Below are 72,089 nucleotides of genomic sequence, written 5' to 3' on the forward strand. Positions count from 1 at the left end.
CGCAAAGTGATATGAACTGTTACATGCTAGATCGGTGTGACTTAGGATCGGGGTCCCGACAGACCCCTCGCTCCTCGGCAACGCTCTGAGTTGCGCTCCCCCTCCCCTTCTGCCCCCGACGTACGTTCGCATCTCGCCGGCGCCCGTCCGCGCTCACCGCCGCACCGCTTTGTCCTAGCCATGCGCCACGCTCGCGCGTGCTCTCGCTCCCCCTCCCCGCGGCGCGTGCGCTCACCGCCACCCACGCCTCACACTCGCGCGCCCGCGGTGAGCGCCTCATGCGCCCCTGCCGCCGCCCTGCCGTGCACCCACGCGTGCCCGCCCACGCGGGGCTGCGCCCGCCGCCGCTTGCTGCTCCGGCCGGCCCGTGCTGGCCTCGCGCGTGGCGCTGCTGTCCCGCGCACTAACCGGCGACGGCTCCGCCCGACCGCGCCCACCGTCCGTCCCGCCCCGCCTCTCCCGCTGGCGGCAGCCCATCCTTGCGTCCGCCTTCGCCCGCCGCGGCCGGCCGGCGAGCCTCGTCGAGGCCACGGCCTCGCCCCGGCGACCTCCACCTAGGCCCCGGGTTCACCTACTCGAGCGCTCTCGCCCAGCGCTCGGTGCCCGCTAACCGCCCCTGTGGCTTGGCCTTTGGGCCACTGCCCAGTGGGGCCCCAGCCCTTTAAAAAAATGAAAAGGCTTAAAAAATAAATAACTAAATAAATTAATTAAACTTACTTAATTAGCCGAATAAACTAGATTAGTTTAATCAAACCTGCTTAACTAGTTCAGTCAATGACAATTGGGCCCCACTGCCCCTTTGACCAGTCAACTCGGTCTAAGTTGACTGTTGACCCTGCCGACGTCATGCTGACATCACCTTTCACTGTTCTGGATAATGTTCGATTTAAATAATAAAATAATTTTTTAAAAATGCATAAAACATTGATAAATCATAGAAAATAAACCGTAGCTCGGATGAAAATACTTTCTACATGAAAGTTGCTCAGAACGACAAGACAAATCCGGATATGCGTGCTGTTCGTCCGCCATGCATCCCTAGCATACCGAACATGCAACTTTCCCCCTCCGGTTCGTCTATCCAAAAACGTGAAACACCGGGGATATTTTCCCGGATGTTTCCTCCCTTCACCGGTACCACCTCTTACCGCGTTAGGGCACACCTAGCATCACGCTTTGCCATGTCATGCATCGTCATGCATTTGTTTGCATTATATTTATTGTTTCTTCCCCCTCTTCTCTCGCTAGACACCAAGACCGACGCCACTGCTACCCAGTACGACTACGGCGTTGATGACCCCTCTCTCTTGCCAGAGCAACCAGGCAAGCCCCCCCCCCCTTGATCACCAGATATCGCCTATTCTTCTCTATTGCTTGCATTAGAGTAGTGTAGCATGTTACTGCTTTCCGTTAATCCTATTCTGATGCATAGCCTGTCATTGTTGCTCCAGCTGTTGATACCTTACAAGCAATCCTAAATGCTTAGTATAGGATGCTAGATTATCATCAGTGGCCCTAAACTCTTGTCCGTCTGCCATGCTATACTACTGGGCCGTGATCACTTCAGGAGGTGATCAAGGGCATATGATATATACTTATACTGTTACATTACTTATGATACTGTTTGGAGATGGGGGCTGAAGGGGCAGGTGGCTCCATCCCGGTAGAGGTGGGCCTGGGTTCCCAACGGCCCCCGACTGTTACTTTGAGGTGGAGCGACAGGGCAGGTTGAGACCACCTAGGAGAGAGGTGGGCCTGGACCTGGTCGGCGTTCGCGAATACATAACATGCTTAACGAGATCTTGGTATTTGATCTGAGTCTGGCTACTGGCCTATACGCACTAACCATCTATGCGGGGACAGTTATGGGCACTCGACATCGTGGTATCAGCCGAAGCCTTCGTGATGTCAGCGACCGAGCGGCGCGCGCTGGGTTGGACCGCATAACGCAACTTCCTTTGTAATGGAGGTTGCTAGGTCTGCTCACCGGCCATGTACGCAACGTGCGGGTGTGCAATGGGCGATGGGCCCAGACCCCTGCGCCATAGGATTTAGACCGGCATGCTGACCTCTCTGTTGTGCCTAGGTAGGGTTGCGACGTGTTGATCTTCCGAGGCCGGGCATGACCCAGAAAAGTGTGTCCGGACAAAGGGGATCGAGCGTGTTGGGTTATGTGGTGCACCCCTACAGGGAAGTTGATCTATTCGAATAGCCGTGTCCCTCGGTAAAAGGACGACCCGGAGTTGTACCTTGACCTTATGACAACTAGAACCGGATACTTAATAAAACACACCCTTCCAAGTGCCAGATACAACCGGTGGTTGCTCTCTCATAGGGTGACGAGGGGAGGATCATCGGTTAGGTTTATACTATGCGATGCTACTTGGTGAGTTTACAATCTACTCTCTTCTATATGCTGCAAGATGGAGGTGGCCAGAAGCATAGTCTTCGACATGACTAGCTATCCCCCTCTTATTCTGGCATTCTGCAGTTCAGTCCACATATGATACCCTCATTCCATTTGATACCAATGCATACATATGTAGTGTAGCTCCTTGCTTGCGAGTACTTTGGATGAGTACTCACAGTTTCTTTGCTCCCTCTTTTCCCCCTTTCTATGCCCGATTGCTGCGACCAGACGTTGGAGCCTAGGAGCCAGACGCCACTGTCGATGATGACTACTACTACTCGGGAGGTGCCTACTACTACGTGCAGCCCGCTGACGACGACCAGGAGTAGTTTAGGAGGATCCCAAGCAGGAGGCTTGCGCCTCTTTCGATCTGTATCCCAGTTTGTGCTAGCCTTCTTAAGGCAAACTTGTTTAACTTATGTCTGTACTCAGATATTGTTGCTTCCGCTGACTCGTCTATGATCGAGCTCTTGTATTCGAGCCCTCGAGGCCCCTGGCTTGTAATATGATGCTTGTATGACTTATTTCAATTGTAGAGTTGTGTTGTGATATCTTCCCGTGAGTCCCTGATCTTGATCATACACGTTTGCGTGTATAATTAGTGTACGGTCAAATCGGGGGTGTCACAAGTTGGTATCAGAGCCGACTGCCTGTAGGAATCCCCCTTCCAAACTCCTTGGCCGAAGTTGAGTCTAGGCATTACAAAACTTTTACTAACATGGTTGTGTGCCTTACGGGCCCACATCGCCATTGGGTGGTATTAGGATCTTTTATTCCTCGTCTATACTCTGGGATTCTGATCTCTCTTCTATTCGGGTTAAATGATTTTGCTAAAATCTAACTCTAGGTTCTTGTTACCACTTCCTGCCGGAGAGCCCCTTTAATACAGATGATCGAACGCTTCAACAGAAGATTCTGACAATACTCTCCGATGTTCTCCCGAAACTTTGTGCCATTGCTTTTGCAATTCCCTACCACCGAAATATCCCTATGGATAAGTATTTGGACCTGTCGTGCTTACTTTTATTCCCAGTTGATCTCGTTATTACAAGATACCCCGAAATTGTCTCTATTATTCCGAGTATACTTTGTGCCTACTGCCTTGCAGTTCCTTGTCACCTGAATACCCCTATGGATAATTCTCGCACTTATCGAGTATCCGCTTATCCCCCAGTTGTTCATGTGTTTCACAATGGTCTTCGAAATAGTATTCGATCCTCCAAAAATCCTTAGTAGCTTATTGCTCTGCAATACTTGTCTGCTTGCATTATGGATGCTTTCCATATGTCTGGCAATATTCGTCAGTATCCTTAGACACCGTCATTTTGATCCTATTGATTCAACATGAGTGCGAATGCATGCATCCATCAGTTGATCCTTTCAAATTATCTTTCTGACTCAGACATCATTTTTGAACATGAGCTTGTTCTCGTCCAATCTGTTTGCCGTCAATTGTACCCTTAGGTCTATTGAACTTATCCACCCTTGATCAGAGCGTCTGCTTCTGATCCTTCTATTTGGAAATCATAATTCCTTTGATATCTAAGCATCGAATCATTCAGGGTTCTATAATCTGATGCCCTTGCATCCTTTCTTCAACTGATTGTGTGCCGATGCTCACATCAGCTCCGCTATGGACCGTCGGATCCTTTATTGGATTATTATTCGACAGTGTCCTCCTTATTCAATAACCTTGTGAGCCTTTCCTCGGATACATAATGCTTTTCGTAAATTGTATCCTCTGTTTTCTCAACCATGCTCTATTTTCGAGCTGGTGGTATCTACGATTGAAGTTTGTGGTATATGTTTCCACGATACCCTGACGGGTTGAACCTATGCCTTTCTTAATCTGTGTGAACCCGAAAGTTTTCACGGGTCATACACCTCTGGTAATTCACCAGGTAGGTTTTGACACTGAAATCATTTTTAACTAGAGCAGTGAATGAAAGGTTATGCATTGGAGAAGTGGGAGTCGACCTTGAACTTTGTGTTCATGCCCATGGACACAATGTAGATCCTATCATGGTAGCTTCTTGTAATAATAACTAACTCCTTGATATAATATCCTTTGGTATCGGTGAATTGATCCTTTGCAATCGTGGTTCCGACCATATGTTCTTCTTGGATCCCATTCCTCGGACAAGTTGAAGTACTTGTCTTCTGCAAAGCAATACCCCAGTCCAACCTCTACTTTGATCTGTGTTTGAGTATTACCCCCTGGTATCTCGAGATTATCTTGGAACTGCATAACTTCCTATGAGTTCTTCATCAAGTACTACATTATCACTAATTACAATTTTTCATGGGCTCTGAGTTATTAAACACTCAAGGACACCGATAACTGAACCGAGTCCACACTCCGATTCAATAACTCTAAGTAATTTTCATTGCTTGTGAGTTTAATAATCCTTCAAGTCATTCCTAGCCTGACCAGCTATATCATTATTGTGCTAAAATTTTAACTGTGCTACCTGGTCCTTTTTCCCGGAGCACAAATTTCGACGGTGATCTAATCTTACGTCGGTCTTCCTCGTCATATCATTTCTCCCTGAACAACAAACTTGATTTCGAGTTTGTGTCATACCCATGGTTCCAATAACCTTTCGCTTCATCATTCCTTTGACTTGATGTTATCACCGATTGATTAGATCTTCGTGGAGCCTCTCGACAAAATTTGTCGTGGTCGTCAAACAACATTTTGATTCCTTCCAGAATATCAACCAAATGGATGATGACAAGTAACCATCCTTGTCCCTCGATGATTTGTGTTATCACCGACAACATTATTGCTTTCCCTCCAACACAAACTTGTTTGTGTTTGGTGTTATACCTGGAGACCTGTGCTATCCAGCAATTATTCTTTGATACCTTGGAGTATTACCATCTTTTATGTCAAGAATGTCGTGAGAATTTCACCACCTCCTAAGAATTCTTGATACAGGTAATACTTATCACCATCACCTTTCTTTCTTGGTCCCCGTGTTGGATCTAACTAGGATACCAACAGTTGAACGGTGCTGATTGGATTCTGCCCTTCTAGCAACCCTATGTCTTTGAAGTTAATGGTCGAACGTTCATTCTTATACTATTGATCACTGAATCACCATTCTAACATTTGATCATGCTACCTAAGGCCCTACTTTGGGCACCCTTTTCCACTAATGTTTAATTGTGTATGTTTTTCCTTGAGCATACATCATTATATCATTTGATCCGACAAATCTTATCTCCTTGTTCACATAACTGTGGAAATCCATCTTTGTGGATACCTCATTGTATTATCGCTGAGTCCATCAGCCACCTCCTCATCCTCTCCTTGGCTTAATGATGAATCCCTTCATGTATCCAGAGTTTGACCTTTGATTGAAGACCATGCAATGCTATCTTGAAGCATGTCTATGGTACTCTGATTTTCAACAAGAACATTTGAAGCACCGTGCTAAATGTATCTTGCTCTATTTTCCAAACACCGTTGTATGGTTAATGTCATGAAATTTGTCTCCCCTTACCTAAAGAGTTTTCTACATTATATCCTGTCATGGATAATATGTTCTGCTTGTCCTTGGGAAGAATATACCCTTGAAATATGTGTTTAAACACATTTTCCTTTCCATTGTTCTGTTTAAACCTAATAATCACTTTCCCTTTCCATTGGTTTGTTTAAACCTTCTTGTGATCTATATTGTATAAGCAGTAATATATCCCTGCTTATCTAAACACCTTGTTGTACCACTCTGTTAGAAAGACCCTGTTACTTTCGTTGATGGCATTCCGGTAACCATCGACGGACCAGAATCTTGCCTACTGGTCTGCCTCGTTCAACAAGCAAGAAGATGGTTCTCTTCGTCCCTCGCCCTTGGTACTGATGTGTTGCCGACATGACCGACAGAATATCCTGTGACATGCCTTGCTTACATGATCGTGCAAGATGTCACCGACCTTCCTACTTTTAACCACATGGTGGGCCCATAACCCACAGTTCCACAGGATCGAAACCTGACTCTCCTATACATCTTGTTAACAAAGTTATCACTTGCTCTTGGTTTCATAGGTAATTCGCAAGCCACCTTCCTAGTGCTCCATTCTGGTATCAGACGCAATACTTTCGCTGCTCTGAACCCTTTCTCACTATGGTTCAGACTTTGAGCAAATATCTATCTGTTTGGAACCTCTTATTGTACCTTCATACCTTACTCTCGATGTACTTTATATGTTCAACTCGAGAGTTAATCTTATGCTCATTTCATAGGTTAACCCCAGATTGTTTCCCTCAAAAGCATTATGTCGTAGCTGAGCTGCCCCTTACCTATTCGTAAGTACGTTGGAGTTCCCGAAGAAAAGGACGACTTCACCATGATGACCTGGAGCAGAGAAATGAAGACGTCAATGTAATGGATCGACCTGTTCGAGAAGAGCAACCAAGACCGAGAAGATCCATTAGATTTTCGTAACCCAATCCCTCCCCCCTTACTCCCCTCCTAAATCTCGGGACGAGATTTCTTGTAGTGGAGGAGAATTGTGACACCCCGATAGTTAAGCTATAGTAAACCCTTGCTAATCATGCCAGGTCATCATAATTAAACTTTTGCTAAACCTCACTTGTTTCAAACTGAGATCAAATTCAAATACAAATAACAAGTCAAATTAGTATTTCTTTAAACTATCAAATAAAAATGTTCGATGAGTTGCAAATATTCACTAAGTAATGGACATGTTGGAACCAACCTCATTTGGTTTCCCTAATTGCCCCTGGAATTCATTTAGTGGAATAACAAGATTAAATAAGAGCATTTTAATTCAACTATAAATTAGAACAGTTCCAATTGGCCTCAACTTTTTCGCGCAACCTCATAGTGTTGGCTAGGAATTATGTGCAAAGTTCCATAATTAACAAAATTCACCTGGCAGCTAAAATAAGTAGAAAAAAATAAATAAAAAGAAAAGAAAAAGAACAAGAAAAACAAACATAACTAAACACTGGGCCGACCGTGGCCCAGCTGGCCCGCCCACCAGGCCGGCCCAACCTAGGGCCTACCTTACCTCCCACACCCCGTAACCCTAACCACCCAGTCCCCACTTCCCATGATCCCCACCCCACGTCTCTCTCCTTCCCCCTCCCGATTCTGGATTGGGGCACTCGGGGGCCCGCCGTCGCCGCAGCGCCAGCCCCCGACGTCGCCGCCTCGTCCCGCCACCACCTTCCCGCCAGACCGGCTCGTCACTTCCCGTACCCCGCGTCTGGCTCCAGCCACCATCACCGGAGACGTAGCGCCCGAGAGCCCTGACACCGACGTCGTTCTCCATCCCCGGCACCACCCACGTCACCTCCCCGACCTCCTCCCCAATGGCCTACACCAGGCATCACCGACCCCTCGCTCCTCGGAAACGCTATGAGCTGCGCTCCCACTCCCCTTCTGCCCCCGACGTACGTTCGCATCTCGCCGGCGCCCGTCCGCGCTCACTGCCGCCCCGCTTTGTCCTGGCCATGCGCCACGCTCGCGCGCGCTCGCGCTTCCCCTCCCCGTGGCGCGTGCGCTCACCGCCGCCCGTGCCTCACACCAGCGCGCCCGCGGTGAACGACTCATGCACCCCCTGCCGCAGCCCTGCCATGCACCCACGCGCGCCCGCCCATGCGGGGTTGCGCCCGCCGCCGCTTGCTGCTCCGGCTAGCCCGTGTTGGCCTCGCGCCAAGCGCCGCTGTCCCGCGCACTAACTGGTGCCGGCTCCGCCCGACCGCGCCCGCTGTCCGTCCCGCCCCGCCTCTGCCCGCTGGCGGCGGCCCATCCCTGCGTCCGCCTTCGCCCGCCGCGGCCGGCCGGCGAGCCTCGTTCAGGCCACAGCCTCGCCCCGGCGACCTCCACCTGGGACCCGGGTTCACCTACTCGAGCGCTCGCGCCCACCGCTCGGTGCCCGCTAACCGCCCCTATGGCTTGGCCTTTGGGCCACTGCCCAGTGGGGCCCCCAGCCCTTTAAAAAAATAAAAAGGCTTAAAAAATAAATAAATAAATAAATTCATTAAACTTACTTAATTAGCCTAACAAACTAGATTAGTTTAATTAAACCTGCTTAACTAGTTCAGTCAATGACAATTGGGCCCCACTGCCCCTTTGACCAGTTAACTCGGTCTAAGTTGACTGTTGACCCTGCTGACGTCATGCTGACATCACCTTTCATTGTTCTGGATAATGTTCGATTTAAATAATAAAATAAATTTTAAAAAATGCATAAAACTTTGATAAATCATAGAAAATAAACCGTAGCTCGGATGAAAATACTTTCTACATGAAAGTTGCTCAGAACGACGAGACAAATCCGGATACACAGCTCATTCGTCCGCCACGCATCCCTAGCATACCGAACACGCAACTTTCCCCCTCCAGTTCGTCTATCCGAAAACGCGAAACACCGGGGATATTTTCCCAGATGTTTCCGCCCTTCACCGGTACCACCACTTACCGCGTTAGGGCAGACCTAGCATCACGCTTTGTCATGTCATGCATCATCATGCATTTGTTTGCATTATATTTATTGTTTCTTCCCCCTCTTCTCTCGCTAGACATCGAGATCGACGCTGCTGCTACCCAGTACGACTACAACGTTGATGACCCCTCTCTCTTGCCAGAGCAACCAGGCAACCCCCCCCCCCTTGATCACCAAATATCGCCTATTCTTCTCTACTTCTTGCATTAGAGTAGTGTAGCATGTTACTGCTTTCCGTTAATCCTATTCTGATGCATAGCCTGTCATTGTTGCTCCAGCTGTTGATACCTTACATGCAATCCTAAATGCTTAGTATAGGATGCTAGATTATCATTAGTGGCCCTACACTCTTGTCCGTGTGCCATGCTATACTACTGGGCCGTGATCACTTTGGGAGGTGATCACAGGCATATGATATATACTTATACTGTTACATTACTTATGATACTGTTCAGAGATGGGGGCTAAAGGGGCAGGTGGCTCCATCCCGGTAGAGGTGGGCCTGGGTTCCCGACGGCCCCCGATTGTTACTTTGAGGCGGAGCGACAGGGCAGGTTGAGACCACCTAGGAGAGAGGTGGGCCAGGCCCTGGTCTGCATTCGCAGATACATAACACGCTTAACGAGATCTTGGTATTTGATCTGAGTCTAGCTACTGGCCTATATGCACTAACCATCTACGCGGGGAAAGTTATGGGCACTCGACGTCATGGTATCAGCCGAAGCCTTCCTGATGTCAGCGACCGAGCGGCGCGCGCTGGGTTGGACCGCGTAACACAACTTCCTTTGTAATGGAGGTTTCTAGGTCTGCTCACCGGCCACGTACGCAACGTGCGGGTGTGCAATGGGCCATGGTCCCAGACCCCTGCGCCATAGGATTTAGACCGGCGTGCTGACCTCTCTGTTGTGCCTAGGTAGGGCTGCGACGTGTTGATCTTCCGAGGCCGGGCATGACCCAGAAAAGTGTGTCCGGACAAAGGGGATCGAGTGTGTTGGGTTATGTGGTGCACCCCTGCAGGGAAGTTGATCTATTCGAATAGCTGTGTCCCTCGGTAAAAGGACGACCCGGAGTTGTACCTTGACCTTATGACAACTAGAACCGGATACTTAATAAAACACACCATTCCAACTGCCAGATACAACCGGTGGTCGCTCTCTCACAGGGCGACAAGGGGAGGATCATCGGTTAGGTTTATGCTATGCGATGCTACATGGTGAGTTTACCATCTACTCTCTTCTATATGCTGGAAGATGGAGGTGGCCACAAGCGTAGTCTTCGACAGGACTAGCTATCCCCCTCTTATTCCGGCATTCTGCAGTTCAGTCCACATATGATACCCTCATTCCATTTGATACCAATGCATACATATGTAGTGTAGCTCCTTGCTTGCGAGTACATTGGATGAGTACTCACGGTTGCTTTGCTCCCTCTTTTCCCCCTTTCTATACCCGATTGCTATGACCAGACGTTGGAGCCCAGGAGCCAGACGCCACTATCGATGACGACTACTACTACTCGGGAGGTGCCTACTACTACGTGCAACCCACTGACGATGACCAGGAGTAGTTTAGGAGGATCCCAAGCAGGAGGCCTGCGCCTCTTTCGATCTGTATCCCAGTTTGTGCTAGCCTTCTTAAGGCAAACTTGTTTAACTTATGTCTGTACTCAGATATTGTTTCTTCCGCTGACTCGTCTATGATCGAGCTCTTGTATTCGAGCCCTTGAGGTCCCTGGCTTGTAATATGATGCTTGTATGACTTATTTTAATTGTAGAGTTGTGTTGTGATATCTTCCCGTGAGTCCCTAATGTTGATCGTACACGTTTGCATGTATGATTAGTGTACGGTCAAATCGGGGGCGTGACATCCATCCTTAGAACAAATATTTCCTGCCAGCCGGAGAGGGAGTACCTAATCTAAATGGCCACCCGTGGATCCCTTTGTCTTCCTCTTGTCCGGCACACACTTGCGGGGGCGACGAAGGTCCTCGGAAGAGACGAAACATCAAAGAAATCACCTGAATGCACAGTCGTCACCTCGGCGGTGGCCTTCATGGGACCCAAGTGGCGGCGGCCTCCCATGTTCTACTTCTCCTCGATGATGGCAGCGGACACGGAGAAGCTGGCCACCGACTCGTCGCTCTCCACGCACCCGACTTCTGTCTCTGCCTGCATGGCGCTGCCGCAGGCGTGGGAGGTGCAGCCACAGGCATGAGAGGCGCGCCCACAAACACGGGAGGCACAGCCACCGCAGACACTGGTGGCGCGGTACGACGCGGCAACGACGACACCTATACCGGCGTGATCGCCACCGTGCCAGTGTGGAGTAACTCGCCACTCCTCATCGAGCCGAACTAGAGCGGCGAGTTGATGAACCACGCGCCGGCTTGGGGCGGGAACTGGCTCTGTCAGGCCAAGCGAGGTTGGTGAAGCACCGAGCGGCCTCGCCCGTATCTGGAGGGCTCAGCGGGCCACCCAGTCGGGTAGTATACGGGAGAATGGCTCCTCGGAAGCCATCGGAATAGTAGAGAAAATGGTGAAGGAGGAGATGGGGGAGCGGCAGAGGGGTGTGATTCTTGCCCGCTGTCTGTCTGGCCTCATTTAAATAGAGGGCGGATGGTAGGAGCTTGGCCGGCGTCTTGCCTCGTTCAAACTGAGGGCGGACAGGAGGAGCTCGGCTGGCGTTGCGTTTAATTCCGGCCCGCTCATGAACGGCCGTGTGGCCGGAGTAGGTTTATTGGTTTGCATGCGGGTTTAACGGTTTGATGGAGGTGAGGAGGCATGTTCAGCCGGGCATGCAGCGGGCGGTGCAGTACTATTCGATTTGACAGCGGGTGATGCAGTTCCTGATATGGCTTTAATGCAAAAGAAGGAGGGGGTAGCGGTTCCCGAAATGTTGAACGACCAATGATGCATCCTCCTTCAATTAGCATCGTGAATGCATGAGGGAAGTAATGGGAGGAGGACCGGGAAAAGAGGCAGCATGATGTGAATGCAACGTGGTTTGCACTCATATAAAGGCACCCCTCCATTCCAATGCATCTACCACATCGTACGCACCTAAGCATTTGCTAAGAACCTACACTAAGTGCAAAAGTGCTCCCTCCAGACCAATGGCGGCGATGCGCGTGAGCGGCCAGCGGCTGTGCCAGATGGTCCACGACGCCGGCCTGCGGCATGGCGCCGAGGATCGTCTCCAGATGGTGTTGGCGACCGGCTAGTGGATGGCCACCATCGGCACCAACTACGACTTTTAGTTGGACCAGATGATCGTTGCCACCACCAACAAGTTCACCGTCCTCAAGAAGCTCGCGGACGACATCGCCGTACTCCTCCAGCCCACGCGCTCGGGCTCCTCATTGCCTACCACCCTAATCGGCCTCCATGCACGGAACCTCTTTCAAGCACTGGTGGCCCTGTGACTGCCCACCAACGCCATGAAGAATGTCCACCTGCAGGTCGCGCTCGCCGCGAGGCGCCTCGCCCTGCAAGAATTTGTCGACCTACACATCCACGTGTACGAGTAAATCGTGTGCATAGGTATCTACAGGGCAAGTGAGGACGCTACGACATTGGCCTTCCTCAACCAGCTGGAAGCCTTGGATGCGTTTGCTGAGAAGCACCTTGACCTCGCCACAAAAGCCGCCACTCCTTAGCCGCCTGTCAGTGGCCCGGCGCACTAAGTTGAGGAGGAGGAGGTCGTACGTTGATGGATGCATCTTTCTTCTTGCCTCCTGTAACCACCACTGTGATCGCATCATCGTGGCCTTAATTCTTATTGTGCTATTGCATTCTCGTTCCAGTCAATACCGACATGTGCAATCCCTTTGCTTAATTATATGCATCACTGTAACTAGTACTCCGTCCGTCAACTTATAAGTTGTGCTTACCTATTCCATCAACTTCGTGCAACGAACGGGCATCTTGCTAGAAACACTAGAACATGTCAGACCGCATGTGACCAAACCGATGATGCGCCAACCTAGCTACTACGTACCCTGCTTATCTGGCGGAAATAGCCCCGCCGTAGTGTTTCCAATTGTTATTTGTATCTATCGATCGTGCCAAGGAGCAGAACCAAATGTTACAGTTTATAAATGTTTCTCTACTCCTGCTCCTATAAAAGACTCAGTTGGTGATGGTGGCGTGTCTGCCATCCGCCAATTCTGGCCATTAGATCGGCATCTAATGGCTGTGAGGTTAGTTGTGGCATTTTTGCAACAATAGCCCACTTCTCTGCTCCAATTTACAGAAACCCCTTATTATCTTGAAAGCAACCACATCCCTACCTCATCTCATCAAAACAGCCTGAGAAATATATTTTGAGTGAAAGTAATATATTTTTAGTCGTATATGTGTATATCAAAACAAGAGTGATTTCTTTCAAGTTTGTGAACAAGTACTACTATTCTACTACTTTGGATCCGTTGCAACGCACGGGCACATTGCTAGTAAAAGGAAAGGCATTCCATGTTCGCGTCGCACCCCCACACGCACGGGAATCGGGAGTACTCCACAGCCCGTCCGACACGCCACATAGCTAGGGAAGGTGTGTTGCCTAGCATTTTCACTTTCATGTGGGACCGCCGTTGAGCAAACCGACTATTGGCAAACCGCACCCCGCCCGTCGTCGGGTTGGAAAACATAAATGAGGGGAAGATCTAACTGTAGCACGGAAGCCAAGAAATTTGGTGTCAGATGGGCCTCATTGATAGAGTAGGAGTATTCCGTACTACTACTCCTACTAGTACGAAGTTTGTACTACAACTAGTACTACCACTATACAACTAGGTACGTGCATGACACAACATCGTAGGAACAAAAACTGGGAATATCTTGTTTTGGGTGATTTTTTTCAGTAAACATAGTATGAATAATATGATGTGGCTTGGTTGCATGGCTATGAAAGGTTAGAGGAAAATAAATAGATAATGTGTTTAGAGTGCACTTCACTAAATAGATATACTTTGGATCCATTGCAACGCACGGGCCGGCACATTGGTAGTAGTAAGAAACAAATTCCGGGTTTGGCACAAGCTCGTACCGCAGGAGCACCACAAGGCCTTCCACAGGAGTTACATTTCCCTCTCGGGGCCCACGGGACCGAGCTTCAGTGGCTTAGTGCACCGGCCTATGAGTCAATGGCATGTGGACCTTAAATGTGGCTGGCCCACATGTCATTCTCATGGTGGTGGCTTGGTTCGTGACTCACTCGTTCGACATGAACCGGCCGGTGGGGGTGTGGTCGTGGCGAGGGTGCCACAGCTAGGGGTCGGGGCGTTACGAGGCGTAGATGGCCACACCGGCGGGTACTACCTGAAGTATAGAAGTACTCCAGCTGAGGATTGATGCCCGGGACAAAATGTGTCACAGCCGTTGGATGAAAATTCGATGGTGCGGGAGTACGGATCGAAGCAAAGGAGTGGAGCAGGCAAACCGCATCCAATCGGGTGTGGCTGTGGTAGAAAGTTGATGGTCGCCGCAGTTCAGTCGGCCCGCATGTCATGCACACAAAGGCAGAGGAGCGGTGGGGCCGAGAGGGATGAGGCGCATGTCGGGGGACATCATGTCGTGGTTTGGAGCGGCGTCGTGGGAATCGCGTGTGGGTGTGGAAGTGGTAGAAACAAGAAACGTGATGGTCATCGTGGTTCAACTTCCATGGACAAGATGTCATGTTTGCTGACATATGCATTGCATACCTCTCACTGCAAGGAGCAGTAGTAGAGAAAACTTGTTCCAAAGATACCATTTTTCTGATAAAATTCTTGAGATATGATTAGTTTTTACACATGGGATTACTCCCGCAACAGTCAATCACAACAGGTGTTTTGTTAAAAAAATGCATCTTGATGTTCCCTACAATGCATGGGCATCTTGCTAGTTATAGAACAAGCCCACACGGGCATCTTGCCGCAGGGTGTGCCACCGACCCAAACTCATTTTTTTCAGACGCTTAGGTGCACCGGATGCCGTGCCACACTACAAAATGTAAAAAAATAGCTCCAATTTTTTTAAAACCTGTATAGAGGAACTTTAATCCTAGGCCGTATCCTAGTATTTCCTCTAATAATTATGGTAATTCCTACAACAATTCTTATGGAAATTTTAATAAGATACCCTCTGATTTTGAATCTAATATTAAAGAATTTATTACCTCGGAAAAGAATTTCAATGCTTTGATTGAAGAAAAATTGCTTAAGATTGATGAGTTGGCTAGGAACGTTGATAGAATTTCTCTTGATGTTGATTCTTTGAAACTTAGATCTATTCCTACTAAGCATGATATCAATGAGTCTCTCAAAGCCATGAGAATTTCCATTGATGAGTGCAAAGAAAGAACCGCTAGGATGCGTGCTAAGAAAGATTGCTTTATAAAAGCGTGTTCTTCTAGTTTCCATGATAATAAAGATGAAGATCTAAAAGTTATTGATGTGTCCCCTTGAGGGAGTCTTGGATTAGGGGGTATCCGGACAGTCGGACTATATCCTTTGGCCGGACTGTTGGACTATGAAGATACAAGATTGAAGACTTCGTCCCGTGTCCGGATGGGACTCTCCTTGGCGTGGAAGGCAAGCTTGGCAATACGGATATGTAGATCTCCTTCCTTGTAACCAACTCTGTGTAACCCTAGCCCCCTCCGGTGTCTATATAAACCGGAGGGTTTAGTCCATAGGATGAACAACACCAATCATACCATAGGCTAGCTTCTAGGATTTAGCCTCTTCGATCTCTTGGTAGATCAACTCTTGTACTACTCATATTATCAAGAACAATCAAGCAGGATGTAGGGTATTACCTCCATCAAGAGGGCCTGAACCTGGGTAAAACATCGTGTCCCCTGCCTCCTATTACCATCCGCCTAGACGCACAGTTCGGGACCCCCTACCCGAGATCCGCCGGTTTTGACACCGACATTGTTGCTTTCATTGAGAGTTCCTCTGTGTTGTCATCATTAGGCTTGATGGCTCCTTCAACCATCGATAGCGATGCAGTCCAGGGTGAGACTTTTCTCCCCGGACAGATCTTTGTATTCGGCAGCTTCGCACTGTAGGCCAACTCGCTTGGCCATCTGGAGCAAATCGAGAGTTACGCCCCTAGCTACCAGGTCAGGTTTGGAAGCTTAAACTACACGGCCAATATCCGCGGAGACTTGATCTTCGATGGATTCAAGCCCTTGCCGAGTGCGCCACATGGTCACGATGAGCATGATTTAGCTCTACCATCGGACAGTGTTCGGGAGATCGCACCGGCAACTGTTCCGACCCTCAATTCGGAGCCAATTGCGCCATCCATGGACGGGTGGATAGACCCCACCACGGAGGCCGCATCCTCAACGGCGATCGAGCCGAGTGTCGACCTTACCCTTCACAGGAGCCGTGACGCCGAACTACCGGATTCTTCCCTGGCCAGGGACTCTGAACCGCCTGCGCCCGTGCCTATCGAATCCGACTGGGCGCTGATCATGGAGTTCACCTCCGCGGATATCTTTCAGCACTCGCCCTTCGGTGACATACTGAACTCATTAAGGTCTCTCTCCTTGTCAGGAGAGCCCTGGCCGAACTATGTCCGACAGGATTGGGATGCGGATGACGAAGAAATTCGCCGCCCACCCACCACCCACTTAGTAGCCACTGTCGACAATTTGACCGACATGCTCGACTTCGACTCCGAAGACATCGACGGTATGGATGATGATGCAGGAGACGAACAGGAACCACTGCCCACAGGGCACTGGACGCCCACTTCATCATATGATGTATACATGGTGGACACACCCAAAGAAAACAACGACGAGGAACAGAAGGACGCAGCGAATGATCGTTCCCTTGAGAAGCATTCAAAGCGGCGGCGTAAGCGCCACTCTAAATGTCGCCTCGGCAGAAACAACGATCATATAGACCCAGCGATAGAGCAGGGCGAGCCAGCGGACGACAAACACGACATTGAACCATCGTCCGACCACGGCAACACGGAGAATCAAACCGAACAACCCAACTCCGGTGAAGATAACAGTCCGGATGACATCACACCGGACAGGCACCCGGAGCAACAGAATACCCATCAAAGGCTTGTTGCCACTGCGAGGAGTCTGAAAAAGCAGAAGCAAAGGCTCAGGGCTGCACAAGACACTCAGAATTAGATGGAGTGAAGTACTCAACACTATAGCAAAGGACGGCGCTAGTCGCCACACAAAGAGCTACCCGAAGCGAAAGCTGCTACCTGAATTCGATGAGGACGCCTTAGATCCCCCACAATCAAAAAACAAAACAGCCATCCGGTCGGGTAGACGACCTCGTGGCCAACATAGAGCGGCAAACGACGTTGCACACAAGCCAATACGGGATCCACGTGAGGGCTCGCATCAAAAGGATGGCGCAACCAGATCCATCTACGGGCCAAGCAAGCGCGCTCCAGCATGCAATGCAACACAACAAAAATCCGAACACCACGGTACACCCAAATACAGGGGTGCCGCACACCCCTTATGTTTCACTGATGAGGTGCTGGATCATGAATTCCCAGAGGGATTCAAACCCGTAAACATAGAGGCGTACGACATAACGACAGACCCTGGGGTCTGGATTGAGGACTACATCCTCCATATCCACATGGCTCGAGGAGACGATCTCCACGCCATTAAGTACTTACCCCTCAAGCTCAAAGGGCCATCTCGGCACTGGCTTAAAAGCCTCCCCGAAAACTCCATTGGAAGCTGGGAAGAGCTCAAAGACGCTTTTCGTGCAAATTTTCAAGGGACCTATGTCCGACCACCGGATGCAGACGATTTAAGTCATATAACTCAACAGCCCGGAGAGTGAGCCGAAAGCTTTGGAATAGGTTTCTCACTAAAAAGAACCAAATAGTCGAATGTCCGGACACTGAAGCCTTAGCAGCTTTCAAGCACAGCGTTCGAGACGAATGGCTTGCCAGACACCTCGGCCAAGAAAAGCCGAGAACAATGGCAGCATTAACAAGCCTCATGACCCACTTTTGCGCAGGCGAGGACAGCTGGTTAGCCCGATGCAGCACCAGCGACCCAAGTACATCCGAAGTCAGGGACGGAAACGGGAAGCCATGACGCAGCAAAAACAAGTGCCGGAATAAAGAAGACAGCCCGAAGAGCACGGCGGTAAACGCCGGATTCAGAAGCTCTCAGCCAGGTCAGCAAAAGCTGCCCTCCAAAGGCAACAGGACGAACTATCCAACCTAAACAAGATTCTGGACAAAATATGTCAGATCCACAGCACCCCCGATAAACCTGCAAATCATACCCATAGAGAATGTTGGGTCTTCAAGCAGTCCGGCAAGCTCAACGCCAAACACAAGGGGCAGGATACACCAAGAGAAGACGAGGATGAGCCTCGCAAGCAAAGCACTGGGGAACAAAAGAAATTCCCACCAGAAGTCAAAACAGTAAACGTGTTACATGTGATGAAGGGGAGAAACAAAGCGGCACTCCTAGAGACACATGCCCCAGGGCCTATCACCATGGAGTACTGCCACTGGTCGTCCAAATCGATCACCTTTGATCATTGGGATTACTCAGCAAGTATCCGGCATGCAGGATGGGCTGCCTTGGTGTTAGACCCGATATTTGATGGATACCACTTCACACGAGTCCTGATGGACGATGGAAGTAGTTTAAACCTGATATATCAGGACACAGTCCGCAAAATGGGGATAGACCCAACAAAAATTAGCCATAGCAATACTACCTTTAAAGGAGTAATGCCAGGCCCAGAAGCCCATTGCACTGGCTCCCTGCTACTAGAGGTTATATTCGGCTTTCCCGATAACTTCCGCAGTGAAAATTTAACCTTCCACATCGCTCCGTTCCAAAGTGGATATCAAGCACTACTCGAACGCGAAGCTTTCGCTTGCTTTAACGCAATACCACATTACGCTTCCCTCATGCTTAAGATGCCCAGTCCATGTGGCATCATTGCAGTAAATGGAAATATTGAGCGATCCTTGCACGCGGAAGACCACTAAACGGCCTCACCAACCAGAGCATCTGACACGTCATTAAGACCACGCACGCGGTTAGACGAGTCCGGTGCAGCTATATATAATTGATACAGGTTTGATTGCTATACCCCTATAACAATACAAGGGGCTCAACGCGTGTAAACAAGTGACAATAAGGCTCAACTTTACTCATCTTGAACTGTACATGGTTTATTTAGTATAACCTAACTTTTGAACGACAACTTTTCAGCTAAGTTCCTCTCTTTTACAGATGACCATCGTGCTACACCCATCCAGGATACGGCCCAACGGAGACACAGGCGCAGACGTGCAGCAGGGACCCGTTCTAAGGATTCTTTTTAGATTAAGACCCTGCGTAAACCTTTTTTATTGTCTCTTGTTGATACACATCCCTCGGATTCTCAGTACAATTGAGAAGGATGCTGACGTATTGGCATGTGGCCACGTCAGAATATTGCACGTACCTGGACACCAGGGGCTTATTGCAAAGGGCACTATTTAACCAGTTTACACCATAAAAACCGAATACCTTAGGGAGTGTTCGGCGTCACGAGTTTGGCCTTATATGCATCAGCTCTGAATCATGTCTTTGGTCAAATGTTGGGTTTGCCTGGCTCCTATGTTTTGCTGCCTTACGTTCCGCTCTATCAGCTAAGGCGGCACTAGGAGAACTACTGCGATTGTGCCCTGGTTCATCCGGACGAGCACCTCAGTAGAGAAAGCCGAAAACTGACTGTCATGATATAGCGTGAGACTGGTCAACCACTCGATGACCTAGCAGAATCTTCAGGATTCCTCCGCCTTAACGAAGGGCCATTTCCCGGCCAGGCATGTACGCGCCCCGAATTCGGATGAGCGCAGACCGCGGAGCCACCAGGGGCTATTTAGTAGCCCCACTGTCAAACTCCTCTGGCTAAGTGAAAGTGTTAAAGCATTATAGTCCAATTGCCTAGTTCGTTGTGCTATCACCTCCTTAATGGACCAAGACGTTGGATCAAGTGTGAACAGGCTTCTTCTGCAAACACCCCCGCATTATATGCGTGGGGGCTGAAGCCGACGACTGCCATCTTTCAGGTTATATATATATATACATAAACGGCCGCACAGGAGGCATCATAGTACTTTCGGGCAAAAGTATAAATACAGCCTTGATAAACTCAATAAAACATTGTTTTTACAATGGGAATACATGTCACTCAAACATAATATTCTTCGAGCACTGAGCCTCTATCAAACAAGCGCCTTCAAGAACTTCTTCAAAGTAGTGCTCGGCAGCCACTCGGCCTATGGCCGAACCCTGTGCCGCAATAGTGGTGGCATCCATCTCCGCCCAGTATGTTTTGACACGGGCAAGGGCCATCCGCGAGCCTTCTATGCACGTCGACCTCTTTACAGCATCAATGTGTGGCACATCACCAAGGAATTGTTGCACTAAGCTAAAGTAGTTATTCGGCCTCGGCCCTTTCGGCCATAGATGATCCACAACGGACCTCATGGCAAGTCCAGATAATCTATGGAGCTCGGCCCACTCGGCCATTTGCTCATTCAACAGCAGCGGACGGGCTGGAGCATGAAACTGTGACCAAAACAGTTTTTCCACTTCGTGATCTTCCCGATCCTTGAAGTACTCGGCCGCATCAGCAGCACTTGCAGCCAAATCCACGTAGGCGTCCGCAGAACTCCATAGCCGGTCCAGAGGTGCATACTTTGGATCCCCGAACTTAGTCCGCAACAAGAAGGGCTTCCCAGATACAATATCCGCAGCTTGATGCAGCTCCTCCTTTGCCGCTCTAATTTTGGAGCGGGCTTCCTTGGCATCCACCCGGGCCTTCTCCAGGTTCGTCGCCTTCGCCCGGTTTTCTTCTTCAAGAAGCTGGTAAAGGTCAGCGGCATCTTTTAACTCTACAGCCATCTTGGCTATTTTTTCTTTGCTCTCGCAATGTGTGGCCTGTTCGGGCCTTAACTCTTCGGTTGCCTTTAAAGCGGCCACATTGCTACTCCTAGCTTACTCCTTGGCTCGGGCAAGCTCCGCCCGAAGGGTCTCCACGATGGCAGCTCCATCTGCAGTCATAACATATTAAAGATACCGGCATCATGCTGCTCTTATTATGTGACAATCACCAGAAAAATTACTTACCCTGTGCCTCGTCAAGCCGCTTGTTAACAAGCACGATGTCGGCATCTGCCGCATCCAGTTGTCGCTTTTGTTTGGCAAACCCATCAGTCCGGCTAGCCACCGGAGCTTCAACCACCTGCACATAAAAGCGGTCTGGTTATTACCTGGGACTATGATCCTCTGTTTGCCGCCGTTTTCGACTACAACCAGAGTCTCAGGGGCTACTATCTACACAGGGCACATCTAAAAATGTGCGGTACTGTCAAAAATGTACATCATTTCACGTACCTCAAAATCCTTCAGTAGACTCATAAAGGCTTCATGCAACCCGCTTTCGGCGGAGGAAATCCTTTCAATCACCGTACCCATCAATGTGCGGTGCTCTTCTGAGATAGCCGCTTGCTCTAGCAGATCCCTCAGTACGTCCGACCGCACACCAGACGGTGCCAGACTCTTTTTATTGCTCTCTTCAAGAGACGGATACTGAGGACTTCGGGTGGCCATAGGATTACCTTCTAGCCTTGCCGGATCAAGAGAAACCCTCCGCGACGACACCTCACGGCCGCCCGCCTCATAAGGAGGTATGGCAGGGGGAGGCGTTTCGCTCTCCATCATCTCTGGAAGAAGATCCCCTGAAGACGAGCTCTGCTGAGAAGGGCTAAGATCCGAACTGCAAGATAAATGCCTCGGTTATTTTCCTCAGAGGTAGAGCAAGATATTTTCATTTACCCTTTTACTTACATCTCGGTGGAGGGCTGATCCCCTCGAGGGCATAGTGCGGCCAGGGTATCCCCCAGGGCAGGACATTCCGGCGGAGATTTCTTCCCCTGTTTGGAGACCGTTGTCTCTGGGTCCTGAGAGGCAGTTCTCTTCCGTCCCAGGGGAGAGGAAGTTTCAGTTCCTCCCCCCGGCTAACCTCCTTCGCGGAGGCGCTAGCCTCCTTGTTCCCCCCTTATCTTTTCCTGAGGGCGCTTGATAAGGCGCGATCTCAAGAATCCTGGTTAGCACAGGATTTGGCGAGGTCTCAGGGAAGGGGGCCGAACACCTGATCAACTTTTCCTTCGATATCCAATCCTGGGTCAAAGAGCGGCTTTTTTAGGGCACTGTTGCGATAAATAAACGGACAGTGTGTTCGGATGCGGGGCTGCTTACTTGGGTATCCGGGCGATTCCAGCTCAAACCTGCATCCTTAGTGATGTCCGGACACATTATTTGTGGTCCGAAGAACAATTTGTACATCTCTTCGTGCGTCATGCTGAGGAAGTGTTGAGTAGCTCGCGGTCCTTCTGGGTTGAATTCCCACATGCGAAGGGGCCGGCGTTTGCAAGGCTAGACTTGACGAACTAGCATGACTTGCACTACCATAACCAGACTGAAATCTCTCTCAAAGAGATCTCGGATACGGCTTTGCAGTATTGGCACGTCCTTGGCTAGACCCCAGCTCAGCCCCCTGCTAATCCATGACATCAGTTGTGGCGAGGGGCCTGAGCGAAAGGCGGGGGCAGCTACCCACTTGGCACTTCGGGGAGCTGTGATGTAGAACCACTCCCGCTGCCACAATCCAGACACCTCTGGGAAGTAACCCTCAGGCCATGGAGCGTCAGCAATTTTTCTTATTGAAGCGCCTCCTCACGTTGCGTGCTGCCCCTCGATCATCTTCAGCTTCACATTGAAGGTCTTGAGCCATAGGCCGAAGTGAGGGGTAATGCGGAGGAAGGCCTCACATACGACAGTAAATGTCGAGATGTGAAGAAGGGAATCGGGGGTCAGATCGTGAAAATCTAGCCCGTAATAGAACATAAGACCCCTAACAAAGGGATCCAGAGCGAGGCCTAGTCCCCGAAGGAAGTGGGATATGAACACGATGCTCTCGTTGGGTTCGGGAGTAGGGATGACTTGCCCTCGGGCAGGCAGCCGATGCGGAATTTCAGCTGTCAGATATCTGGCCTCTCTCAACTTCTTGATGTCCTCCTCCATGATGGAGGAAGGCATCCACCAACCTTGAAGGTTGGATCCGGACATAGTTGAAGGTCCGAAGTGCCTAAACCTAAGCTTTGGGTGTTGGAACTCAAGGCGGGAGGCGGATTTGATTGAGCACGAGAAGCAAAAAAGAAAAAGCCTTGTCCCCTTTATAAAGGGGGTGAATATCAAGCGTCCTCCTCGTGGCCGTTTAGGACTTGCCTAAGATCTAGGAGTCCTACCAATAGGCACGGTTGGGTTACCCACGTTCGTATTGATGAGAATCCCGTAATAAAGGGGACACGATCTCTGCTTCGACAAGACGTGCAGAGGAAACCGCCTCGCGAAACACGCTGAGATGCGTTATGAAAAACGATTCGGATAAAGACCTGGCTGTGGTGTGATGTCACACTACGGGGTACGTCAGTAGATTAGATTTTTGGAAATATTATTCTCTCTACGGTGGTATGTGGAACTTGTTTTGCAGAGCCGGACACGATCCTCGTGTTCAAAATCTTCTATGAAGTATTCGGAGGAGGAACCCGCCTTGCAATGCCGAAGACAATCTACGCGCCGGACTCATCGTCATTGAAGCCTAGTTCAGGGGCTACTGAGGGAGTCCTGGATTAGGGGGTATCCGGACAGCCGGACTATGTCCTTTGGCCGGACTGTTGGACTATGAAGATACAAGATTGAAGACTTCGTCTCGTGTCCGGATGGGACTCTCCTTGGCATGGAAGGCAAGCTTGGCAATACGGATATGTAGATCTCCTTCCTTGTAACCGACTCTGTGTAACCCTAGCCCCCTCCGATGTCTATATAAACCGGAGGGTTTAGTCCGTAGGACGAACAACAACAATCATACCATAGGCTAGCTTCTAGGGTTTAGCCTCTTCGATCTCATGGTAGATCAACTCTCGTACTACTCATATTATCAAGAACAATCAAGCAGGACGTAGGGTATTACCTCCATCAAGAGGGCCCGAACCTGGGTAAAACATCGTGTCCCCTGCCTCTTGTTACCATCCGCCTAGACGCATAGTTCGGGACCCCCTACCCGAGATCCGCCGGTTTTGACACCGACACCCCTATTAAATCTTTGTTTTGCAATATGAATCTTGATAATGATGGGACTGAATATGATCCACCTTTACCTAGAAGGCGTTCCAAAAATTCGGAGTCTTTAGATCTTGATGCTAAAATTGTTAAAAGTGGGATTGAAGAAGTCAAAACTTTAAATATTAATGAACCCACTATTTTGGATTTCAAGGAATTTAATTATGATAATTGCTCTTTGGTAGATTGTATTTCCTTGTTGCAATCCATGCTAAATTCTCATCATGCTTATAGTCAAAATAAAGCCTTTACCAAACATATCGTTGATGCTTTGATGTAATCTTCTGAAGAAAAACTTGAGTTGGAAGTTTCTATCCCTAGAAAACTTTATGATGAGTGGGAACCTACTATTAAAATTAAGATTAAAGATCATGAATGCTATGCTTTGTGTGATTTGGGTGCTAGTGTTTCCACGATTCCAAAGACTTTGTGTGATTTGCTAGGTTTCCGTGATTTTGATGATTGCTCTTTAAACTTGCACCTTGCGGATTCCACTATTAAGAAACCTATGGGAAGAATTAATGATGTTCTTATTGTGGCAAATAGGAATTATGTGGCCATGGATTTTATTGTTCTTGACATAGATTGCAATCCTTCATGTGCTATTATTCTTGGTAGACCTTTCCTTGGAACGATTGGTGCAATTATTGATATGAAGGACGGGAATATTAGTTTCCAATTTACATTAAGGAAAGGCATGGAACACTTCCCTAGAAATAAAATTAAATTACCTTATTAATCTATTATGAGAGCCACTTATGGATTGCCTTCCAAAGATGGCAATACGTAGATCTATCCTTGCTTTCATGCCTTGCTAGGGGCGTTAAGCGATAGCGCTTGTTGGGAGGCAACCCGATTTTATTTTTTTCCTTGCTTGTTGCTACTGTTTAGTAATAAATAATTTATCTAGGCTCTTTTTTGGTTGTGTTTTTTGTGTTTAATTAGTGTTTGTGCCAAGTAGAACCGTTGGGAAGACTTGGGGAAAGTCTTTTTAATCTTGCTGTAAAAAATAGAAACTTTAGCGCTCACGATAACTGCTGCCATTTTTATTTTGAAAGTCATATTTAGTTAATTATTTTTGCAGATGATTAGTAGATAAATTCCTCATGTCCAGAAATTTAGTTTAGAATTTTTGGGGTTCCAGATCTTGCGTTAGCTACAGATTACTACAGACTGTTCTGTTTTTGACAGATTCTGTTTTTCGTGTGTTGTTTGCTTATTTTGATGAATCTATGGCTAGTAAAATAGTTTATAAACCATAGAGAAGTTGGAATACAGTAGTTTTAACACCAATATAAATAAAGAATGAGTTAATTACAGTACCTTGAAGTGGTGTTTTGTTTTCTTTCGCTAACGGAGCTCATGAGATTTTCTACTTTAAGTTTTGTGTTGTGAAGTTTTCAAGTTTTGGGTTAAGATTCGATGGATTATGGAACAAGGAGTGGAAAGAGCCTAAGCTTAGGGATGCCCATGCCACCCCCAAGATAATCTAAGGACACCTAAAAGCCAAAGCTTGGGGATGCCCCGGAAGGCATCCCCTCTTTCGTCTACTTCTATCGGTAACTTTACTTGGAGCTATATTTTTATTTACCACATGATATGTGTTTTGCTTGGAGCGTCTTGTATTATTTGAGTCTTTATTTGTTAGTTTTCCACAATCATCCATGCTTCACACACCTTTTTGAGAGAGACACTCATGATTCGGAAATTGTTACAATACTCTATATGCTTCACTTATATCTTTTGAATTATATAGTTTTTGCTCTAGTGCTTCACTTATATCTTTTAGAGCATGTTGGTAGATTTGTTTTATAGAAACCATTGTTCTCTCATGCTTCACTTAGATTATTTTGATAGTCCTACAAAACAGCATGGTAATTTGCTTTAATTATGTTAGGCATTCAAGATTAATAATAAAATTTTATTATGAGTGTGTTGAATACTATGAGAAGTTTGATACTTGATAATTGTTTTGAGATATGGAGATGGTGATATTAGAGTTGTGCTAGTTGAGTAGTTGTGAATTTGAGAAATGCTTGTGTTGAAGTTTGTGATTCCCGTAGCATGCGCGTATGGTGAACCGTTATGTGATGAAGTCGGAGCATGATTTATTTATTGATTGTCTTCCTTATGAGTGGCGGTCGGGGACGAGCGATGGTCTTTTCCTACCAATCTATCCCCCCTAGGAGCATGCACGTAATACTTTGCTTTGATAACTTGTAGATTTTCGTAATAAGTATATGAGTTCTTTATGACTAATGTTGAGTCCATGGATTATACGCACTCTCACCCTTCCACCATTGCTAGCCTCTCTAATACCGCGCACCTTTCGCCGGTATCATACACCCACCATATACCTTCCTCAAAACAGCCACCATACCTACCTATCATGATATTTCCATAGCCATTCCGAGATATATTGCCATGCAACTTTCCACCGTTCCGTTTGCTATGACACGCTCCATCATTGCCATATTGCTTCGCATGATCATGTAGTTGACATTTTAGTTGTGGCAAAGTCATTGTTCATAATTCTTTCATATAAGTCACTCATGCATCATTGCTATCCCCGTACACCGCCGGAGGCATTCATATAGAGTTATACTTTGTTCTAGTATCGAGTTGTAATCATTGAGTTGTAAATAAATAGAAGTGTGATGATCATCATTCATGGAGTATTGTCCCAAAAAAAAGACAACGGCCAAATAAAAAAAAGAAGGCCCCCAAAAAAGAGAGAATAAATAAAAAGGGGCAATACTACTATCTTTTTTTCCACACTTGTGCTTCAAAGTAGCACCATGATCTTCATGATAGAGAGTCTCCTATGTTATCACTTTCATATACTAGTGGGAATTTTTTATTATAGAACTTGGCTTGTATATTCCAACGATGGGCTTCCTCAAAATGCCCTAGGTCTTCGTGAGCAAGCAAGTTGGATGCACACGCACTTAATTTATTTTTGTTGAGCTTTCATATACTTCTAGTGCATCTGTTGCATGGAAATCCCTACTCACTCACATTGATATCTATTGATGGGCATCTCCATAGCCCGTTGATATGCCTAGTTGATGTGAGAATATCTTCTCCCTTTTTGTCTTCTCCACAACCACCATTCTATTCCACCTATAGTGCTATGTCCATGGCTCAAGCTCATGTATTGCGTGAAGATTGAAAAAGTTTGAGAACACTAAAAGTATGAAACAATTTCTTGGCTTGTCATCAGGGTTGTTCATGATTTAAATACTTTGTGTGGTGAAGATGGAGCATAGCCAGACTATATGATTTTGTAGGGATGACTTTCTTTGGCCATGTTATTTTGAAGAGACATAATTGCTTAGTTAGTATGCTTGAAGTATTATTATTTCTATGTCAATATTAAACTTTCGTCTTGAATCTTTTGGATCTGAATATTCATACCACAATTAAGAGAATTACATTGAAATTATGCCAAGTAGCATTCCACATCAAAAATTCTGTTTTTATCATTTACCTACTCGAGGACGAGCAGGAATTAAGCTTGGGGATGCTTAATACATCTCCAGCATATCTATAATTTTTTATTGTTCCATGCTATATTATATCCTGTTTTGGACATTATTGGGCTTTATTATACACTTTTATATTTTTTTGGGACTAACCTATTAACCGGAGGCCCAACCCAGAATTGCTGTTTTTTTGCCTATTTTTGGGTTTCGCAGAAAAAGAATATCAAACGGAGTCCAAATGTAATGAAACCTTCAGGAACATGATTTTTGGAACGAACATGATCCAGAGGACTTGGACCCTACGTCAAGCAATCAATGAGGAAGGCACGAGGTAGGGGGGCGCCTACCCCCCCAGGCGCGCCCTCCACCCTCGTGAGGCCCATGTTGCTCCACTGACGTACTCCTTCCTCCTATATATACCTACGTACCCCCAAACTACCAGATACGAAGCCAAAACCCTAATTCCACCACCGTAAGTTTCCGTATCCACGAGATCCCATCTTGGGGCCTTTTTCGGAGCTCCACCGGAGGGGGTATCGATCACGGAGGGCTTCTACATCAACACCATAGCCTCTCCGATGAAGTGTGAGTAGTTTACTTCAGACCTACGGGTCCATAGTTATTAGCTATATGGCTTCTTCTCTCTTTTTGGATCTCAATACAAAGTTCTCCCCCTCTCTTGTGGAGATCTATTCGATATCTTCTTTTGCGGTGTGTATGTTGAGATCGATGAATTATGGGTTTATGATCAAGTTTATCTATGAACAATATTTGAATTTTCTCTGATTTCTTTTATGTATGATTGGTTATCTTTGCAAGTCTCTTCGAATTATCAGTTTGGTTTGGCCTACTAGATTGATCTTTCTTGCAATGGGAGAAGTGCTTAGCTTTGGGTTCAATCTTGCGGTGTCCTTTCCCAGTGACAGTAGGGGCAGCAAGGCACGTATTGTATTGTTCCCATCGAGGATAACAAGATGGGGTTTATATCATATTGCATGAGTTTATCCCTCTACATCATGTCATCTTGCTTAAAGCGTTACTCTGTTCTCTTGAACTTAATACTCTAGATGCATGCTGGATAGCGGTCGATGTGTGGAGTAATAGTAGTAGATGCAGGCAGGAGTCGTTCTACTTGTCTCGGACGTGATGCCTATATACATGATCATACCTAGATATTCTCATAACTATGCTCAATTCTGTCAATTTCTCAACAGTAATTTGTTCACCCACCGTAATACTTATGCTCTCGAGAGAAGCCTCTAGTGAAACCTATGGCCCCGGGGTCTATTTTCCATCATATTAATCTTCCAATACTTAATTATTTCCTTTGCCATTTATTTTACTTGCATCTTTATTTCTATTTATCATAAAAATACCAAAAATATTATCTTATCATATCTATCAGATCTCACTCTCGTAGGTGACCGTGAAGGGATTGAAAACCCCTTTATCATGTTGGTTGCGAGGAGTTTATTTGTTTGTGTAGTTGCGAGGGACTCGTGCGTGGCCTCCTACTGGATTGATACCTTGGTTCTCAAAAACTAAGGGAAATACTTACGCTACTCTACTGCATCACCCTTTCCTCTTCAAGGGAAAACCAACGCAGTGCTCAAGAGGTAGCAGGGGGTTTGGATGAACAGTTCCTGGTGGGGTGGATGAACAAGACCCCGTGGTGTTGCCTATGGATGAACAGTACCCTGATCGATCAAGCCGGTTGGGGCTGGATGAACAGGACCCCGTGGAGGGCAAGATGAATAGGACCACCCCGTGGAGGGCGGGATGAACAATAGATGGTGGAGGGCAGGATGAATAGTAGCCCATGGAGGGGTGGTTGAACAGGAGCCCGTGGAGAGGGCTGGTTGAACAGTAGCCGGTGGAGTAGCGCGCGATGGAGGCTGGATGAACAGGAGCCCGTGGATGAACAGTTGTAGGTGGAGGCTGGAGGAGATCGACGGTGGATGAACAGTAGCCCGTGGAGGCTGGAAGGGGTCGACGGTGGAGATGAACAGTATCCCGTGGAGTCCCGTTTTGCGGTATGCCACACCCCTCCTGATGAACAGGACCACTTTTTCGACTGTAGTGCTCCAACACAAGTCCGTTTCCTCTGTTTTGTAGTACGCCACACCCCTCCCGATCAACAGGACCCCCGTTTCGACCGTAGGAGGTCCGTTTCCTCCATTTTGCGGTACACCAGACCCCTCCCGATGAACAGGATCCCGTTTCAAATGTGGCCGGTCGAACACAAGGCCGTTTCCTCAGTTCCGCGTTATGCCAAGCCTCGTTTCCATCGGCTGTTCCGTCCAAGCCCTCCCGATGAACACGACGACACATTTTATTCTGACCCAGCCGGTTGGCTCCCCATGAACACGAAGACGACATTGTTTCTCCATTTCGACCCAGCCATGTACACGAGCCCTGGCCGTACGTACGCGCGAGTAGGCGTTCGAGACCCCGCCCGTATGTACGCACGTGGCCGTATTTACTTTCTTGCACCCTGGCCGCTGTACGTACGTTTACATGCTACGTGTGCGCCTCTGCTATGACACGTGCGCGCCTCTACATCGACCAGTATGTATGTACATGTTCACGACCAAAATGACAATGCTACGTACGCTTCGACCAGGTGGGTCCCGACTATCAGGCACTTCCTTGCGTGCAAAGATGTAGCTAGTGGGTCCCAGCAGTCAGGGGGGCGAATCATTTTTTTGCCCGGACGCACTTCCTTGCATGCGAAGATGTAGCTAGTGGGTCCCAGCAGTCAGGGGGAAACGTTTTTTTCATGAAATACGGTGGCCCATCTGGTAGGTCCCCGCTGTCAGGTGGAGGAATATTTATTTTGCGCGTAATAAGGAGGCACTTCCTTGCTGCAGCCGTGGACCCAACTGTCAGCCTCTCCACGTACAGTACTCTCTGATGGAAGTCGGTCGTTGACCACATTGACCACGCCGCGCCGAGAGCACCAAGGCGGTGGACGACGGCGAGGCCTAGGAAGGGGATGACGCGGAGCTAGGGAGGACGCGACAGTGGATGCCCATGAGCAGAGGAGTACGAAGGTTCACTGGTTCGGCTGCGGTGTGAGGCTGCCATCGCCGCAGAATAACAGGGGGTGTGGGTGAGTCAAGGGATGGCCTTGCTAGCGGTGAGAGTAGTAGGGGGCAGTGAGGCCTCCGCGGCATCGCAGCCGGCCATGAGAGGCAGGAGCACGAGGCACGACCGAAGCTGGTTTGGGCGGCTGGAGCAAGAAGACCAGAGGTTGAAGAAGCACTATGGCCGTTGGATGGACATCGTACGGTCAATGGAGCTAGAATCATGCATATTGACTAAGTTGACAAAGCCCTCCGTCCCCGTGAACTTAGTAGGCCCACAAGTCAGCCTCCCACTATACTGGATCCCAGCTAGCAGGGGGAGTATTCATTTTTTTGTGCGTAATAAGGAGGCACTTCCTTGCGTGCGAAGATATAGCTGGTGGGTCCGAGCTGTCAGCGGCGGTAACGTTTTTTCGTGAAATACAGAGGCCCTTTCGGTGGGTCCCAGATGTCAGGTGGAGGAATCATTATTTTGCGCGTAATAAGGAGGCATTTCCTTGCGTGCAGCCATGGACCCAACTGTCAGCCTCTCCACGCACAGTCCACTTCAGATGCATGTCGGTCGTTGACCACGTTGACCAGGCCGCGCCGAGAGCACCACGGTGGTGGACGACAGCGAGGCCTAGGAAGGGAACGACATGGAGCTAGGGAAGACTCGGTAGTTGTTTCCCACGCGGAGGGGAGTACGACTGTACGAGGGTTTACTGGTTCGTTTGCCGCCGCCGGAGAATAACAGCAGGTGTGGGTGAGTAGAGGGATGGCTAGGCCAGCGATGAGAGTACGGTGGGGCAGTGAGGCCTGCGCGGAAGCACAGCCAGCCGGGGGAGGAAGGAGCAGGCAGTCCCACCGACGCTTGTTTGAGCGGCTGGAACAGGAAGAGCAGAGATTGAAGAAGCACGACGGTCGTTGGATGGACATCCAATAGTCACTGCTTGTGCGTCAACCTTTTTTTAGGAAAGCCTCAAATCTATGGGAAACAACATACAACCCATCTGCCATTATTTCTAATAATTTACAGCCCATTTGCTAATTCTTAAGGGTTTTTTGGATCCCATATTCTTTTTGTTAGCATTACAGCCCATATTGTGGCCACGGTTAAAAAATTATACAAACTTTTGCATATTTCGGTGCGGTCCAAACTCCTTTTAATCCCGAAATTCTGTGTCACGTTCAAACTGATTTCTGATTTTAAAAATAAATATATATCAATATAAAATCCAAAAAATTGTCCACACATAAAAATCAATGTAATTTAAAATCTCGAAATTAAAAAAAGAAATTTGAAACTAATTGTTGGTTTGATGTGTTTTAAAAATGTACATCCCATTTCTCATTACTGATAGGCCATTTTCTTGGCCAGCCGAATGAAGCTCTCCCTGTCTTGAAAGATTTGCATCCCAACAGGCCTGACAAAGCGACTTACTTGGCAAATCACAAAAAAACTGGGCTGTGGTCGTGGACCCAGCTGCGGCCGTGGACCCAGCTGTCGGCCTCTCCACGTACAGTACTCTTCCGATGGAAGTCGGTCGTTGACCGCATTCACCATGCCACGCCGAGAGCACCAAAGCGGTGGACGACGGCGAGGCCTAGGAAAGGGACGACGCGGAGCCGGGGAAGAAGCTGCAGTGGATGCCCACGCGGAGAGGAGTATGAGGGTTCACTGGTTTGGTTGCGGCGTGAGGCTGCCGTTGCCGCAAAATAACAGGGGGTGTGGTTGAGTATAGGGATGCCCTGGCCAGCGGTGGGAGTAGTAGGGGGCGGTGAGGCCTCCGTGGCATCACAACCGGCCATGCGAGGCGGGAGCACGCGGCACGACCGGCGCTGCTTTGGGCGGCTGGAGCAAGAAGACCAGAGGTTGAAGAAGCACTATGGTCATTGGATGGACATCGTACGGTCACTGGAGCTAGAATCGTTCATATTGACTAAGTTGACAAAGCCCGTCCCCGTCAACTTAGTAGGCCCACAAGTCAGCCACCCACTATGGTGGGTCCCAGCTAGCAGGGGGTATTCATTTTTTGTGCGTAATAAGGAGGCACTTCCTTGCGTGCGAAGATATAGCTGGTGGGTCCGACCTGTCAGCGAGGGGAATGTTTTTTCGCAAAATACAGAAGCCCTTCCCACGTACAGTCCACGTACAGTGCATAATAAGGAGGAACTTTCCTTGCATGCGACCATGGACCTCGTGGGTCCCAGCCGTCAGGCTCTCCACGTACAGTCCTATTCTGATAACTCTCGTATGTTGACCATGTCGCGCCGAGCGCACCGAGGTGATGGACGACGGCGAGGCCCCAGACTGGAACGACCCGGAGATGGGGAAGACACGGTAGTGGAGTCGCAGATGGAGAGGAGTGGGAAACTTGACTGGTTCGGGTGCGGGTGGGCCTACACTCGGCAGAGAGTAACAGGAGGTGCAGAGTAGAGGGATGGCCTGGCCATCGGCGGGGTAGCATTTCACTGAGGAGCGCAAAACAACGCCGCTGGACGCCAGAGGCTGGAGCAGGCGATCCCGGCAGCTCTGGGGGAAGAAGACGAGAGATTGAAGAAGAATGCCGGCCGTTGGATGTAAATCCAACGCCTTCTTAGGCTTCGACCTACTGGCCCACATGTCAGCCAGTCCATTTGTTTTTTAGTCCATTAGGTGGGCTGGGTGAAACAATGATGTAGCATTTATGCAGCCCGTTTATATATATGGTAGAATTTAAAGCCCATTTGCATTTTTCTCGAAATCCGCGGACTTGCTGGACTGGGTGAAAATATCATGTTGGTCTAGACGGAGAAATATTATAAAAACATAAACACATGATTGCACGTCTATTACTGCATTGGTCAGTAAAATATTTGCAAGCTTATGTACGCAATCACTAGGAGTTAACTTGCCAAGTTATATATAAACAATTCTTATTATTATTTTGTAAGAACTTTCAACTTACGAAATAAAATATCATTTAAATTTGATGAGTTAATAGTACGCGGGGTATTATTATTTTTTAGGCTAGGAGTGGGACAGTTGAGTTGGTTCTAGGGAACAGTACTAGGAGAAAACTCAGTTTACATCGAAAAAGAAAGTGGGAGAAAATTTAGATATAGGATTAATGAAAATGAAAAATAAAGGAAGTGGGAAGGTCTATAAAATGGTTGGATAAACGATAGGTTCAACGGAAACTTATGTTGTTTCTAATATATATATATGTAATAAAATAAGATATAAATATAGGTTCAGTTTTGCATTCTTATAGAAAACAAGTTCAGTTTTGCACTTATAGAAAATAGAACTGAGATGTGCGTCGTCTTGAAAAAACAAACATAACTTGGGCTGCTCATGTTACAGAAAAGCTAGGTTGGGAGGCCCAGAGGCCGCTTGATACCTGCTGGATCCAAAAAATGTTGAAACATGTCGTGGGCCGCCCATGTTAAACAACAAAACCTAGGCCATGGACCTGGTGGGCCCAGGACTGTCAGCCTCTCGACGAACAGTTGTCTCCCGATTCCTCTTGTTTTGATGACCATGTTGGGAACGGCAGATGATGGCGCCGTGGCTAGAGCACCAAGGCGGAGGACGAAGTCCCACACACATACCTAGGCGACGGTGATCCGTTGGTCCCTGTCAGGAGATGAATGAATGGGCACAAGGTCTAGTCCTGCAACCTTGTGCTTTCTCGTCCTGTAGGTACTGCTTGAACTCGGCGAGGCAGAGCTTCACCGAGTCTGGATCGTTGGTGTATATCACATTCAACTTGGTGCAGCCATAGGACTGAACGGCAAACTCAAAGGGGAATTCCTTGCTGAAGTCCATATCCAACAGGCTCACCCCTCGGATCGCCATTGGAGTCTTTTCAAGTGAACGAGTGTGTAGGCGGCGGCAGCAGTTCATTTTTCAGCTCTTGGGGAACTAGATTCAACAGTAAACTGAGTGTGTACATGCGACAACAGTTACTACCCCTCCCTCGTCCGCTGCACGCCCGACAGAAAATGCACCCTCAGCACATTCAAACGCCTCCATTAAGAAACCTACTATGGCCACATGTCGGTTCACGAGCGGGTCTGTATTGGTACTGTAATAATAGGAGTTAGTGGTCACTTTACTTAAATTTAATTAGCTTTAATAGAAATTTATACTTAAAACAAGCAATGCATTGGCTCGTTCTATCAGTGTAAAATGATCAACATGCACATAAATTAGAATTAATATTCTCAGGACGCACACGATCAACACATTTGTCGCACTTTCACAAAGATAATACTACCAAGTTTGAATTGTTTGTTATGGTTGTTGTCCTCTGCATCATCATGCCGTGTTTCCCAGCTTGCAAGATTTAGAACCAACAAATAAGATCCAAATAATAAGTACAACAAAGATGCCTACACATCTCATTGATTCCCAGCTTGCAAGATTCAGAACCAACAAATAAGATCCAAATAATAAGTACAACAAAGATGCCTACACATCTCATTGATTCCCAGCTTGCAAGATTCAGAACCAACAAATAAGATTGAAATAATAAGTATAACAAAGATGCCTACACATCTCATTGATTCCCAGCTTGCAAGATTCAGAACCAACCCATTAGAGCCTTTTGATAAAGTGAATATCGGGATTAAATCCATCTTGGCTAACCATGTCATACAATCGAAGAACTTGGCGAATGCTCTAGACCATCACAACATCTCTAGTTGAGTATTCCTGTTTGCACAGCACAAACAAGAAGAGCATGATTTAACTTTAACAGTGGCCTCCTTAAACTCAACCTGCAGCTCCACTCGGATGAGGCCTGCCTCGAGTTCCATGATTCAATTCATGTGCCTTTTTCTGCAGTTCACCTGAAATGAAGCAAAGATTGCATCATTCAGCTAGCCGGGAGTACTTGCTCTCGTGAGCTGGCAGGTTCTTCTTTATTAGTTGTACTAAAATTGAGGAACATTAAGATTGGCTGTCCGGCTCATGTAAGGTGCAACTATAATTTTCTTATCCTTTTGTGCAGTCCATTGTGGTGACAGTGACGGCTCATCTTACAAAGGCTAATAAAATGTTGCACAAGATTACCAGCGGAACTTGATGGAGATTTTGGAAACTCCAATCACCATTTTGTGCGGTTCCACCAAAATTGAGAGATGTTGCCCACGTGACATTTTAGTTGAACTGCACAAGACACTCATTCCAAAGAAAGTGTTTTGTGCAGTTCACCAAAAGGTCACAATAGCAACAAGGTGAAATGGATATCCCTATCTGCACAAAAAGATAGAAAGTAAACAGTTGCTGGTCAATAAGAATATACAAACATATACGAAATGAAAAGAAGCATCTTAATTATGTTCATGGCAATCACGCAAGGACAGTAGAAACTTTAAAACGTCGGCAATGCTTCATGTTACCAGAAGCATTACAATCAACAATGAGATTCCTCAAATATGGGATTACTTTAATGGTGGCATTGCTTATTTACAAGATATAGTAAATCAACAGCAGCTAAAGAGTTGGTTTAAGGGCATGGGACCGCGGGTACACCAGGACACTCGGCAGCGTAAAGGAGCAACTTACTTATCATACTGGGGAAAACAGCGGGAGTGCCATTTGTAACACAGTTTAATTGCATCTTATCACTGGAGGCATTAGATTAACAATAACACTGGTTAGACATGTCTCTAAGGTAACAGTGTGATCGCTTCATTTTACATGTGCCCTTACATTAACAACAGCAAAAGGTTGGTATAAGGACACGCGACAATGGACGCATCAGCACAATGTACCTACAAGGAGGCATAAAGTGGTGATGCCGAGTTTGTTCATGCTATGTGAGGGCGTCAAATCTAATCCTGGAGACCTTTTACTATGTGAGGGCAGCAAACCTAATCTTGGAGACCTTGTACTATGTGAGGGAAGCAAATCTAATCCTGGAGACCTTTTACTATGTGAGGGCAGCAAATCTAATCCTGGAGACCTTTTACTATGTGAGGGCAGCAAATCTAATCCTGAGACCTTTTACTATGTGAGGGCAGCAAATCTAATCCTGAGACCTTTTACTATGTGAGGGCAGCAATTCTAATCCTGGAGACCTTTTACTATGTGAGGGCAGCAAATCTAATCCTGGACATACTCTGTTAACTTGTCCACCAGCCGCCACTTTCTATCCTTTTTTCAACCAATAATAGATTTGTTCCTTATCCAGTTTGTATTGTGTTTTCCAATTATTTCCCTTTTCAACCAAGAGACCGGTTGGGTATCTGGTCTCTACTACTTTCACCATATTATTTCCTCTTTGAATCAAGTCCTAGATTCATGCTACAACTTTCCCCCATTCTTTGTTGTTTGAACAAAGAACTAGATTTGAATGCATGAAGTAGCTTTACCTCTACTAATACTAAAAATTTAGGTGGATTTGGAAGAGCTGATGGGAGTAGAAAAAGATGCACATGCAGACACGTGGGGAGCTGGAGCAGTAGAGCAAGGCCTCTTTCAAAGAACTTATACCTGAGGGTCGTCGGGATGTCGGTGGCGGCAGGCTGGAGCACAAGGTTATGAAGATTTCCGCCTCCACGTCACTGTCAAGTGGCTAATCGGCCGCTAATTTTTATCCCACAAAGCTTGGCGTCGACTGAGTGGAGCAGCGGTGGCCTTCCTGCGACCAGAGCGGTGGCGACCTACCATGTACTACTCTTCCTCGCTGCCGGCTGCGCCCATGCACGCGCGCCGGCTTCATGGTCGTGGCGGCGGTGTTGGAAATATGCCCTAGAGGCAATAATAAAATGGTTATTATTGTATTTCCTTGCTCATGATAATTGTCTATTGTTCATGCTATAATTGTATTAACCGGAAACCGTAATACATGTGTGAATACATAGACCACAACATGTCCCTAGTAAGCCTCTAGTTGACTAGCTCGTTGATCAATAGATGGTCATGGTTTCCTGACCATGGAAATTGGATGTCATTGATAACGGGATCACATCATTAGGAGAATGATGTGATGGACAAGACCCAATCCTAAGCCTAGCACAAGATCGTATAGTTTGTCTGCTAAAGCTTTTCTAATGTCAAGTATCATTTCCTAGACCATGAGATTGTGCAACTCCCGGATACTGTAGGAATGTTTTGGGTGTACCAAATGCCACAATGTAACTGGGTGGCTATAAAGGTGCATTACGGGTATCTCCGAAAGTGTCTGTTGGGTTGGCACGAATCAAGACTGGGATTTGTCACTCCGTGTAAACGGAGAGGTATCTCTGGGCCCACTCGGTAGGACATCATCATAATGTGCACAATGTGACCAAGGAGTTGATCACAGGATGATGTGTTACGGAACGAGTAAAGAGACTTTCCAGTAACGAGATTGAACAAGGTATCGGGATACCAACGATCGAATCTCGGGTAAGTACTATACCGGTAGACAAAGGGAATTGTATACGGGGTTGAATAAATCCTTGACATCATCCGATGAGATCATCGTGGAACATGTGGGAGCCAACATGGGTATCCAGATCCCGCTATTGGTTATTGACCAGAGAGATGTCTCGGTCATGTCTGCATTATTCCCGAGCCCGTAGGGTCTACACACTTAAGGTTTGATGACGCCAGGGTTATAGGGAAAGTATGTACGCGGTTACCGAATGTTGTTCGGAGTCCCGGATGAGGTCCCCGACGTCATGAGGAGTTCCGGAATGGTCCGGAGGTGAAGATTGATATATTGGACGAAGGGTTTTGGAGTCCGGAAGTGTTTCGGAGGTACCGGGTGATGACCAGCATGACCGAAAGGTGTTTCGGGAGCCCCGGCAAGTGTTGGGGGGCTTCATGGGCCAAGGGAAGGGGGCAAACCAGCCCAATAATGGGCTGTGTGCCCCCCTCACCTATTCCCACGTGACCAGGAGGTTTGGGGCGCCCCATCTAGGGTTCCCACCTCCTGGCTTGGGGGCCAAGTCACCCAAGGGGGAGATCCCATCTGCCCTAGCCGCCCCCCCTAGGGGAAACCCTAGGGCGCCTCCCCTTTCCCTTGCCCCTATATATAGTGGAGGTTTTGGGGCTGCACTACACATGAGTCTCTCTCTCTCTCGCAAGGCGCAGTCCTACCTCTCTCCCTCCTCGTCTCCTCGTAGTGCTTGGCGAAGCCCTGCTGGAGTACCGCGCTCCTCCACCACCACCACACCGTCGTGCTGCTGCTGGACGGAGTCTTCCCCAACCTCTCCCTCTCTCCTTGCTGGATCAAGGCATGGGAGACGTCACCGGGCTGCACGTGTGTTGAACGCGGAGGCGCCGTTGTTCGGCGCTTAGATCGGAATCGACCGTGATCTGAATCACTACGAGTACGACTACCTCATCCGCGTTCTAGTAATGCTTCCGCTTAGCGATCTACAAGGGTATGTAGATGCACTCCCCTTCTCCTCGTTGCTAGATTACTCCATAGATTGATCTTGGTGTTGCGTAGAAACTTTTAAATTTCTACTACGATCCCCAATAGTGGCATCATGAGCTAGGTCTATGCGTAGATTCTATGCACGAGTAGAACACAAAGTAGTTGTGGGCGATGATTTGTTCAATTTGCTTGCCGTTACTAGTCTTATCTTGATTCGGCGGCATGGTGGGATGAAGCGGCCTGGACCGACCTTACACGTACACTTACGTGAGACAGGTTCCACCGACTGACATGCACTTGATGCATAAGGTGGCTGGCGGGTGTCTGTCTCTCCCACTTTAGTCGGATCGGATTCGATGAAAAGGGTCCTTATGAAGGGTAAATAGCAATTGGCATATCACCGTTGTGGTTTTGCGTAGGTAAGAAACGTTCTAGCTAGAAACCCATAGCAGCCACATAAAACATGCAACAACAATTAGAGGACGTCTAACTTGTTTTTGCAGGGTATGTTATGTGATGTAATATGGCCAAAAGGATGTGATGTATGAGATTGATCATGTTCTTGTAATAGGAATCATGACTTGCATGTCAATGAGTATAACAACCGGTAGGAGCCATAGGAGTTGTCTTAATTTATTTATGACCTGCGTGTCAATGAAAACGCCATGTAATTACTTTACTTTATTGCTAACCATTAGCCATAGTAGTAGAAGTAATAGTTGGCGAGGCAACTTCATGAAGACATGATGATGGAGATCATGATGATGGAGATCATGGTGTCATGCCGGTGACGATGGTGTTCATGCTGCGCCTTGAAGATGGAGATCAAAGGCGCAAGATGATATTGGCCATATCATGTCACTTTATGATTTGCATGTGATGTTGTCATGTTTACGTCTTATTTGCTTAGAACGACGGTAGCATAAATAAGATGATCCCTCGCAATAATTTCAAGAAAGTGTTCCCCCTAACTATGCACCGTTGCTCAGGTCCGTTGTTCCGAAGCACCACGTGATGATCGGGTGTGATAGGTTCTAACGTTCGCATACAGCGGGTGTAAGCCAGATTTACACACGCAATACACTTAGGTTAACTTGACAAGCCTAGCATGTACAGACATGGCCTCGGAACATGGAAGACCGAAAGGTCGAACATGAGTCGTATAATGGATACGATCAACACGAAGATGTTCACCGATGATGACTAGTCCGCCTCACGTGATGATCGGACACGGCCTAGTTGACTCGGATCATGTCTCACTTAGATGACTAGAGGGATGTCTATCTAAGTGGGAGTTCATTAAATAATCAGATGAACTTAATTATCATGAACATAGTCAAAAGGTCTTTGCAAATTATGTCATAGCTCACACTTTGGTTCTAATGTTTTAGATATGTTCCTAGAGAAAATTCAGTTGAGAGTTGACAGTAGCAATTATGCGGACTGGGTCCGTGAACTGAGGATTGTCCTCATTGTTGCACAGAAGGGATATGTCATTAATGCACCGCTCAGTGTGTTGAACCTCGAGCGCCGTCTGTAGATGTGGGAAAACATCTGACATACACGTTTTGATGACTACGTGATAGTTCAGTGCGTAATGCTAACAGTTTAGAATTATGGCACCAAAGACGTTTTTGAAACATCGCAGAACATATGAGATGTTCCAAAGACTGAAATTGGGATTTCAGACTAGTGCCCATGTCAAGAGGTATGAGACCTTTGACAAGTTTCTTAAGCCTGCAAACTAAGGGAGAAAAGCTCAATCGTTGAGCATGTGCTCAGATTGTCTGAGTACTACAATCACTTGAATCGAGTGGGAGTTAATCTTCCAGATGAGATAGTGATAGTTCTCCATAGTCACTGCCACCAAGCTATTAGATCTTAGTGATGAACTATAACATATCAGGGATAGACATGATGATCCTTGAGCAATTTGCGATGTTTGACACCGTGAAAGTAGAAATCAAGTAGGAGCATCAATTGTTGATGGTTAGTAAAACCACTAGTTTCAAGAAGGGCAAGGGAAAGAAGGGATACTTCATGAAACGGCAAATCAGTTGCTGCTCTAGTGAAGAAACCCAAGGTTGAACCCAAACCCGAGACTAAGTGCTTCTGTAATGAGGGGAACGGTCACTGAAGCAGAACTACCCTAGATACTTGGTAGATGAGAAGGCTGGCAAGGTCGACAGAAGTATTTTGAATATACGTTATATTATTGTGTACTTTACTAGTACTCCTAGTAGCACCAGGGTAATAAATACCGGTTCGGTTGCTAAGTGTTAGTAACTCAAAATAAAAGGCTATAGAGACTAGCTAAAGGTGAGATGACGATATGTTGGAAGTGTTTCCAAGGTTGATGTGATCAAAATCGCACGCTCCCTCTACCATCGAGATTGGTGTTAAACCTAAATAATTGTTATTTGGTGTTTGCATTGAGCATAGACATGATTGGATTATGTTTATCGCAATATGGTTATTCATTTAAGGAGAATAATGGTTACTCTATTTATTTGAATAATACCTTCAATGGTCTTGCACCGAAAAATGAATGGTTTATTGAATCTCGATCGTAGTGATACACATGTTCATGCCAAAAGATAGTAATGATAGTACCACATACTTGTGGCACTGCCATTTGAGTCATGTTGGTATAAAACGCATGAAGAAGCTCCATGTTGATGGATCTTTGGACTCACTCGTTTTTGAAAAGATTGAGACATGCGAACCATGTCTATTGGTAGATATGCATGAAGAAACTCCATGCAGATGGATCGTTTGGACTCACTCGATTTTGAATCACTTGAGACATGCAAATCATACCACATGGGCAAGATGACTGAAAGGCCTCATTTTCAGTAAGATGGAACAAGAAAGCAACTTGTTGGAAGTAATACATTCTGATGTGTGCAGTCCAATGAGTGCTGAGGCACGCAGTGGATATCGTTATGTTCTTACTTCACAGATGATTTGAGTAGATGCTGAGTATATTTACTTGATGAAACACAAGTCTAAATTATCGAAAGGTTTAAGTAATTTCAGAGTGAAGTTGAAGATCGTCGTGACAAGAAGATAAAATGTCCATGATATGATCATAGAGATGAATATCTGAATTACGAGTTTGGCACACAATTAAGACATTGTGGAAATTGTTTCACACAATGTGTGATGGTGTGTCCGAACATCACAACTGCACCCTATTGGATATGGTGCATACCATGATGCCTCTTATCGAATTACCACTATCATTTATGGGTTAGGCATTAGAGACAACCGCACTCACTTTAAATAGGGCACCACACAATTCCATTGAGACGACACCGTATGAACTATGCTTTAGAGAAACCTAAGCTGTCATTTCTTAAAAGTTTGGGGCTGCGATGCTTATGTGAAAAAGTTTCAGGATGATAAGCTCGAACCCAAAGCGGTTAAATGCATCTTCATAGAATACCCAAAAATAGTTGGGTATACCTCCTATTTCAGATCTGGAAGCAAAAGTGATTGTTTCTAGAAACGGGTCCTTTCTCGAGGAAAAGTTTCTCTCGAAAGAATTGAGTGGGAGGATGGTGGAGACTTGATGAGGTTATTGAACCGTCACTTCAACTAGTGTGTAGCAGGGCACAGGAAGTTGTTCCTGTGGCACCTACACCAATTGAAGTGGAAGCTTATGATAGTGATCATGAAACTTCGGATCAAGTCACTACCAAACCTCATAGGTCGACAAGGATGCATACTACTTCAGAGTGGTACGTAATCCTCTCTTGGAAGTCATGTTGCTAGACAACAATGAACCTACGAGCTATGGAGAAGTGATGGTGGGCCCAGATTCCGAAGAATGGCTCGAGGCCATAAAATCCGAGAGAGGATCCATGTATAAAAGAAAGTATAGACTTTGAAAGAAACACTTGATGGTTGTAAGGCTGTTGGGTGCAGATGGATTTTAAAAAGGAAGACAAACAATGGTGGTAAGTGTCACCATTAAGAAAGCTAGACTTGTCGTTAAGATGTTTCCCAACAAGTTCAAGGAGTTGACTACGATGAGACTTTCTCACTCGTAGCGATGCTAAGAGTCTGTTGGAATTATGTTAGCAGTTACTGCAATATTTATGAAATCTTGTAGATAGGATGTAAAAAACATTGTTTCCTCGACATTTTTCTTGAGGAAAGGTTGTATGTGATACAACTAGAAGGTTTTGTCAATCCTGAAAGATGCTGACAAGTATGCAAAGCTCCAGCAATCCTTCTAAGGACTGGAGTAAGCATCTCGGAGTTGGAATGTACGCTATGATGAGATGATCAAAGATTTTGGGTTTATACAAAGTTTATGAGAAACTTGTATTTCCAAAGAAATGAGTGGGAGCACTATAGAATTTTTGATGAGTATATGTTGTTAACATATTGTTGATCAGAAATGATGTAGAACTTATGGAAAGCATGCAGGGTTATTTGAAAAGTGTTTTTCAATGGAAAATCTGGATTAAGCTACTTGAACATTGAGCATCAAGATCTATAAGGATAGATCAAAAACGCTTAATAGTACTTTCGAATGAATACATACCGTGACAAGATTTTGAAGGAGTTCAAAATAGATCAGCAAAGGAGTTCTTAACTGTGTTACAAGGTGTGAATATTGAGTAAGACTCAAGACCTGACCACGGCAGAAGAGAGAGAAAGGACGAAGGTCGTCCCCTATGCTTTAGACGGAGGCTCTACAGTATGCTATGCTGTGTACCGCACCTGAAGTGTGCGTTGCCATGAGTCGGTCAAGCGGTACAAGAGTGATCCAGTGGATCACACGACAACGATCAAACTTATCCTTAGTAACTAGTGGACTAAGGAATTTTCTCGATTATGGAGGTGGTAAAAGAGTTCGTCATAAAGGGTTACGTCGATGCAAACTTCGACACTAATCCGGATGACTCTGAGTAGTAAACCGGATTCGTATAGTAGAACAGTTATTTGGAATAGCTCCAAGTAGCGCGTGGTAACTGCATCTACAAGATGACATAGAGATTTGTAAAGCACGCATGGATCTGAAAGGTTCAGACTCATTGACTATTAAACCTCTCTCACAAGCAAGATATGAACAAACCCCATGGGTGTTGGATTCATTGCAATCACATAGTGATGCGAACTAGATTATTGACTCTAGTGCAAGTGGGAGACCATTGGAAATATGCCCTAGAGGCAATAATAAAATGGTTATTATTGTATTTCCTTGCTCATGATAATTGTCTATTGTTCATGCTATAATTGTATTAACCGGAAACCGTAATACATGTGTGAATACATAGACCACAACATGTCCCTAGTAAGCCTCTAGTTGACTAGCTCGTTGATCAATAGATGGTCATGGTTTCCTGACCATGGACATTGGATGTCATTGATAACGGGATCACATCATTAGGAGAATGATGTGATGGACAAGACCCAATCCTAAGCCTAGCACAAGATCATATAGTTCGTCTCCTAAGGCTTTTCTAATGTCAAGTATCATTTCCTTAGACCATGAGATTGTGCAACTCCCGGATACCGTAGGAATGCTTTGGGTGTACCAAATGCCACAACGTAACTGGGTGGCTATAAAGGTGCACTATGGGTATCTCCGAAAGTGTCTGTTGGGTTGGCACGAATTGAGACTGGGATTTGTCACTCCGTGTAAACGGAGAGGTATCTCTGGGCCCACTCGGTAGGACATCATCATAATGTGCACAATGTGACCAAGGAGTTGATCACGGGATGATGTGTTACGGAACGAGTAAAGAGACTTGCCGGTAACGAGATTGAACAAGGTATCGGGATACCGACGATCGAATCTCGGGCAAGTACTATACCGGTAGACAAAGTGAATTGTATACGAGATTGACGGAATCCTTGACATCGTGGTTATCCGATGAGATCATCATGGAACATGTGGGAGACAACATGGGTATCCAGATCCCGCTGTTCGTTATTGACCAGAGAGATGTCTCGGTCATGTCTGCATTATTCCCGAGCCCAAAGGGTCTACACACTTAAGGTTTGATGACGCCAGGGTTATAGGGAAAGTATGTACGCGGTTACCGAATGTTTTTCGGAGTCCCGGATGAGATCCCGGACGTCACGAGGAGTTCCGGAATGGTCCAGAGGTGAATATTGATATATTGGACGAAGGGTTTTGGAGTCCGGAAGTGTTTCGGAGGTACCGGGTGATGACCAGCATGACCGAAAGGTGTTCTGGGAGCCCCGGCAAGTGTTGGGGGGGCTTCATAGGCCAAGGGAAGGGGGAAAACCAGCCCACTAATGGGTTGTGCGCCCCCTCACCTATTCCCACGTGACCAGGGGGTTTGGGGCGCCCCATCTAGGGTTCCCACCTCCTGGCTTGGGGGCCAAGTCACCCAAGGGGGAGATCCCATCTGCCCTGGCCGCCCCCCCCCCCTAGGGGAAACCCTAGGGAGCCTCCTCTTGCCCTTGCCCCTCTATATAGTGGAGGTTTTGGGGCTGCACTACACACGAGTCTCTCTCTCAAGGCGCAGCCCTACCTCTCTCCCTCCTCGTCTCCTCGTAGTGCTTGGCGAAGCCCTGCTGGAGTACCGCGCTCCTCCACCACCACCATGCCGTCGTGCTGCTGCTGGACAGAGTCTTCCCCAACCTCTCCCTCTCTCCTTGCTGGATCAAGGCATGGGAGACGTCACCGGGTTGCACGTGTGTTGAACGCGGAGGCACCATTGTTCGACGCTTAGATCGAAATCGACCACGATCTGAATCGCTACGAGTACGACTACCTCATCCGCGTTCTAGTAATGCTTCCGCTTAGCGATCTACAAGGGTATGTAAATGCACTCCCCTTCCCCTCGTTGCTAGATTACTCCATAGATTGATGTTGGTGATGCGTAGAAAATTTTAAATTTCTGCTACAATCCCCAATAGGCGGAGGGAGGCCGGGGGGAGCCGGCCATCTCCTTCGTCTGCTCCTGCGACAGTATGTCCAAGAGAGCTTTAGAGTGCCCGGAGGCCATGGTTGGAGTGGTGCCAACAGAAGGATGGGACCGGAGGAGAATGAGTGTGGGTCTTTGGCTATGGCTGGGAGCTGGGGCTCAAGTTAATATAGCGGGCGAATGGCAATGAGCCGTGGCAGACGGATGGACGGCTGGCACTGGAGTAGGTTCGTCGGCAGTCATGGTGTCATTAACGTGGAGCAGTCGCTTGCACCGGGATGCCGTGCGGGTGGCGCTCTCTCGGCCGTCGCGCTGCTGCAATGCCGGCGCTAGTGAGAGGTCGCATTGGGCGTGAATGCGGATGCTGCTTCAGTGACTTAACCACAGGTGCATTGTCTCACTAACATGTGTCCCAATGGGCATCAGGACCGCATGTCAGTGACGCACCAACTACACCTGCAGTTAAGGTGGTGAATGCGGCATTGACGTTCTGTAGAGACGGTGATCGTTTCAGGTGGGAAGCACATGGTTGCGACGGAAGGGGTTTCGGTAGGCCAGGGCGGTCAGACGCTGGCGTGGTGGTAAAATGTGAACTCATGGATGACGAGCCTTTGAAGCGTATGCGGCATGTATTGACAACCAAGCGTCCATGCAACCGCTCTTGTCGCCAGCTAGCATTCAACCACCACCATTAGACACCACACAACCATACATAACTTACGAGTAATGGACGAATCGATCAGACACACACTCGTGTGCAGTGGCACTATGATCGGTTGCTCACGATAGTACATACTCCGTACCATAGTACCCTCTCTAGCTAGGATGTTTTATAAATTGTCGTTGTGATGGACGATATACATGAGCAAGGCACCGAGTCACGAGTATGACCGTTGGTGTTGAGCCAGGTGAATACATGCTCGGTGTTCGTGGAGGCCTCCAGCAAACGTCTAAACAGTAATGTCACATACGCATAATTTTGGTTTTTATTTCTTTCTCCACTCACAGGTAGGCCCGGATAGATAGATAGATAAAGAACACGAGCTGATGAGGCACATGCGGACTGTTTGACTGGTCAACCAGACAAATATGGAGCTATACGCTGAGCCAGTGACCGTATAATCACCATATCTTGTATACAATGATCAAAGTGAGCTATCAAGACAAGTTCAATGACCGCCAATGCATTTTACTCGGTAATAAATGACCAGGATTGAAGGGGAATCCAAATTTACTTTGTCTCCTATCCTTGAGCTCTTGACAAACCAATGCACTTTACGGTTGTCCGGCCACTCCACCCCAGAGCTGTCACCAAGCGTCGTTCATGCCACCGCGCTGCACACTAACTGGTAAGGAAGCGATGGCATCCTGCCGTGCTGAGTTCCTCGCCGCCCACAACCGCACATAGAATGGTAGGCAAGCCGTGGCATCCCGCCATGCCGAGTTCATCGCCGCTCGCGACCTCATACCTATGTGGGCGGAATTTGAAGCTGCCAAGGCCGAATGGGTGGTAGAGCAAGAGGCGGCCAAAGCCGCACAGAGGGAGCGGAAAAGTCTGAAAGCACTAAAGAAAAGAGAGGCCCGCCGCTGCAAGAAAGAAGAGGACGCACGCGCTGCTGCGGAGAGGTCGGCAAAGATCCAAGCACGGTGGGGTGTTGCCGACAAAGCCGGGAAGGAGAACAACGGCGTCTGGCCAGCATGTGAGAAGTAGTAGTACTAGTAGTTAGTGTGTGTGTCTGTGTCACCCATACGTTTGTTTAATTAATTACGAGCATGTAACAGTACTACTAGTTACTATTGTAGTTTTTAGAGCAAATTACCAGTACATTAGCCTAGACTCAATGGAAAAATTCCTATCCTATGCATCAAATGGCATCTCTTTCTCTATAGGAATTGAGATGCATCAAAGTCAAGGGCGGGGCTTTTCCCGTGCGGTAGGCGGGGCAGTTCCGCCTAGTCGGTTCGACAGAGACGCGAGAAGATGAGGGAGTAGGCTGCTGCAAACATAGGGTTGTGTGATTTGACAGTGAGTTACTGCTGGATAGGTGGGCCCGGTGATTTGACTTGCCATTATCATTTTAACTGCGGCGCTACGACCGGCTTGAGTCTCCCGATTCCTGACCACCTCCATACAGGTGCCTCTCCCGATGCTCCACCATGTAGAGGCTGGCTCTTGCTTGAGAGCCCACTCCTCCACTTTTTCCTTGCCTCTTTCCCCCACATATGCAAAAATGCCATGTAAAGCGGGCTTATAGCCCACTACTGTACTTGATCCTACAGGTGCTAAGCCTGCCACATAGGCATAAAGTCTGATGTGGCATGTTAATTAAGAAGATATAGACTAGTTTGGTAACCCCGGGAAGAAACGGTGATAAGCACGTGTACCTAGATGAAGCAAACTTAGCAACAAAAAACTAAGCACCTATGCATTCGGGACTTGAGTTGCTAAGCCATTTAATGCCCATAGCACCTCATCTAAGCACCATTTCATTGGAAGAGCTCACTCCTTGGCAAATTCAATAAATACTATGAAGGAAGAGATAGAGAGAAGTAAACAAAAATACTCTTATAGCCAACCTTATAGCTAACCTTGTTGTATGAGTGACTAAGTGATGACTATGTATGACATGCCAACAACAGATAGCCTAACGCACCGTGTTAAATCTCCAAGGGCGCGGCCGCGCGAGCGAGGCGATCGTCATGGTAGGCGCGACCATGATACGGCTGCTGGCAGCCCTTGGATCTGAGATCGAACGGTCACATGCTAAGTTGCTGAAAATTTGCAGAATAACCCTCCAGGATAGGATATTCACCCATAGGTCTAGAATCACGCCATGCAATCGTTCGATCTCAAATCCAAGGGCTGTCGGAAGCCTGTATCATGGGAGAATGGAAAGCTCCGTATCACCTGTAATTTTCCCGACGCTTGACATGGCATCGAAAGCCATTTAATTGGGAATCAAGTAGACATGACATCTAATTGGGCCCCATAGTACTGTGCATGAATCCATTTATCCACCAGGCAAGCCACTACCCCGCCATTCGCACGCGCCCCCCACTCGACATTTTTACAATCGATAAACCGCTCCTAGTCATCCCGTCCTTTCACATTATGACGGTTCCACTAATCCTAACCCTCCTCCCAAATACATGGTGTCCCAAATCTCCATGATCGGCGGTGAGTACAAGGTTAGAACCATCACCGGCGATGAGTTCGACGTCATCTACACCCATTCTTCCACAATGGTGAAGAATGCCTTGTTCGCTTCAAATGCATGTTCGAAAACTCAAATGATGAGTGGGTCGCTGGGCTAGATGTTGAGTACACCACAGTCCTGGGAAGCGAGAAGAATCTAAAGGAGGCAGAGAAGAAGAAGCCCGCCATGATCTAGGTTTGCGTGCATGACTTATGCTTGGTCTACCACATATGCCATGTGACATTGAGTGCCAGGATTTTAAGAATTTCCTCAAGGACGGTCGAGTCAAATTCGTTACTGTAGACTTTAGGAACGACAAGGAAATCCTGGGTCGGATAGGCCTCGTGGTAGGCGACCCCTTCGACCTCCAGAAGAAACGGCTGGTGCCCTCCCGTGATCAGCCTTCAATGCTGACCATGGCAGGAGCCATGGTTCATCCTTCGTACGGTACATTGATGAAACCTCCTTTCAGGTTTCATCATGCGTGGGAGTCGAATGTACTAGATATAGACCACATCCACTACGCTGCAATGTATGGCTACCTTTGTTTCAATATCTACAAGTGTTGGATGAAGAGCAAGAGCCAAGTGTGCAGTTCAAGCAAAGAAGTATTGGCCAAGAGGAAGAGGGGCAAGGACGAAGTCGAGGACGTGGATGAGGAGTCCGAGTAAGGTGGCAGTGTCGTTGCTCATGGTTGTTCTAATGCAGTGTCCACCGGATTAGTTGCTTAGTTTAATTTCAGGTGTGCTTAGTTCTATTTGAGGGGTGTGTTGTGTTGAGCCCCCAGCAGAACTATGTTATGTTTATTCTCGTTATATTTCGTACATTTCATCTTTTAGTTGGTATAGTACTACCACTCGTTTCTTCACATTATATACGTACAATATATATGGCCAACATCATATAGCCAACAGTTTAGTTGTCAAAGAATTTTAGGGTGCTTAGTTTTGTCAAAGAATTCCAGGGTGCTTAGTTTTATTTGAGGGGTGTGTTGTGCTGGAGACCATTAACTTATCATTGTGAGATCCGGCTTATTTTTGCCATGTAACATGGTCAACGGGTTTGATTTTCTTTACAGAGGCAACATAGAACTATATGAGTGCCCTGTTAAATTTTGGAATTATTCCGGGTTCGTTTGGCCTTTTTAAAACATTAATTGAGTTTTTGGTCATTTAATGTGCATAATTCAAATTTGAACTACAAGCACATGCTCCTGCGCACCAAAGTTGATTGAAAAATCACATGTGTGTCCACGGGTGAATTTCTTGGTCACATGCAAAAATGGGAATGAAATTCAAACATTTGGGCATCGTGGTTCGGCAGAGAACATTGAGAAGCTTGGTTTTAAAATTCTTGTAAATCCAAAACATGCCTGAAAATCAAGAAACTTGGCATGGTGTCATGTCATGGTACTACCATGCTGTGGTAAAAAAAATTGTAGAATAGGAACAAGTTTTGGTATAAGTTTCTTGCAAACCGGAGCTTCTCTCAAGAAGGCTTGTGGTTCTTAGAGGGAACGTGTCACCTTTGTGTGCATAATTCAAATTTTAAATACAAGCACATGCTCCAGTGCACCAAAGCTGGTTGAAAAATCACATGTGTGTCCTTGGGTAAATTTCTAGGTCCCATGCCAGAAATGGGAATGAAATTCAAACACCTGGGCATCATGGCTCGACTGGAAACATTGAGAAACTTGGTTTTTTAATTCCTGTAAATCCGAAACACGCATGAAAATCATGAAACTTGGCTTGGTGTCATGACATGGCACCAACATGTTGTGGTAATTTTTCTGTCCGATTTGCGAAGGCGCACACATTAACAATCAACAAAGTGATTTTGGAACAAGTGTTGTCACGTTACAATCAGGAACACAAGTATTATTGAAACCGTGGGCGTTATATTTACCATCTACGTGCCGCCATGCGTCCCCTTTTTTATTAGCTAGGAGGCGCCATGCAGGGTAGCTATTTGAGTATGGGAGGCGTGCGAGCCCTTTGACCTCCATCTACCGTCCACCTCTCTCCCAAGGTCTCCATTAATGGCGCCAAAGCCTCTGTTTAATGGCGTGGCAATGTCTCACTCGACTGAGATTTCAGAGAGAAAAAGGAAAATCTGAAAAGAAAATTTTGCACGTATCTTGATGTAAGATCCGACGGACCTATATAGCAGCTACTGCAACTTATAGCAAGACTGATGAATGTGCGGGCCGCACACGGCACCAACACGACACGAGCTTCGTCTGCCTGGTGCGCATGCAGTCAGGTGAGTTGTCCAAGTATAGAGACAACCAGGCCCTCGTTGGTATCCGCGCCTCGACTTTGGCTGGCCATAGTGGACAGTAGCATAGACTAGTTAGTAGTCTATGTTACTAGTACCTTCATAGTGGGTAGTGTCATATAGTATATGCATAATTTGGCGACGAGCGCTCTCTATATGTACTGTACCACCTTTTTTCTTTAATTACATCTTGTTAGTTTTGCTCCATGGTGCAATCCATCGATACTACTGCTACTGTACAAATGTATACATTTTTAAAAGGCTAGAGGGCGGGGCAGTCTAGCTTGGTCCTTTTCACGAGAGGCGAGGGCCTTTTTGATTTGACGGCTCATTACTGCTGGAAGGCGGGGCCTTGTGATTTGACTGCACGTATAAATGTGCCGACGACCTGAGAAGGAGCAAAGAACTGTGCGGTATACTCAAGTTTTCCACTGGAGTATGACGGAGGAGCATGAAACACGGCAGCCCAGTGCCATATCCTCTACTCTCTACTCTTATTATATATTACTACCAAGAGGCATTGTTCTATTGGCGATAAAGAATGATCTAATTTGCTAGTCATCTCATTTTTAGCATTGTTCTATTCATGCCTCGCAGAGAAGGTGACACATGCGGCGGAACACCCGAAGAAAAATAAGAAACACAGGAGGAAAAGAACAAGGAGGATTATCACCCCAAAAAAAGAAGGAAGACGCACACAAAAGTCTGGGGCGCTGCTCTCACTACATGAAGGGTTGCTGGCCGCTGAGTCATAACTGCTTCTTCATCGCCTCCACAACCTCCATCTCCTTGCGCGTCTCCTCCGCCATCTTCATCATTGTGTCCATGACGCGGGATTTCTCGACGCGAGCCTTCATCATCTGTTCCACGGCCGCATTACGTACCTTGACAGCAGCCGGGTGCTCAATGCGGAGCTTCGCCAACTCCTTCTGTTCCATGACGAGGGCCTGCAACATCTTCATCGAGGAACTACTATTCTCATGCAGCTTCTTCCAGCCAACGTTCTCCTCCTTCAGCAGGTCGAGCTCGTGGCAGAGCTTCGCGTTGTCCTCCTGAAGTTGCAGGATTTCATCGGTCGCCTTCTTCTCCGAGGCAATGCTCTTCTTCAGCAGCATCATCAAGCCGGCGGTCAACTCCTCCTACTCATTGAGCTCAGCGGGCATGTCATCGAGGCTCTCCTTCAGCAGCTCCACCAAGCCGTGGATGCACTCCTTCTGCTTATTGAGGTTCTTATTGAGCAGATCGGGCATGTCTGTAACGCCCTCGATGTGGCTATATCTCCATGTGTCGAAGCACGACTTAGAGGCATAACCGCATTGAAAGCAATGTCGCAAGTGAGGTAATCATCACACAACCCATGTAATACATAAAGGGAAAGAGATACATAGTTGGCTTACAATCGCCACTTCACGCAAATACATGAATAAAGCATTACATCAACCAGATACAATCAAGGTCCGACTACGGAACCAAAATAAAAGAAGACTACCCCAAATGCTACATAGATCCCCGATCGACCCCAACTGGGCTCCACTACTGATCAACTGGAAACGGAAACGACACAAAGGACAAGATCTTCATCGAGCTCCTCCTTGAGCTTGGTTGCGGTAAATCCAAATAATTGGAAATATTTACTATAGCTCTCTAAATAATGAGAGGATATGTTGTAAATAGAATCACCATGTGAATTCCCTCAGTTTAAATGGATCGAAGATCCATACGGTTTATTTAGTTGAGATGCAAAAGGCTTATGACATGATGACATGATGACATGATGCAAAGCACATGATTCAAAGGGGAACACAACAAGCAAAACAAAACACATGACAAAAACCCAGAATCCATGGAAGGCATCTGAATCTCCGGTCTTGGGGCGTTACAACACTCCACCACTACGAGAGGATCTCGTCCCGAGATCTAGGATGGCACCGGAGGAAAAACGGAAGAGGAAGACGAGAGGTAAAAGTAAGTTGCTTCTTTGACAAATGAGTGAAACCAAAGAACCTTGAGAGGTTGAACAACTTCGAGAAAAGAATACAACAGAGATGAACAAAGTTGAAAACACTCCGTTAGAAAAGAGAAACAAGGAAGAACAAATTCGGGCAGCACTCCGGTTGAAAAGTGATATGAAACTTGATAAGATGAAAAGAACTTGAGCAGAGGGCACAACACTCTGGTTAGAGGATAAGCATGAAAAGATCATGATCTTCACAATTTGAGATTATGATTGAAAAGAGCAACATCACAATGCCTCCGGAAGAAATGAGAGGATGGAATGAATGAACGGAGGAGAAAACAATATCTTCTACCTCGAATGAGCTTGAAAGCATCTTTATGAGATGGGTCGAATGGAGTTGTTGGAACACCAACAACGATAGGATAAGCTTGAAATGGGCTTATGGAAAGCATCTCAAAATTATGAGGTGACAACCTGCTACTCACGGAAAAATATTGGATTGATAAGAACAAGGAGACGAGAAAGTATTTCACCGTGAGGAGAAAAGAAGAACTTGGATCATTTATAAGCACCATAATTAGCAACAATCCTTAGGAAAAAGCTTTAGGTGAAATATAACCCAAGATAACTCCATGGAAGAAAGTTATGGGTTTAAATACCTCACTCTTGTAAATGAAGAATGATATATTGCCACCTCAAGAGATAAGGGAGAACAATTGCACACTAGATTGCAAGATGAAGAATGCTTGAGCTCCTCTGAAAAGAATGTTGATGGACACTTCGAGAAGGAATTAAATCCTTGATGAACCCACATGTAGAACCTCCATGAAGAACTCTGGTAATAAAAGAATGATCAAACGAAGGGAAAGAGAAATTGAAAACACAAGGTGAAGCCTTGCGATGATTTAGATGGATCTTCATGATGATATAATCGGGAGCACTTGGGACTCCGGGAAGAGAAAGATGAGAAATTTAAATCGAGAATGTGAAATGATGAACCACTCCGGAAAGTAGGAAAAGAATAAACTTGATGAAACAAGAATAAGAATTACATTATGCTTATCCTTCATCAATTAAATTGATGACAAACAATGGATTTGGCGCACTACTTATTCTCATGGAAAAGATGAAGATAGATATGGCGCAAACTTAATGGACCACCGGTAGGATTGAAACAACAAATGAATTGATATGATGAAGAAGGAAGAGAACTCTTGAGCAAACCACCATAAGAATTGAAAAATGAATGGAAAGAAGATAAAGAAAACACCGGGTAAGAATTGGCAAATGGACGAAGGAGCATGCTAGGATTTAGATACATGAGACCGAAGGGGTCACGAGCTGATTAGAGATCACTTGGACGATGCGCCGGTAAGATTTAGATAACAAGAGCTGAACGCTGAGAATGAATAATTCTGAGATGATGGGTTCCGGAGAATCGAACTGAAAAGACTCCTGAATTGCACCGGATGGGTGAAAAGAATTCTCACAATCGAAAATAATTATGAGAGGATGGCAATAAGCTAGCACCATGAGTCTTGAAGAGAATCGAGCCAGATATGGAGAAAAAATCTTCTTCGGTCTTCAAATGTTGAGAATGACGACGAGAAACACCACCAAGAATTATTGAGGCACACTGGAATGAAGAATGGAAAAGTTGAGCCAACGATGAAAGAATTTTGATATATCTTGGATAAAGACATTTGACTGATGACAATTCATCCTTACGTCAAACTTTGAAAAGAATTTAGGATAGCTCCGGGAAAATTAGAAGAGTCAGGCAAGATCCTGGGAAAAGACCTGTGGGTTAGGGCCCACTCAAAAGATACATCATAGAACGATTGCTAGAAATGAGAGATTCCACCGTTTGAATTAAATGGCTTGAATGAGGTAACAAAATCGAAAGATCTTGAACGAATGCAGAGTGGAAACACGAATCTTCGAGATATCTTGAGCACTCTGGAACAATTGAGTAGTGAGAAGTGGATGATTAAGAGGTGCACCGGCAAGAGAAATCATTAGGAACGAGGGAAAAAGGAATATGATCAACAAAGTTTGAATTAGATCCACCGGAGAAGAAAAGGAATGAGGAATGACGAACTAGAAGAACATCTTCATGAGAACCACCGGGTAAGAATATTGAAGGGAAAAGAATGGAGAGACTTCTCATCCATAAAAGGATACTTGAATAAGAAATCTGAGTCCTCAAAGAAGAAGGGTGGGTGGTTGGGAAAACAAAGACAACTTGGGGACGGATGAAACAAACACCGTTGAGAAGAACTGATAATTGATCTTGCGGATGTCGAAATGATCGGATCCACTTGAAGAGAAACACGCCGATTGAAAAGGCTTGACATGACAGACTCGATGATCGAGAAGGATTAGTATTCACATAGAAATATGAGAACACCGTTTAGGAAAGGTATGGAATCAACACTTGACATTGAAGCAACTCGAATACCACAACTCAAAACAAAACAAGGATTGACTTGCAAAATAAGCCGGAACAAACATATGATAGAGATTTCGTCCGAAGTTTTCGTGGTGGGGCCTACACGGGCTCGATCGTACATCACCATCATGTACAAGGCAGTGCACAAGACATACGAAGCGTCCCCAAGTCGGCATAGCCAAGGACTCGTTAAAACACAACGAGACCACTGTAAAACCAACCGTGGATAGGCGGACCACTAGACGTCAAACCCCAATTTCATATCATACATCTGTCGGAAAGATATCCTAAGAGCTACTTGAATTCCCACTTATGAAACTCCCAAACCTTTCCGGTTATGCAATCAGGTGTTGGGGATACAGGGGAAGCATAATATCTCACTCAAACTAACAAATCCTACATCCAGCTGTATCCATCCTTCAACACATAACCAAGGAACCTTCGGAAATCATTTACCTCAACCTTCGAAAAGCATCCGTTATACGAGTTATGGCAATACTCATGAACTCCTGCCCCAGTATTGGGTGGCGTCGAGGTTATCTCACTAACAACTGCATAAAAGAGATTTTCGATGTCGGCGAACTCAGGTATTCCAGAATCTCAACGATAAAATTGTGACGACAACACATCGGAGCTCAACTCCCCGGGACACTGCCACAACCCCTAAATGTCAGGAGGCACCAAGAACAATGTTCTCGTCACAAAACCATCGGAGCGATTCCAAGATACCTGCTTGATCCTAAAAAATTTAGTGAAATTTGAGAAGAGAAGAGTCAAAACTCTACGTCGGGATGCCTCACCAGAGCGACGAAGGGACTGAGGAGTAAAAAGAATCCTACTCTCCGATATATAATTCCTAAATGACTCCAAAACATTTTCTAGACTCAATAACGCCAGCGATTCGATCAAGCAGGGGGCTCCTAAGCTCGGGGAAGGCTCTGATACCAACTTGTAACGCCCTCGATGCGGCTATATCTCCCACGCGTCGAAGCATGACTTAGAGGCATAACCGCATTGAAAGCAATGACGCAAGTGAGGTAATCATCACACAACCCATGTAATACATAAAGGGAAAGAGATACATAGTTGGCTTACAATCGCCACTTCACACAAATACATGAATAAAGCATTACATCAACCAGATACAATCAAGGTCCGACTACAGAACCAAAATAAAAGAAGACTACCCCAAATGCTACACAGATCCCTGATCGACCCCAACTGGGCTCCACTACTGATCAACTGGAAACGGAAACGACACAAAGGACAAGATCTTCATCGAGCTCCTCCTTGAGCTTGGTTGCGGTAAACCAAATAATTGGAAATATTTACTATAGCTCTCTAAATAGCGAGAGGATATGTTGTAAAGAGAATCACCATGTGAATTCCCTCGGTTTAAATGGATCGAAGATCCATATGGTTTATTTAGTTGAGATGCAAAAGGCTTATGACATGATGACATGATGCAAAGCACATGATGCAAAGGGGAACGCAACAAGCAAAACAAAACACATGACGAAAACCCGGAATCTATGGAAGGCATCTGAATCTCCAGTCTTGGGGCGTTACAATGTCATCGAGGGATAACGACTCCAGCGCCGCCCGCTCGGCATGTTTGCCTCCGCGTCTAGGGCGCTCCTGGGAGCCATCGCCTACCCGTGAGAGATCTTTCGAGGTCTCTGCGTGGCGGCGAGCCCTCTCTTTTTTCCGCAGCCTTGGTTGCCGCTCCCTTGTTACGAGTAGTTCTCGACCTAGAGCTCTGTACACCGGCCATGGCAAGGACGGACGAAGAAGCAGGACTTATGAGGAGGAAGGTAGAGTAATTTTCGGTTAGGTAGTTCCCCTTTTGTAAGCTAAGTACTACCACTAGTACTAAAACCTGCATAGTGGGAACACGTTCAGGTTTGGTATGTACTGGTAGGTGTGAGCAGGCTTGCACTTAATTGTAGCACTAGTACTTTCGAATGTGATGGGAACAAGGTAAAGATTAATTGATGGTTTTTGGCTTCGAGGCCCGAAACGGCTCCCTATGAGTTTAGTGGAACATAAATTTCAAGTAGACAGCACTGCTCAGATGCGTAAATATTATGTTATTGTCAAAAATTCGCACAAAATACGAAGGATACCAATGGAAGTACTACTAGCAACCCATGATTTAACTACTTGCATACGCGCAGTGGAGTAGTAATGTCTTTCTTCCGCCCTCACGTCCACTCAATTTGCATGCGTTGTATTAATTGACCATCAATGAAGTGAAGGACTTTACACGCGTCAAATTATCACATGGGGTGGATCTTGGTACAAAATTGCGTCCTCCTGTGTACCCGCGTGTGCATGCGAGGGAATGAGTGCGTGCGTGGCGTGCGTGCACATCTTCGCTTCGTGCATGTACCGCCAGTGCGGCTCAGGGAGGACGAGTACATTCTTCTGGAACCAGCAGCACGTCACTATGATCAATCCACACAAGTATGTCGCGACAACGCCTCCACATGTGCCACATGACCACGTGGCTTCATGAAGTGTAAGAGAGACACTATGGAGCGTGCCATTGTGTTTTGCACATACTCGAAGTACTAGTAAGGTACACGTGCATTGCACGCGTCAGATTTTACAACCAAATTACGAATAAATACCACACTCTAGCATGTAAGCTCTGAGTAATAGATGCCTGATGTAGACCTTCATTTAATTCTTACAGTTCATCTCATTCAAAATCAATTAGTTTTTATAAAAAACCTAGGGCCTCTTTGATTCGTAGGATTTCCAAAACGTGGGAATAGGAAGAACATGGGATTAGAGTGGAATGTCGTCTTGAATCCTATAGGATGGTGCGAGTGTTTGATTGTGCATAGAAAAAACGCAGAATTGTTTCAAAGAGGTTTGAGTGGATGGGATGTTTCCTATGAAATCTAGTGCAAATGAATCATATGAAAAAATTCCTATGGTTTACAATCCTATGAATCAAACAACCAAGATAGGAAAATTTCCTAAGGATTAGAATCCTCCAAAATTCCTTCGAGAATCCTTTGAATCAAAAAGCCCTTAATCTATTTTATGATTCATGGAATTGTGCATTGTAAAGCATAAAGTACAAACAAAGAATGACAATTCAACTAGAAAAAAAGTTTGGGCAGTTACGATATGGAAGATTCTAGAACAAAGGAGAACCACTATTGTTTTGATATTTGTGCATTATTCTTAAGTTCAACCATGTAGTCTGCTAGATTGTACATGTGGCAAAATCCGGTGGGGGCTATAAGATGGTGCGAGGGCGAGGGGCCGAGTGGAGGGAGACTATGAAGGAGTGCACAACTGCGAGATCGATATTTAGAGAGAGGGGTGAGAACGTGTGCTGTTGCACGCAGTGGCGGAGCCATGAAAAATGTCCCATGAGCCAGGGGGGCAAGCATTGCTAATCCTTTACGAGGAGGGCCAATTCATCAACTTAAACCATTTTTACCAACAATTGTCTAATGATCACATTCATATTAGCCTCGATATATAGTGATGTTAGGGGGGCAGGGCCCTTGCTGCCCCCTGTCTTGGCCATTGTGCGCGCGTTTGAGAGATGAAGCGGAAGGCATGGATGATGAGAGGGGGGCGTTGGATATATAATTAATGTGGGTGTATTAGCTATATATGTAATCCTATATAGAGAGGTATATATTGATCGATGTGGACGTGGGAAAGAGGGTGAGACCTCACTAGATATATAGATTGATCGATTTATGTGGTAAACTATGAAAGACCTAGCTATACACACACACACATAGAGGAACATCGGTCGTTGCGCATGCACGTCAGAGATAAAGACTGCCTAATATGATGGAGAGGGGGATGTGTGTGTGTGTGTGCCTTCATGGGAGACCGACCTAAAGAAAAAGATTGCATGTGTGCGATGGATAATGCCGACTGGTAGTGTGTGTGCATGCATGCACGAGAGAAAGTTAGTGGTACAATTATAAAGAGAAGACCAATGTGTGGGTGTAAAAGACTAGGTGAGGTCATAATCAATGTAAAGTTGAATTCAAATATTTGAATAAGAGATCATGATGTTTGAAACCCATGCATGCATGAACATAATGGAGATCTGCGCAGTGCGGTTTGGAAACGAGCATGTTGCAATGTATACACATTGAACAAGGTTAGATTGGTTTGAATTTGAGATACCGATGGCAGACATCGTTTGGCCACATTGCATCCGTGCATGGACAAACTATTCTAATTGGAGATGATGGGTGGCTTTCGCATCACATATCTATATCTATACCCCTATATATATATACACACTATATTTTATATTTTATATATAGTGTGCGGATTACTTTAACTTTGAAAGATGATCGTTGGATGAGGCCAATCCGATGGTGCAGAGCTGGCAAATTTGAGCATTACTGGTCATTGGATATCATCTAGATTCCACCAGATTTTGCCGCATGTACAATCTAGAAGACTCTATGGTTGAACTTAAGCATAATGCACAAACCTCAAAACACAAGCACTTCGTCTTTGTTCTAGAATCTTCTGTATCATAATTTCCCAAATGTTTTTCTACATGATTTGTTTTTACTTTATGCCTTACAATGCACAATTCCATGAATCTTAAAATAGATTAGCTTTCTTATAAAACTAGATGATTTTGAATGAAATGAACTATAATAATTAAATGAACATCTACATCATGCATATATGACTCAAAGCTTACATGCTATAATGTGGTATTTATTCATAATTTGGTTGCCAAATCTCATGCGTGCAATGCACGCGTACCTTACTAGTCTAAATGGTGTATGTGTGTGTGTTGTGTGTGTTAAACACATTGTATGTAGTATATCATACTAGTCAAAATTGTCTCTTTTGGGTACACGTTAAGCTTGTTCTCCCGAAATTTCAAGCCGCGCCTTGTTATGCCGAAATTTCGAGCTAGTGCCTCTGTCTATCATGCTGCGAAACTCCCGCCTCTTCAACCCGTGCCTTGTTAGCCCGAAATATTTAAGATATATCTTTGTCTCGCTGTGCTCTGACAACTCCCTCCATCTCAACTCGCGCCTTGCTATTCCAAAATTACAATGCGCGCGAAAACTTCCACCTACTGTGAAATCCCGACACGTGAAATGCCCGTGATACCCCTGAACCAAAAGAACCGCCTCAAATCGGTGGGGGTACTTTCGTAACTTACCCCACATTTCGGACAAGTGCGTCCCTAAGCCATGGTTCCCCACTCCCATCCCATCCGCCCACCCATTCGTACACCGAGGCCGGCAAAACCCGCGAAGCACCACACCCTCCTCCGTCCGCCACCCAGCCAGAGCCTCTTCCCCGACGATGTCGTCCACATCAACACCTCGACGTCCCTCATCCACCGTACCGGATGAGGATCCATTGTCGATCTGGTCGTCCCGCCGGTTCAGCCACCCCGTCCTCCACCTCCAAGGAGTTGCCCCGACGTTCCCCTCATCTTTCGCGTCACCTCCATTCCCACACAGTCTTCTTCACCTGCACAATCGGAAGAGCATCATCATCACCGTTTCCTCAGATGAAGATGCGGCCTAATCGGCACCACCAGAGAGTTTGTACACTAATCGCCGCATTTTCTTCTTGATTCGATCTCACGGTGCTGCCGGCGCTCGGTCCCGGGCCGACACGGCACAGCTCCATCCATGCCGGCATCATCGGCCACTTCCTCCACGGCGTCGCTCCCTCAGCGGCGACGTCCACATCAGTAGGAGCTGCTGCTACTTTAGCTCTTGCTCGTGCTACTGTTGTGCTTTTGCTCTCGGTCCCCTACCTGGTCTGCTCTTGCTCTTGCTCTTGCTCGCGCTGCTGCTCTCGCTCTTGCTCTTGCTTGCGATGCTGCTCCGATTTAGCTACACTTCAGTTGACTGAATCGACTTTTGGGTCAGTCGATTTTCAGGGGGTGGGGGGGCTCGCCGGAGTTAAGGAAGAACCAGCCGCAGTGGGGAGGAGGGCTCGCCGGAGAGGCACCCCACTACCTATCTTAGGGTTCAGGGTGGGGGCGGTGGTCACCGTCGGTGCTGGGGCGGTGGTGTGGGGATTGCCGGAGAAAAAGCTCGGCACGAGGGGGCCTACAGGGATGGCCGGGGCGGCAGCGCACCGGTGGTGGGGAGTGTTTTCGGAGCGGGCGGGGCGCCGCACCGCTGGTCGCGGGCGGCGGGGAGCGGTTGTTTGGCTGGTGGTGGCTGGCGGCTCAGGGGTGGAGAATGAAGATGAACTACAAGCCCTTGATTTCGTATCCAACGGTTGCAAAATCGGCTGACCAGAGATGAAAAAGTCAGTCAAATGACTTGTAGCCTCACCTCTAGTGCGTTCAGTTTCGACTGTAAAATTCAGTTTCGACAGCAAAAGTCAGTTTTGACAGTTAAGTTCAATTTTGACAGTTAAATTCAGTTTCGACAGTTAAGTTCAGAGATGAGCGGCTGATGTGTACATCTAGCACTTTGTGGTTATGTATTTTACATCATCTATTGGAGATGCTATTAGAATTCCACTCAGGTTAACGTTGTCTCTCTTGTCCTGCTTCAGCATCGGCGTCGTACAACTCACTGGAGCTGCTCCAACAACGAAACCCTCCATCACAGCGGAGCAGTACCTCGGGCTCCATCTCCAGACGCCTAAGATCTTCTTCCCCTCCTCCCACGGCCAAGTCAGCCGAAGCATCCTCACCGGCCAACCCAATCACGCTGAGATCGACATGGCTTCGCCAAAGAGGTTGTACACTTCTTATGGTTTGACTTAATCTCAACATGCTTCTTTGCATCCTGTGATCTTCCAATTCGTGTGAACCAAACACCCAGATTGGCAGAAATCCTGTGTTTTTAAATTCTCTGTTTTGCACGTGCATTCCTATCCTATTCATGTCTATTTCCTATCCCTGCATTGTTAGAATCCTCAAATTCAAACAAGCCCTTACACAATTACTTCTGTTACAGATATGTGTCAAAGAAAACCTTGTGTGGTTTGTCCTGCTCCTGCGGTGCTGTGTTCCACCCCAGCTCAGCTGCTCCAGCGGCGGAATGGTTCACCACAGTAGGGATCCGCTCTCCAGACTGTCTTTCGCTGCCTCAGATCTTCTTCCCGGCCGCCGGCAGCCACGACAACTGCATTACCATATCAACTGAGTAGATGACCTTGAGGACTACGCGGGTCCGCAAGAGAGGTCGCACTCTTCCGTTTCTGCTTACATTATGCATCGCTTAATATGATGACATGCTACTTTATCGTCGTGTTCACCTATTAGACTCTGACTCAGGTCCAAACTTATGTTGAAACTTGAGTTTTTAAATGGTTGTGGGGTACATATTGGGGCAGCATTCAGTACTATTTGTCTACTATCTGGTTAATCTCGGGTGTCTACTATGAGTTTCATGTTGGGTGCAAACAAACATTAAAGGAGCCATTATCTGTATTTTTTAACTAAAGCTATTATCTGCATGCTATCATTTGTTTTGGGTCTATCCAAATTTCGCTACCATCACTCTGGATTTGTGCATGCACTCCTTACATAATCTCACTATGTTTTACTCCTATGCATGTCAGTTATCATACACAATGGAACTGAACATGTAGCGCAAAAGAGACGAGCCTTGCATGGCAATAAAATTTCATGTAGACATCGCTCCATGGTGGGCGCAAAGGCAGCCCCCTCCACCCATTTAGGATTGTAATCAAGAGGAAGGTAACTATTCTGAGGGGGATTCAGAAGCAGAAGACCACTACTATTTACCCCATGAGGTCTTTGCTCTAAATTGGCATGCTGATGTTGGTAATATCATGCATATGGTGCCTTGCATTGCTTATTGTATACATCAAAGATGTCATCTGCTTAGTTTAGACATGCTTTGTGTCAATGCCATCTGTTTAGTTTCTTTATCGTATATGTGAATCATGCAATGCCATCTTGTTTAGCCAGGCATCATATATGTGAATTTTTCAGTGCCACCCTGGTTAGCCAGTCATCTTATATGTGAATTATATCATGACATCATTTTTTATTACGTGTTAAATTTGTCAACAATTTTAGTACATTCAATTACTCTTCCTGTGCATCAGCCATTCGGCATGGTCATGGAAAAATCTGGAGTGGAAACAAGGTCTTCAGAGTAGACAATGCTATCTGACGAAGTGCATGTCTTGCTGGTTACAGATAGCTCCTCAGAGGAGGATTCAGAGACAGATGACCAGTCCTATCCCCCCCCCGAGGTGCATGCTCTAACTTGGCAGGGTTATGATGCTCATATCATGCGTATGGTATCTTGCATTGCTATGTCATTTGCTTAGTTTAGACATGGTTTGTGTGAATGGCACTTGTTTAGTGTCTAATTACCACATATGTGAATTATGCAATGCCATCTTGTTGCAAGACATTATATATGTGAATTATGCAATGATATCTTGTTGCAAGGCATTATATATGTGAATTATGCAATGCCATGCTGTTTAGCCAAGCGTCATATATGTGAATTATATCATGCCGTCCTTTTTTTGTATTTATCATTGCTTTTGTCGACAATGTTTGTATATTCAACTGCTCTTCCTATGCATCAGCCATTTGAATTGGTGATGGAGAAATCTGGAGTGAAAACAAGGTCTTCAGAGCAGACAATGCTACATGGTGAAGCAGATATCTTGCTGGTTACAGATAGCTCTTTAGAGGAGGATTCAGAGGCAGATGACCAGTCCTATTATCCCCATGAGGTGTATGCTCCAACTTGGAAGGGTTATATTACTCATATCATGCATATGTTGTATTGCAATGCTTAGTTTTTACATCATATACACGATATTGAATGCCATCTCCTTAGTTGACACATCATATATGTGATTGCCCTCTGCTCACTTCCTTAGTATATAAATCATATATTTGAATTATATCATGCCAACCCATTTTCTAAAGACATAATATAGTTATATCATCTCATCCCGTTCACATAGTCATCATATTTTGAATTATGTCATTCTATCCGTGAATTATATCATGCCATCATGTTTCCATTGACGGCATGTTTCTGATTTATGGCATGCCAACCACTTTAATAGACACATTGTAGAGTTATATCATGTCATCCTGTTTACATAGTCATCATATTTTGAAGTATGTCATTCTATCCTGTTTAGTTAGCCATCATACATGTGAAATTGTGTCATGCTATCCTGTTTAATTAGCCATCATATATGTGAAATTATGTCGTGCTATTCTGTTTGGTTAGACAACATAAATGTGAATTATTTCATGCCCTGTTTTCTTCCCTACTATCCATTGCACCTGTCTATCTTACAATGTTTGTACATTCAATTACTTTTTTTGTTTACCAGCCATTTCAATTGGAGGGGTGATGGCAGTACCTGTGGGAGTAAAAACACGGTCTTCAGAAAAGATCGTGCTACCTGTCGATGGAGATAGAACCACGGTTGTACTTGCCCAAGAACCAGCCCCACCACACATAACCCAGACTCATGCAGATTGTACCCCTACCCGGTTGGACAGAGAACCAGCTACACCCCTTCTAACCCCAACCCCAGCAGATAGTAACCCAGTTCCCGTTGACACAGCACTGTCTCCACCACAGAGCACCAAAACACGAGCAATTAGTAAGGCAACTGCAGTGCCCAAAGCACGAGGACCACCACTCCAAACCCCAAGTCAATGCTTAAAACAGAAGAAGAATTGTTCTCAGGTCAGGTTTTGTAGCTATGGTTCATACTACTTTACTCTTGCATCACTTTATTTACTCATACCAACTAATTTCAAATTTGAAGGATGCAGTTGAAACTCCAATGGCGCAACAGGTATGTTTTAAACCTGTTTCTTTAACGTGTTTGCTGTTGTAACTTGCTCTATGTTGATTTCAGTTTCAATTGAATAAACAGTTATATTGTCATGCCATGCACCTTACAAGTGTTGTTATTGTTGTGTAGTTTCCCACACTTATATTCTGTCTAAGTTGCTTTGTCTTAAATAGATATGATTCGAACTATATCTATCTTGATTTGGCAACATAAACTAGAATGATATAGACCATACAGTGACCATACTACATAGATATATGTTTGTTTCATGCTGTTATCCTGTCCACCTTACTACTGAACTAGTTTACCAAAACGAGTTTCATATACTACATTGTAAACCTGTGATGTGTTTGTTTGTTTCTCATTTAGAATGCGGATAAAATATTGGAGAAGAGTACCCTGTTATGCAATGGTACAGGAAGTAATGCAGATAAGGTTCAAGATAGTGAGACATCCCTGTTGGTCTCCAAGAAAGCTGATAAAAACTATATTGAAGACACTGAGACAACCCCAAAGTCATGTCTTGATGTAGTGTTCGAGTTACTGGTACTACTGCTGGCACCAGCTCTTCGAACTCGCTGCCTAAATCAGTTCGGCTTCTTGAGTCTCAACTTCAAGTTGAAAGACATCGATCAAATGTTATGCGACAGGAAGCCGAAGGACTGAGGAAGTCCCTGCAGAATTCAGATGCATACTTTCTAGTGCAACAGCAAGTGCTGGAGGATTTAAGCGGCAAACAAGAGAAAGTTAATAAGCTTGCTAAGCATCTTGCCAGCATTATGGGTACCCAGGATATTGTTTCTTGAGTTCTTCTGAAGTGGTTTCAGTTCTGGACTTGTTTTCCTGCGGCGTTTATATGCTGCTTTGTTCCCTATATTTGCACTGGTGGCGAACTTTGATGCCCAGTGGACGTAATATGTGTAATAGCCGTGATAGCCTGGCGTAAGTTACTTGCCTATTTATTTCCTTATTGTCTTGTTTATTTGTTTTCTTGTAGTTAGTGCAGTTCTTTTTCCGTGGTTTGCTAGTGGCCGCAATAGCCTATTTTTTTAAAACTAGGCCACATTAACCATGGGCTACATATTTACTGTAGTTAACATGGGCCTCCTACGGGACGTAGAAACAATGGGCCTTCTAAGGGCCATAGAAACAATGGGCCTTCTACGGGGCATAGAAACAATGGGCCTTATACGGGCCGTAGACACAATGGGCCTTCTACGGGCCGTATCATCAATGGGCCTTCTATGGGCCGTATGATCGGTTGGCCAAACATGGTCCAATAACAGACCACATTATGGCCGTAAATGGGCTAGAGTTGAAATCGTCCGTTCATGGGCTGACCATAACGGGCCATCGTTAATCAGTCGTATTTGATGACGATATGAAGACGGCCCAACGTATTAACGGGCCACAAACGGGCCGACTGTAACCACGGGCTGAATTTGGCCCACAAGAAAAAAATGACAGTAACGGGCCGAAAGTAAACGAATGCTGGAAATGAGCCCAAGAATAAATGGGCCCTGAGAAGGCCGAAAGATAACATGGGCTAGAAATGGCCCAATAGTATAATGGGCCATTAATGGGTATAAAGTGATACACTGTTCATTACGGGCCAGTTTTACCATGGGCCGTTAATGGGCCGAGGGTTACTAAGGGCCTCATATGGGCCGAAAGACGTCATGGGACATACATGGGCCGGAAGTTAAAAACGGGCTGGAATTATATTGGACGGCCCAAATGACGCTACTGGGCCTAATTCGGATAGGTCGTAAATGGGCCGTGGGTTAGCGGGTTGTAAATGGGCTATATGCGAACAGGTCATTAATAGGCTTGCCGTGGGCTGGCCCGCCACCTTTTGACCAAGTCAAACGGGCCGGCCTTTTCACAGGAATGGGCCTCTATTGGGCCATGCCACGTGTCGACGTATCATAGGCGCTTTGGGTCCAATGAGTGGATGACATCTATCCTAGCGGCGAGCCGACACGTGTTCCCTCCAGCCAATGATGATTTTACACGTGGAAAATCCCCATTGGTCGGGGTTGTTAACGGGTTATCGGATCCAAAACCGGACCCGATAGCTTAACGGCGTTCCGTTACGGTGGATGCCACGTGTCGGTCACCCTTGACGAAAGCACTTCTATGACGCGCGATTTATCGTCTTGGAAGTGGATACTTCCGTGATGATAATTTTGGTAATGTCATGGAACACTTCTACGACAACACATGTATGACTATCTTGATTCTGCCATAAATTTTTCATGGATGTACATGCATGACAGAAAACATGACCTACTGTGACAAACACGTATCATCACGGAAGTGTATTTTTTTGTAGTTCCAGTGGCACGTCTTGTGGAAAGACGTTAGCGAACTCCTGTAAAATATTAGTGACAATAGGAGTCAAGAGCACGTCCTCGAATGAAAATAATGTCTCTTTGCACACAAAAGCATAGCAAACAGATTTCCTAAAATCTAGATCATCAATATCAGATTTGGTAGCAAATAAACATCCACTTTTAAATTTAATTTCAGAGGTAACATGAGATGATGATTTGTTATTAGGCTTCATTTGTTGCTCAAATTCTTTTGCCACAATCTGTTTTTCACTCTTGTTTTGCTCCTGTCTTGCTTTACTATCTCTAGGAAGATCATCTTTCAAAATGTGCTCAGGAGACATCGCAAACAAAGTAATATGCTTATCCTTATGAACAAGAGTATACCTGTAAGTGCATCTAGTGCCACCCCTAGTTGGTATTGGAGTATTGACGGCAAACTTGGTTGAGGGACTAATGTGTTTGTGAGATTCACATGAGAACACAGGTAGAAGTCCCTATTGATTCGGTTTACCCATCGAAGTTGACCCCTAAAAATGTATGAAGACATTGGTGGTTTGCGAAGACATTCGTGTTGAAGATAATGACACATGAAGACATTCGCTTGAAGACAATAAAGTGCGAAGACATAATTCCTTTCGTAGTTTCATTTTCTTCTTTCTTGAGTCATAGGAGCCACCAAACTGTTAAGTGCGGACCAAGTAAACAAAGTCAGAAAACTAGCGTGATGCTCAACCCAAAATACTATGTCTTCGAGCGAAGACAAATGAGAGAAAATCTTATCCTGAGTTGGATGAGTCAGATTTACTTGTAGCCCAAGTCAAGCTTCCGTGTGTGTTTGAAATCCGACCATTGGACACGTGCCGGTTATCCACTGACCCAGTGTCATTTCAGACCTATCATGTCAGGTTGCCTCCTGGCTATAAATAGCCCACCCCTGATGACCCACGAGTATAGGGGATATATCATAGTCCTTTAGATAAGTAAGAGTGTTGAACCCAACTAGGAGTAGAAGGAAATGACAAGCGGTTTTCAGCAAGGTATTCTCTGCAAGCACTGAAATTATAGGTAACAGATAGTTTTGTGATAAGATAAATCGTAATGGGTAACAAGTAATAAAAGTAAACAAGGTGCAGCAAGGTGTCCCAATCCTTTTTGTAGCAAATGGGAAGCCTGGACGAACTCTTATATAAAGCAAAGCACTCCCGAGGACACATGGGAATTGTTGTCAAGTTAGTTTTCATCATGCTCTTATGATTCGCATTTGTTACTTTAATAATTTGATATGTGGGTGGACTGGTGCTTGGGTGCTGCCCTTCTTGGACAAGCCTCCCACTTATGATTAACCCCTCTCGCAAGCATCCGCAACTACAAAAGAAGAATTAAGGTAAACCTAACCATAGCATGAAACATGTGGATCCAAATCAGCCCCTTACGAAGCAATGCATAAACTAGGGTTTAAGCTTCTGTCACTCTAGCGATTCATCATCTACTTATTACTTCCCAATGCCTTCCCCTACGCCCAAATAATAGTGTAGTTTCATGTAGTCGACATTCACATAACACCACTAGAGGAGCGACAACATACATCTCATTAAAATATCGAACGAATACCAAATTCACATGATTACTTATAACAAGACTTCTCCCATGTACTCAGGAACAAACCTAACTACTCACAAAACATATTCATAATCAAGATCATAGGAGTATTAATTATCATTAAGGATCTAAAAATGTAACCTTCCACCGGATAAACCAACTAGCATCAACTACAAGGAGTAATCAACACTACTAGCAACCCACACGTACCACTCTGAGGTTATGAGACAGAGATCAGATACAAGACATGAACTAGGGTTTGAAGAGGAGATGGTGCTTGTGAAGATGTTGATGGAGATTGAACCCCTTGCTACCTCTTGAGCACTGCATTGGTTTTCCCTTGAAGAGGAAAGGGTGATGCAGCAAAGTGCGTAAGTATTTGCCTCAGTTTTTGAGAACCAAGGTATCAATCCAGTAGGAGACTACACGCAAGTCCCTCGTACATACACAAACAAATAAGAACCTCGCAACCAACGCGATAAAGGGGTTGTCAGCCCCTTCACGGTCACTTACTAGAGTGAGATCTGATAGAGATAATAATAATAATAAGATAAATATTGTTGGTATTTTTATGATATAGATTGAAAGTAAATATTGCAAAATAAACGGTGCCAGAAATAGCTTGTTGACGGGAGATTAATATAAAGGAGAATAGACCCGGGGGCCATAGGTTTCACTAGTGGCTTATCTCGAGATAGCATAAGTATTACGGTGGGTGAACAAATTACTGTCGAGCAGTTGATAGAAAAGTGCATAATTATGAGAATATCTAGGCATGATCATGTATATAGGCATCACATCCGCGACAAGTAGACCGAAACGATTCTGCTTCTACTACTATTACTCCACACATCGACCGCTACACAACATGCATCTAGAGTATTAAGTTCATAAGAACAGAGTAATGCATTAGGCAAGATGACATGATGTAGAGGGATAAACTCAAGCAATATGATATAAACCCCATCTTTTCATCCTCGATGGCAACAATACAATACGTGCCTTGCTGCCCCTGCTGTCACTGGGAAAGGACACCGCAAGATTGAACCCAAAGCTAAGCACTTCTACCATTGCAAGAAAGATCAATCTAGTAGGCCAAACCAAACTGATAATTCAAAGAGACCTGCAAAGATAACCAATCATACATAAAATATTTCAGAGAAGAATCAAATATTGTTCATAGATAAACTTGATCATAAACCCACAATTCATCGGATCTCGACAAACACATCGCAAAAGCGTTAAATCAAATAGATCTCCAAGAAGATCAAGCAGAAAATTGTATTGAGATCGAAAGAGAGAGAAGAAGCCATCTAGCTAATAACTATGGACCCGAAGGTCTGAAGTAAACTACTCACACATCATCGGAGGGGCCATGGAGTTGATGTAGAGGCCCTCCGTGACCGATTCCTCCTCCGGCCGAGCTCCAAAAAAGGCCCCAAGATGGGATCTGTTGGGTACAGAAGGTTGCGGCAGTGGAAATAGGGTTTCATGGTGCTCCTGGATGTTTTCGGGGTATATGAATATATATATATATATATAGGAGGAAGAAGTAGGTCGGTGGAGCCACGAGGGGTCCACGAGGGGGGAGGGCACGCCTAGGGGGGTAGGCACGCCCCCCTGCCTCGTGGCCACCTTGTTGGTTGCTGGACATCCACTCCAAGTTCCCTTGATCATGTTTGTTCCAAAAATAACTCTCCCGAATGTTTTATTCCGTTTGATATTCCTTTTCTCCGAAACACTGAAATAGGCAAAAAAACAGCAATTTGCATTGGGCCTTGGGTTAGTAGGTTAGTCCCAAAAATAATATGAAAGTGTATAAATAAGCCCATTAACTTCCAAAATATATAATACAATAGCATGGAACAATCAAAAATTACAGATACGTTGGAGACGTATCAAGCACCCCCAAGCTTAATTCATGCTCGTCCTCGAGTAGGTAAATGATAAAACAGAATTTTTGATGTGGAATGCAATCTAGCATAATTCTCAATGTAATTTTCTTTATTGTGGCATGAATATTTAGATCCGAAAGATTCAAGACAAAAGTTTAATATTGACATAAAAATAATTATACTTCAAGCATTCTAACTAAGCAATCATGTCTTCTCAAAATAACATGGCAAAAGAAAGTTCATCCCTACAAAATCATATAGTTAGGTCATGCCCCATTTTCATCACACAAGAATGGTCTCATCTTGCACAACCCCGATGACAAGCCAAGCAATTGTTTAATACTTTAGTAATCTCAAACTTTTTTCAACTTTCACGCAATACATGAGCGTGAGCCATGGATATAGCACTATGGGTGGAATAGATAATGATAGGGGGTTATGTGGAGAAGAAAAAAAAGGAGAAAGTCTCACATCGACGAGGCTAATCAATGGGCTAGGGAGATGCCCATCAATTGATGTCAATGCAAGGAGTAGGGATTTCCATGCAACGGATGCACTAGAGCTATAAATTTATGAAAGCTCAACAAAAGAAACTAAGTGGGTGTGCATCCAACTTGCTTGCTCACGAAGACCTAGGGCATTTGAGGAAGCCCATTGTAGGAATATACAAGCC

Source organism: Triticum dicoccoides, chromosome 5A, assembly GCF_002162155.2.
Source record: "Triticum dicoccoides isolate Atlit2015 ecotype Zavitan chromosome 5A, WEW_v2.0, whole genome shotgun sequence".
Classification (NCBI taxonomy): domain Eukaryota; kingdom Viridiplantae; phylum Streptophyta; class Magnoliopsida; order Poales; family Poaceae; genus Triticum; species Triticum dicoccoides.